At 42.3% G+C, this 60,948-nt stretch overlaps 1 protein-coding gene and 9 non-coding genes across 10 annotated transcripts; 5 read left to right on the forward strand and 5 right to left on the reverse strand.

Moving 5' to 3' along the window:
• Positions 1-4,491: 4,491 nt before the first annotated feature.
• On the reverse strand, positions 4,492-4,564 carry trnav-uac (transfer RNA valine (anticodon UAC)). The gene has a single exon. It is a non-coding gene; the product is annotated as a tRNA-Val (tRNA).
• Positions 4,565-31,221: 26,657 nt separating this feature from the next.
• On the forward strand, positions 31,222-44,725 carry LOC143703897 (complement C2-like). The gene is made up of 6 exons (XM_077197376.1): positions 31,222-31,422; positions 37,232-37,348; positions 37,461-37,590; positions 43,276-43,423; positions 44,347-44,423; positions 44,574-44,725. Exons 1-6 carry the CDS (start codon positions 31,222-31,224, stop codon positions 44,723-44,725), a joined length of 825 nt encoding a protein of 274 aa, XP_077053491.1.
• A 5,160-nt stretch (positions 44,726-49,885) lies between these two features.
• Positions 49,886-49,957, forward strand: trnag-ucc (transfer RNA glycine (anticodon UCC)). Its single transcript has one exon. It is a non-coding gene; the product is annotated as a tRNA-Gly (tRNA).
• Positions 49,958-50,183: 226 nt separating this feature from the next.
• trnad-guc (transfer RNA aspartic acid (anticodon GUC)) lies at positions 50,184-50,255 on the reverse strand. Its single transcript has one exon. It is a non-coding gene; the product is annotated as a tRNA-Asp (tRNA).
• Positions 50,256-50,594: 339 nt separating this feature from the next.
• trnag-ucc (transfer RNA glycine (anticodon UCC)) lies at positions 50,595-50,666 on the forward strand. Its single transcript has one exon. It is a non-coding gene; the product is annotated as a tRNA-Gly (tRNA).
• Positions 50,667-50,892: 226 nt separating this feature from the next.
• On the reverse strand, positions 50,893-50,964 carry trnad-guc (transfer RNA aspartic acid (anticodon GUC)). Its single transcript has one exon. It is a non-coding gene; the product is annotated as a tRNA-Asp (tRNA).
• Positions 50,965-51,304: 340 nt separating this feature from the next.
• trnag-ucc (transfer RNA glycine (anticodon UCC)) lies at positions 51,305-51,376 on the forward strand. The gene has a single exon. It is a non-coding gene; the product is annotated as a tRNA-Gly (tRNA).
• A 226-nt stretch (positions 51,377-51,602) lies between these two features.
• trnad-guc (transfer RNA aspartic acid (anticodon GUC)) lies at positions 51,603-51,674 on the reverse strand. Its single transcript has one exon. It is a non-coding gene; the product is annotated as a tRNA-Asp (tRNA).
• A 2,750-nt stretch (positions 51,675-54,424) lies between these two features.
• trnag-ucc (transfer RNA glycine (anticodon UCC)) lies at positions 54,425-54,496 on the forward strand. Its single transcript has one exon. It is a non-coding gene; the product is annotated as a tRNA-Gly (tRNA).
• Positions 54,497-58,947: 4,451 nt separating this feature from the next.
• On the reverse strand, positions 58,948-59,019 carry trnad-guc (transfer RNA aspartic acid (anticodon GUC)). The gene has a single exon. It is a non-coding gene; the product is annotated as a tRNA-Asp (tRNA).
• Positions 59,020-60,948: the final 1,929 nt, after the last annotated feature.

A 60,948-nucleotide genomic window follows, 5' to 3' on the forward strand; every position in this document is an offset into this window, starting at 1 on the left:
TTAAAATAACAAAAGTATTGTATTTTATTGTATTGGATTGTATTTTAGTGTTTTTTTAAGTTCATATATTGACTTGCATTATTTTATCTTGCTCAGATTTGAAAAACACTAAATGTTAAGCACTGGTACTATTATACTCTGTACATAATTGTTTAATTTAAAATACTTTTTTTCTTGTTTTTTCCTGTTCTCCTCAACTTTAGATATTATTATTGCTGTTGTTTAATCTATAATCTATCAATATAATTTATTTCCATTGTTCATTAAAATCAAACAGTTTTGTCCTTGTTTGCATAGTACTTTAGTGTTTTTAAAGTAAATTTTATTGACTTGCATTATGTTATCTTGCTCAGATGTGTAAACACTAAATGTTAATAACTGTTATCATTAAACACTACATAATTATTTGATTTAAAAAATCTTGTTTTTTTCCTATGTTCTCCACAGCTTTATATTTTATTATTATTATTAATGTTATTGTTGTTTACTCTATAAGTATTTAATACATTACCTTTTTTAGTTTTACATAATAATATGTATATTTTTGTACTATAAATAAAACGAGAAACTTACTATTTGGTGTTTACTGGTTATATTTCATATATATATTGGATTTCTGTACATAGTTAAACAAATATAATGTAAATATCTCAATGTAAAATGTAAAGGTCTAAAACATTATCGAAATGTTCTTTACAATTATTCACATTCAAATATTTTCTATATTAAAGAAAACTATACCCTATTATAATGTAAATGTTTATTAAGGTAATTGTACATTTTGTACATCCTACACAATAACAAATCTTACACGTTTCATTCTATTTTGTGCACAAAGTTAGTTTATTATATATAAATCGTACTTAACATGAGTTTCTAATCATTTTTTAATCTAGATACACTTTATGGTGTTTGTGGTCGAGACGGGACTCGAACCTGTAATTTCATGTATTTTTTCAGGCCCGCCTCCCTGGAATTTCCTGCGTTCTTATTGGCTAGCAACGCTCTACACCTACATGCGACTGACCTTCGCGTGTTAGGCGAACGTGATGACCACTACACTACAGAAACCTATTGATAGAGCATGTGCTTTTTAGAAGATGGCTCCTTCCCATAATCTGCTCTGCAAACAGTGTGACAGTTTGTAAATTCCACAAACAACAGAACAGAGGTTATTCGGCATGGCAATCTGCCTACAGCTCCTGGGTACGATGGCCTTCACCTGTCTTAAAAGTAAGGGTTTTGTATCGAATTGCAGCATTTATATTTAACATGCCTCCACTTGTTTCCGCCCAGTTTTGAACTGAAGACCTTTGCGTGTAAAGCGAACGTGATATCATGGCATGTGCTTTTTAGAAGATGGCTCCTTCCCATAATCTGCTCTGCAAGCAGTGTGACAGTCTGTGAATTCCACAAACAACAGAACAGAGGTCATTCGGCATGGCAGTCTGCCTACAGCTTCTTGGTACGATGGCCTTCACCTGTCTCAAAAGCAAGGGTTTTGTAGCGAATTTGAGCATTAAATTTAAAATGCCTCCACTTGTTTCCGCCCAGTTTTGAACTGAGGACCTGTCGCGTGTAAAGCAAACGTGATAACCACTACACTACGGAAGTCGGGAGCCCGGCGAAATCCGGCCCCCTCGCTCGCGATACGGGCGTCGGGCACAGGGGGGCGACTCGCCGACCGCCCTCAGTCGATTCGACGCGCGCCGAAAAGGTTGCGGGCGGGCGTCCACGGAGCGCACGCGCATCCCCCTGACCGCCCTTTCGCGAAATTCCCTGACCGCACCTACCGACCACGGAGCGCCCGTCCGTCCCACCTTTGACCTGCGAACAGCCCCCTGGCCATGCCCACTGACACGAACAGCCTATTCGTCCCACCGACCGCCTGTGTGACCACGAACGGCCTTTTCGCCCACGGCCAACCTAAGTGACGGCCCCGCCCACTGACACGAACAGCCTATTCGTCCCCCTAACCGCCTGTGTGACCACGAACGGCCTTTTCGCCCACGTCCAACCTAAGTGACGGCCCCTGGCCCCGCCCACTGACACGAACAGCCTATTCGTCCCCCTAACCGCCTGTGTGACCACGAACAGCCTATTCATCCCACCGACCACCTATGTGACCACGAAAGGCCTATTCATCCCACCGACCGCCCAGTGACCACGGACAGCCTATTCGTCCCACCGACAGCCTATGTATCCACGAACGGCCCGTCCGTCCACGGCCAATCTAAGTGTCGGCCCGTGGCCCCGCCCAGTGACCACGGACAGCCTATTCGTCCCACTGACAGCCTGTTTGACCACGAACGGCCCGTCTGTCCACGGCCAATCTAAGTGACGGCCCGTGGCACCGCCCAGTGACCACGGACAGCCTATTCGTCCCACTGACAGCCTGTTTGACCACGAACGGCCCGTTTGTCCACGGCCAATCTAAGTGACGGCCCGTGGCCCCGCCCAGTGACCACGGACAGCCTGTTCGTTCCACTGACAGCCTGCTTGACCACGAACGGCCCGTCCGTCCACGGCCAATCTAAGTGACGGCCCGTGGCCCCGCCTAGTTACCACGGACAGCCTATTCGTCCCACTGACAGCCTGTTTGACCACGAACGGCCCGTCTGTCCACGGCCAATCTAAGTGACGGCCCGTGGCCCCGCCCCGTGACCACGGACAGCCTATTCATCCCCCTAACCGCCTGTGTGACCACGAACAGCCTATTCATCCCACTGTGCACCTATGTGACCACGAACGGCCTATTCATCCCACTGACCGCCTGTGTGGCCACGAATGGCCTATGTGTCCCATCAGAAGAACTATGCATTATTAGACTTAAAATGGCATGTCCATGGCCAGCTTACAGGGACTCTGTCAAATAAGTTACAGGTGGGCAAAGTAAGGGCCCACCTGTAACTTATTTGACGGGGTCCAAATAGGCTGTCCGTGGTCAATGCATTAACAGGTCATATTTCATAATTACAGTGGTTTTATGAGGTGGAACCTACTGTACACCACACAGGGGACACAATACAACAGACTGATGTACATTAAAGCTATTAATTATGCATAATTAGCCTCAATATGGACTGTCCATGAACAGCCTATTTGGACCCTGTCGAATAAGTTACAGGTGGGCAAAGTAAGGGCCCACCTGTAACTTATTTGACGGGGTCCAAATAGGCTGTCCGTGGTCAATGCATTAATATGTCATATTTCATAATTACAATGGTTTTATTAGGTAAAAACGAATGTACACTAGACAGGGGCCACAATACAACACACTGATGTACATCAAAGCTATCAATTATGCATAATTAGCCTAAAAATGGAATGTCCACGAACAGCCTATTTGGACCCTGTCAAATAAGTTACAGGTGGGCAAATTAAGGGCCCACTGTAGCCTAAAAATGGACTGTCCACAGACAGCCTATTTGGACCCTGTAAAATAAGTTACAGGTGGGCAAAGTAAGGGCCCACCTGTAACTTATTTGACGGGGTCCAAATAGGCTGTCCGTGGTCAATGCATTAATAGGTCATATCTCATAATTACAATGGTTTTATGTGGTCAAACCTACTGTAAACCACACTGGGGACACACTACAGCACACTGATGTACATTAAAGCTATTAATTATGCATAATTAGCCTAAATATGGACTGTCCATGAACAGCCTATTTGGACCCTGTCGAATAAGCTATAGGTGGGATGCTGTTTTTAACTTAGACATTTTAAGCGGGTGAATCCCCGTAATGATTAGGCGATTTCATCACATGTTGTGAAGTCCCACCTGCAACTTATTTGACGGGGTCCAAATAGGCTGTTCATGGACAGTCCATATTTAGGCTAATTATGCATAATTAATAGAACACTTTATATTACTGTACAGGAAACCTCAATGGTCATTTGTTTTATTTTTATCCTTTTCTAAAGAGATTAAACCACAAACATCCCTACAAGTGCACTGACCTGCTCAACAGAAAATCGCATACGAAATTTTTGCAAAAACCACCCACAGTTTCCGCCCAGTTTCGAACTGGGGACTTTTCGCGTGTGAGGCGAACGTGATAACCACTACACTACAAACACGTCTTCAGGTTGCAGACATAAATCTTTAGGCGCACAATTATTAAAAAGCATATAAAGGAAGTGAGCGCTGCTAGTACCTAGCGTGGCAAACAGTTTAAATTTTCTGTCAGAATCCAACTACTGTTTCTGCTCGGTTTCGAACCGAGGACCTTTCACGTGTTAGGCGAACGTGATGAACACTACACTACAGAAACCTATTGATGAGGCAAATGTGCTTTTTAGAAGATGGCTCCTTCCCATAATCTGCTCTGCAAGCAGTGTGACAGTCTGTGAATTCCACAAACAACAGAACAGAGTTCATTCGGCATGGCAGTCTGCCTACAGCTCCTTGGTACGATGGCCTTCACCTGTCTCAAAAGTAAGGGTTTTGTAGTGAATTGCAGCATTTATATTTAAAATGCATCCACTTGTTTCCACCCAGTTTTGAACTGAGGACCTTTCGCGTGTAAAGCAAACGTGATAACCACTACACTACGGAAACTTGATTTGGACGTCCGTCTCACCTCTTCTAGGGTACGCTTGTTCAAAAGCGACTGAAACTATAGACTGCCCAGTGTTTTAAACATGGCAAAAAGCTGCTAATTTTGTTGGCAGACCAAACATTTTTTATTACTGTACAGGAAACCTCAACGGTCATTTGTTTTATTTTGTACTGACCTGCTCAACAGAAAATCGCATATGAAATTTTTGCAAAAACCACCCACAGGCATGGCAGTCTGCCTACAGATCCTTGGTACGATGGCCTTCACCTGTCTCAAAAGCAAGGGTTTTGTAGCGAATTGGAGCATTAAATTTAAAATGCCTCCACTTGTTTCCGCCCAGTTTTGAACTGAGGACCTGTCGCGTGTAAAGCAAACGTGATAACCACTACACTACGGAAGTCGGGAGCCCGGCGAAATCCGGCCCCCTCGCTCGCGATACGGGCGTCGGGCACAGGGGGGCGACTCGCCGACCGCCCTCAGTCGATTCGACGCGCGCCGAAAAGGTTGCGGGCGGGCGTCCACGGAGCGCACGCGCATCCCCCTGACCGCCCTTTCGCGAAATTCCCTGACCGCACCTACCGACCACGGAGCGCCCGTCCGTCCCACCTTTGACCTGCGAACAGCCCCCTGGCCATGCCCACTGACACGAACAGCCTATTCTTCCCACCGACCGCCTGTGTGACCACGAACGGCCTTTTCGGAAATGATCGCTGCACCCACCTAGCGTGGCAAACAGTTAAAATTTTCTGTCAGAATCCAACCACTGTTTCTGCTCGGTTTCGCGTGTTAGGCGAATGTGATGACCACTACACTACAGAAACCTATTGATGAGGCACATGTGCTTTTAGAAGATGGCTCCTTCCCATTTGGTGGTTCTAGATCGGTTCCAAATATGTGTTTCAGCAAAACGGTTTGAAGGAAACCCCCGATCGGCCCGAAACTGACGTATGCGTCCCGTCACGGGCCCCTGGGACGGGTTCTAGAGTTCCGCGTCCCTCTGACCTTTTTTCGCGCTAATTGGCCACCAACAGCCCCATGGAATAAGTTGCACGTGGGACGTCAAATAAACAGGGGCCAAAAGGGGTCGAAAGGTCGCAGCGGCCCCAAATTCGGCACGGCGGTAGTCCGGGGGCCCCCGGTTCTAGATCACGGGTTTGGTGGTTCTAGATCGGTTCTAAGTATGTGTTTCAGCAAAACGGTTCGAAGGAAACGCCCGATCGGCCCGAAACTGACATATGCGTCCCTTCACGGGCCCCGGGGACGGGTTCTAGAGTTCCGTGCCCAAAACTGCTCGTTTGGCCGAAAAAAGCCCCCCTTGACCTGGAAGCGCCTGTGAAGTTAAAACTGAATAAGTTGCACGTGGGAGGGCGGAAATACAGGGGTCGAAAGGTCGCACCGCCTCCAAATTCGCCGCCCTGGTAGTCGAGGGGCCCCTGGTTCTAGATCCCGGATCGCAGGGTTCAAGATCGGTTCCAAGTGTATAATTTTTTTGTGCAAAAATCTCCTCACTTTTGGTCCTACTGAGCATATGTCTTTCTGTGTGTGCAAGAGGGCTGCCACTAATTGGACCATGTCCTCGGTGAAGGGTGGACAGAAAGGTCCGATCGGCCCGAAACTGACGTATGCGTCAACCGGGGCCCCCGGTTCTAGATCACGGGTTTGGTGGTTCTAGATCGGTTTGTGTTTCAGCCAAACGCTTTGAAGGAAACGCCCGATCGGCCCGAAACCGACACGCGGGTCTCGTCACGGGCCCCGGGGACGGGTTCTAGAGTTCCGCGTCCCTCTGACCTTTTTTCGCGCTAATTGGCCACCAAAAGCCCCATGGAATAAGTTGCACGTGGGACGTCAAATAAACAGTCGCCCTAAGGGGTCAAAAGTTCGCAGGACCTCGAGATTGGTCACGGACGACCGCCACGGGCCCCCGAATCGGGCCCCGGAGTATCGTGGCTCTAGATGCTTCCTGAGCCTAGTAGGCCGTCTAATCCTAACTGCTGAATTAACCCTTGCAGACACATGCTCCCATAGAGATCAATGGGAGACAGAGAGGTGCATAAAAAATAGCTAAAAATAAACTTGGCATGCCTCGGCCCTCTGTCTGTCGCAGAGGGCCACGTGACGCAACTTTTTGTAGAGTTTGGGGCCCCTCGGACCCACTGTCACGTGCAACTTATCCCATTCATTTTCATAGGCGCTTGGTGGACATCCCCACGCAACGGTCCCAATAGCTCCGAATGGCTCCGATTTGAAATCTGTGGCCCCTCAGGGTCCCCTCAGACGGTCCACAAAGACTGGGGTCCGTAGTACCCCGTTAAGTGCGTTACAGTCAAAAACAGCATCCCATCTGTAACCTATTTGACGGGTGCCCTAAATGCTGTCCGTGGACAGTCCATTTTTAGGCTAATTATGTATAATTATTAGCTTTAATGTACATCAGTGTGTTGTATTGTGTCCCCTGTGTGGTGTACAGTAGGTTTCACCTCATAAAACCACTGTAATTATGAAATATGACCTGTTAATGCATTGACCACGGACAGCCTATTTGGACCCCGTCAAATAAGTTGCAGGTGGGACTTCACCACATGTGATGAAATCGCCTAATCATTACGGGGATTCAACCGCTGAAAATGTCTAAGTTAAAAACAGCATCCCACCTGGATGGAATGGAGTTCCGACTGATCCTGGCACGAAGGTGAGTATACTGAAATGATTTAGGCCTGCTCTTCTCCCTGGCCCTGCTCCTCTCACTGCACCTGCATCTCTCACTGCATCTCTCACTGCTCCTGCATCTCTCACTGCTCCTGCACCTCTCACTGCATCTCTCACTGCTCCTGCACCTCTCACTGCACCTGCATCTCTCACTGCTCCTGCACCTCTCACTGGCCCTCATTTATCAAAAGTGCATACACCAAATTTCCAGCGTACACCCAAAACCACGGTGACTTTGATATTTATCAATATGGACGTTGGCGTACGGCACGCTCAAATCCTACGCCAGGTCAGGAGGTGGTTTACATGTACGCACGTTTTGAGTTAGTGCGGAAAGGCAATTGATGTGCCATAGGCACTGGGGTCCTATCCAGGAGCCCGCGGCAGCACGTCCATTGCACATGGCGCCCCAGCCTGTGGAGGAGGCATCTGTCATTACAACAACATGCCGCGAAGCTCGTTCCAGAGGCACTCCGGCCCGTAGAAAACTGAGGTTCGACCACGGGGTGAAGGTCTGACGGCAGGTCGGAGTAACTGGTACTCGGAAAGTGCCGTGTTGCCATGCCCACCTCGGGACTCGGTCGCGAAGCCAAAGCTGAAGCGGTCTCATATGGAGCAATCCGAGCGGCGTTACCGCGGTTGCAGATGCCATATGCCCCAGGAGCCTCTGAAAAAGTTTCAGTGGAACCGCACTCTTGCCCTCGAACTGTCTCAGACAAGTCAGCAGTGACTGCACACGCTTGCTCGTAAGCTGCGCGGACATGGCAACCGAGTCGATTTCCATACCGAGAAAAGAGATCCTCTGCACGGGGCAGAGTTTGCTCTTCTCACAGTTGACCCGAAGGCCCAGACGGGCTAGGTGCCGGAGCACTAGATACCTGTGTTCGCAAACCTGATCTCGAGAGTGGGCTAGGATCAGCCAGTCGCCGAGATAGTTCAGGATGCGAACCCCGTGTTCCCAGAGGAGAACAAGGGCTGCCTCAACGATCTTCGTGATGACGCGAGGAGACAGGGCTAGCCCGAACAGGAGAACCGCGTACTGATATGCCTGCCCCTCGAAAGCAAACCGAAGGAACGGTCTGTGAGGAGGGAGAATGGAGAGATGAATGTAGGCGTCCTTCAGGTCGATCGCTGCAAACCAATCCTGGGGCCGTACACATTCAAAAATGCGCTTGGCAGTGAGCATCTTGAACGGCAGCCTGTGAAGGGAGCGGTTCAGCACGCGCAGGTCCAGGATTGGCCTTAACCCACCGGTTTTCTTCGGGACAATGAAGTACGGGCTGTAGAAGCCGGACCTCATTTCGGCTGGAGGGACAGTCTCGATCGCACCCTTCGCCAGCAGGGTGGCAACCTCCGCTCTCATGATAGGGGCATTGCCACCGAACAAAGTGGAGCGGACTCCCCTGAAACGGGGAGGAGACCGCGCAAACTGAATCGCGTAGCCGAGCCTGATCGTTCGTGCGACCCAGCGGGACAGGTTGGGAAGCTCTAGCCAGGCTCCCAAGAACTGTACCAGCGGGGTCATGCGAACCACAGACTTCCCGTCGGTGGGGCAGCGAGGCGGAATGACTGTCCCGGACGTGGACGGCATAGCGGCCCGGTGTCGGGGCATAGTCATTGAACGCGTCCTGACAGAGGAGACCAGGGAAGGACGAACGTTCCACGGGGGTCTGCTCTGCCAGTGGGCTGGCGACAGAGGGGGACGAGAGCTGCACGGTCCGGGGACGGCGCGTGCTGTCATCCGGCTCTAGAACAGAGGCGGACGAGGGGTGCACGGCTCGGGGGCGGCGCACCGTGTCGTCCGAGAACTCTGTGTGCTCAGGGATGAACATGTCACTTCTCTCTTTAACCACATTAGGGTGCTGCCCACCAGGGGGTGAGCAGCGGGGAGTGGAGAACAAAAGATTCTCCCCCGGCCCTCCACCGGGGGAAGGAGTGGTCCTGCTACCATCTCCTGAAAAGTGACAGTCATCCCTGTCCAGAGAATCTCGCTCATCTGTAAAGCTGACAGTTCAGAGATGGCTTGTGGAACGAAGAATAAAACTTGGCTCCGAAGCAAAAAACATACCTGCATGTTGCCGGCGTCCTCCTTTTATACCCACGAGGTAGGGCGGTGATACGCTATGCAAATTCCGCAGACCCATGGCATTTCTTTGCCATTGGCTCTTTTGTAATACTCGAAGTTGATAGGCTTTATAAGCGAAACCCCATTCGTCGTCATCCGACGTAACTCGGAGTGACAACGAAAGGGAACAAAAGTTTTATAAATCTGTGTGTAATGTTAATGAAAAGTGCAATATGGGAGAGAAGAACTGTGGCTAAAAAGGAAAAAATTGTGTTGGATGTTTGGACTGTGTTTGAAAGGAAACCTGAATTATATATGGAAAGACTGTATTTGTATTTTAAAGGTGAAAATATTGTGCATGCTTTTTATGATGTTTTTACCCCAAAAGTTTGTTGTGTTTTAAAAGATTTAATGTGGAAGCTGCCCGGAAGTGAAGGAGTTTTTTAAAAAATGTGTATGTAAATGGAAGATATGTGATGTATAGATGTATGTAGAAGAAAATATGTATTTTTTATTGTATTTATTTTTATTGTATTTTATTGATTGAAATTTCTTAATAAAAAAAAATAAAATAAAAAAAAAAGTCACGCCCGATCTCGTCCAATCTCGGAAGCTAAGCAGGGTCGGGCCTGGTTAGTACTTGGATGGGAGACCGCCTGGGAATATCAGGTGCTGTGAGCTTTTTTGTTTTCTTCACTAATGGTTTAACCTTTTAAATAGCCCAATTTTGGCAGCAGTTTTCGCTTACGGCCATACCACCACGCCCGATCTCGTCTGATCTCGGAAGCTAAGCAGGGTCGGGCCTGGTTAGTACTTGGATGGGAGGATGCCTGGGAATGGCCCATGACCCCTCCAAGTCCTTATCCTGGGTCCTGATCACCTTGGAAACAAAGTAAACAGATCAGCAGGAGGGAGGAGAGAGGGGAGGAGAGATGAGAGAGGGGAGGGGCCAAATGGAAATATGTTTTCACACTTCAGGACATCAATATCTTAAGTCTTGTTTACCTCTAAAATGGTTTACTGTTCTTTTTTTTTAAAATCTTTTTTATGTTTTTGTGAATAAGATAATAAAACATTCAAGTCAGAGATTTTGGTCTTCATTAAGTATAATATGATGTCTGTCACGTAATGTAACAAACATAATGCTTCAATTAAAACAATAAAAAACAAGTAATAAAATAAATGTGTTTGCTCATATCTGTTTGAAGTATAAATGGATGCACTTACAAATAAACTTGAGACTTTTAGTTACAATGTTTGCAAGATCACTTAAAAAAGCTAATTAACTATATTAGGCTACTTGAACAAAGTGTAATTTGCTCATGATATTATCCACTCTATAGGCCCTATTCGCCCTGTAAGGAAGCATGTAAAATGTACTCATAAAAGGGCCTTAATGGATTTTAAGACTTAACTTTTCCTATCTTTGGCTATTGGACAAATGGGGAAACAGCAGTGAGAGGAATCATATATTTGGAAACATTATTTTTTTTTATTTGGTCAACAATATATATCTACATATCAGAAATAAATAAACAACTCAACAATAATAACAATAACACAGGTAACAAGGAAGACAGAATAGAATTAAGATTAAGTAATTTAGCAGAAAATATAGCAAAATAGGTACTAATAAGTTATAATTTACAGGATTTGTTCAACAATATTTATCTACATATCAGAAATAAATAAACAACAACAATAATAACAATAACAGGTAACAAGGTAAACAGAATAGAATTAACATTAATTATTAAGTAATTTAGCAGAAAATATAGCAAAATAGGTACCAAGTTATTATTTATAGGATTTGTTCAACAATATATATCTACATATCAGAAATAAATAAACAACACAACCATAATAACAATAACACAGGTAACAAGGTAAACAGAATAGAATAAACATTAATTATTAAGTAATTTAGCAGAAAATATAGCAAAAAAGGTACTAATAAGTTATTATTTACAGGATTTTTATATATATTTACAAGATTTATACATGTACACATTGAGCAATATACAATATACATACAATATATACAAAGGGATGAGGTAATGCAGTGCAATAGTATGCAATGTTAAGCAGATATTTACATTCACTAAAAACACATCTTTTTTGGCAAATTAAATTACATTGTAACCCACAAAGTGCAAATAATGTTGATGACATGTAAATCTGTGCACAGGTAATTCTGAATAACCCACACCATGTCTAAACCAGGACCAAATAACAACCCCAATTCCAATTAAACTGGGACATTATGTAAAACATAAATAAAACCAGAATACATTCATTTGGAAATCCTTTTCAACCTGTATTCAATTTAATACATTACAAAGACAAGATACAGCTTTTTTGGAACTATTGCAGGCATCAAATTCAAAGTGAGTGAGTATTTGCAAAAAACAATAAAGTTTATCAGTTTGAACATTAAATATCTTGTCTTTGTGGTGTATTCAATTGAACATAGGTTGAAAAGGATTTGCAAATCATTGTTTTCTGGTTTTATTTACGTTTTACACAATGTCCCAACTTCATTGGAATTGTTGTAGGTAAGTACAACTGGGATTAAACCAGGTCTAAATCATGGCCAAACTAGGGCAAAATATAAACTAGGTCTAATCCAGGTCTGAATCAGGTCCAAACCATACCCCAGAAATCTGCTATTGTGATTTGGGGGATGAAATTGAAGATGTAGTTGACTCTCTAGTTGTTATTTTTTCTTCTTTTTAAGTTCCTCATCTACTACACTGAAACTGTCATTTGGTCCTCTAAACGTTTGTGTCCTATTGAAGTCCATTATATGGAGAAAAAGCCTGGAATGTTTTCATCAAAAAACTTAATTTCTTTTCGACTGAAGAAAGAAAGACATGGACATCTTGGATGACATGGGGGTGAGTAAATTATCAGCAAAAGTTTTTTTTTTTTTAAGTGAACTAATCCTTTAACGTTATCTTAGTAGCTATAACTTATAGAAAGAGTGCAACCTTATAAAGTTACATGTATTGCAAAATACATAATGATTTGAGGACCAAGTTTGTAGTCAAAGTATGGGCAGGCCATAGTCAATGTAAAGCATATTGTTGATGTTTCGTCCCTATTAGTGAATGTTCCATAACTGTTTATAATCCGCCGTCATCGGTGGTCCTGCTTACTAGCCTGCGCGTTCACCGGCAGGCTCCGCTGTGGGGGAGGAGCTGTGGAGGGAGGGCTGTAGCGCAGCAGAGAGCAAGGGGGTTGGAACTGTAAATTGTGCTTGTTCAAATTTTCAGGCTAAGTCAACATTTTCTCAAAACTCCCTACTGCAGCTTTAACTTCAAGAATTGATACAATACACATACCTTTTTTGTACCATCAATGCAGAGGATTTCTCCAGTCACACTGAGGATTGAGGCTCTGTACACAGGCATCTTCTCCATCTCCATGATCATGTGTGCACGTCTCAGCACACAGGCAGAAGGAAGGGGAGTCCGGGGCAGAGGAGGGGTGTAAGTACCAGCAGCTTTGACAAAGGACAGGATGCTCTTCTGAGACGATGCAGATCCAGCTGTGTGGGCTTCGTACAGGAGAGTCTGGTACAGGTCACGGCGCTCCACATACCACTCATCATGTCCCTGCTGCAGCAGTCTCTGGACTTTGTTCATGGACACACTGTTGACCCTGTCATTCAGAAGAGTAACCACGCCTTTGTCAATAGCACGCTTCCCACACAGTATGGCAGGAAACATGCTTCTGATGGCCGGGGCCAGGTTCATCACAATCTTGGGACTGTGTGCCAGCCAAATGTACTGCTGAACATGATGACTGTCCTCATCTTCACTGTCTGCTTCACTATGTGTCTTACTCACTGCCCGCCTCATCTTTTCACAATGTGAAGACTTCAGCTTCTCCGTCAACAGGGTGTAATTGTACTTCATCCCACACACTTGCCTGGCATAACTACCAAAGCCTTTCTTCTCAAGGTATTCACCTGGTGGTGCAGGGCAGTTGGAGCTAGGGCAGCAGATCTTGGCTTGCATCACACCAACTAGGCGCCAGAACAAGGCAGGGGTTGTGAAAAAGGCCATCATGTTGGGCAGTCCTCCCTTGACAGAAGTAGGAATTGGGGGTGGGTGGAACTCCATCTTCTCCTTTAAAAGCCTTCTCTCCAAAATCTCTCCTTTGGCATTCTTGTACTTGGAAGGCCTCTTAAACAGACCATACATCTCATCACATTTCAGCCACCTGATGTTAGGAGGAGCCATACCATTGGCTTGTGTAGATGGAGGTGGATGCTCCCAGTATTTCTGCCAGCCCTCCAGCAAGATGCCACCGGTTTCTGAGGCAGAGGTGTCTACAGGGGAAGAAGGTCTTCCCTGAGATGTGCTGAGGCTGTGGGAAGAGTCCTGTCTCACAGCCGGTGTGAGCTCTCCCCAGGTGGTCAGCCGTGTGGAGACCGCTACCTCAGAATCTTCAAGGACTGTCTCTGTAGAAAAAATCAGACAAAATGTATTGAGCACATTGCGTAAGATGTGAATATAATGACAAACACTAGCATTATCACAATAAACAAATTTTGTTTCTTTTTTCCATGTTATCAGATCTTATTTTAGAGAACACAAATTATATTTGATACAAACATTTTAGTATAGACCTGCTACAAAAAATATAGGCAATAGTTTAAAACAAATCCAACATATCACATCAAATTAAATTGATTTGTGTATGCGTTATCTAAATGCCAACAAAGAATTTAGACATTAATCTGTTACACTGAAAAAGGGCAGCTAGCTTGATAATATCCCTCACCCTGTTGAAAATTAAAGTGAAATACTAAACCTACTATCGTCATTATCAGTGCCATAAAATGTGTGATATTTCTGTAGTGTATTTAGTCAGATGTTTGAAATACATCAGTAAGAAAATGTTATATGAATTTTAAAATAAGAGTTATGGCGAGTTAAATTTTAAATACCTGCAGCTGCCAACAATTCAGCATCACTGGCATAGTCAGGATCCTGCTGGAACTTGGAAAGGGTAGATTCAGCCTTCTTTCCTTTGTCTTTCCTTGACTCCTGTTCATGCAGAAAATAAAGAAATTGTATAAAAACACATACAAAGTTGTATTGTACCACATAAACACAAGTACTTACACTGTTACCACTTCCTATGTCTAAAGCACAAGCTTTTGTGCAGAGTAAACATTGATGATTTTACTATCGAAGGTGCATTACATGTGCCTAACTGATTTACACATGCACTACATTGTTTTTATAAACAAAAAAGTAAATATAATTTAATCTCAGTTAACTCTTCCGAGTCGCCGATCACGCCGGCGTGATCAAGTCACATGACCAGTTTAAGACGTCGAACCATAAAAACAAAGTCTCGTTGAGCACTGCCGTCCACTTCTGTCGAAAGTGCTGGCTTGAAACTCTATTCTACTTTTTGTTTTGTGTTGATTGACCAAGTAAAAACGGAGATATGATCATTTAAACTTTATATAAAAAAATATTGAAAAATATTGACGCGTTCGTAAAAGAACGCAAGATGGGATGCGACAGGCGTTGCATTTATTCTAATAACTTTGTCGGTTTTTGTCATAAAACAAAACGGAGAAAAATGTGTAAATCTGCTGAATCTGCTCTTCAGGCTGCACACTTTAGGGAGTGGAGGAGGAGCCAACTGAGCAAAGAAGCGAAATTGAAAGGCGGGAGATTGACAGAGTTGACAAGGAGAGACGTACTGAGAGAGATATTATTGCTAGTTTAGAGGAGTGGAGTAGTGTAGATAGTTTAGGTAGTTTAGGAGTAGATTTAGAGTTTTTTGTGGAAGTAAAATGAAGCAAATGTTTTCGGTTGAACAAGCCCTCGACTTGTTCTATCGATTGGACGACCAGGACGCTGTTTACAGTTCATCGTCGGAATCAGAAAGTGGTGATGATGAGATTGACGACTCGGCTTTTGTGGTTCACAACGAGAGGTGAGACAAACTTTTTGTGAACATTTATTGCTAGCTTATTGTATATTATATTGTGTGTGTGTGTGTGTGTGTGTGTGTGTGTGTGTGTGTGTGTGTGTGTGTGTGTGCGCGCCCGCGCGTGTGTGTGTGCGCGCGCGCACGTGTGTGTTTCCGTGCGTGCGTGTGTGTGTGTGTTTTTCTGTCTTTGTCTCTGTGTGTGTGTGTGTGTGTGTGTGTGTGTGTGTGTCTGTGTATGTCTGTGTATCTGTCTGTCTGTCTGTCTGTGTGTGTGTGTCTGTCTCTGTCTGTCTGTCTGTCTGTCTGTCTGTCTGTGTGTGTCTTTGTCTGTGTGTCTCTGTCTGTCTGTGTGTGTCTGTCTGTTATTGTACATTGTGTATTGTACTGTACATTTATTGCTAGCTTATTGTATATTATATTGTGTGTGTGTGTGTGTGTGTGTCAGTCTGTGTGTGTGTGTGTGTGTGTGTGTGTGTGTGTGTGTGTGTGTGTGTGTGTGTGTGTGTGTGTGTGTGTGTGTGTGTGTGTGTGTGTGTGTGTCTCTTTGTCTGTGTGTGTGTGTGTGTGGCTGTGTGAACAAGAATTTCATTGCCAACGACTTCTTCACTGTAATTGTTGTGCATATGTGCCAATGAGCATCTTGTACTTTGATGTACAATCTTTAATCATTTTACATGTGTCTTGACATGTACAGAGATGATGAGCAGCCTGGTTCATCTACCACTCCGACAACAAGCAGACAGAGGCCTACACAGAGAGGGGGTGGAAGGAAGAGTCAAACCAGATCAAGATCTCCAGCAAAGTCAGGACAGCCACACCACAGTTCTGAGCCCTGGAAAACCGAGAGTGATCCTGATACTGCCCCACAAACCAGTAGGTTCATGCCCCGCAGAACACCAGGAGCCCAGGTGAATATGCATTCAGTACACTCACCAATGGACCTGTTCCAGCTGTACTTTACCAGGAATACCATGAAGACACTCTGCAAAAACACCAACAAGCAGGCAGCAAAAAAACAGGAAATGGGGAATAAGTACAAATGGACTGATGTTGAAGTTGAGGAACTATACAAATACCTAGGTCTCCTCATGTACACATCATTAGTGTCACTGCCAAATCTCCAGGACTACTGGAGAAAAAACCACTTCATGTCTGTGCCGTTTCCAGCCACTGTCATGACAAGAGACAGATTCAGGGCGTTATCGTGGAACATCCACCTCAGTGATCCAGAGGAGGATGTCAAAAATGACCAGAAGAAGGGAACACCACAGCATGACAAGCTGTTCAGAATCCAACCTCTGATGGATGACATTCGGAATGCCTGCAACGCTCATTACCACCCAAGGAAGGAACTGGCAGTCGATGAGAGAATGGTGGCAACCAAAGCAAAAACTGGCATGACCCAATATATGAAGGACAAACCAACAAAATGGGGGATCAAGCTGTTTGTGTTGGCAGAGTCAAGTAATGGCTACACACTCAACTTCAACCTGTATGTGGGCAAGTCACACACACCAAGCGTGCATGGACTGTCGTATGATGCTGTCATTGACCTCATTCAGCCATCACATCTTGGGACAGGATACCATATTTATATGGACAACTTCTACACAAGCCCCAAACTGTTCCTTGGTTTGGCTAACATTAACTTTGGAGCCTGTGGTACTTACAGGGACAACAGGAAAGGGTGTCCAAGTAAAAGAGCAAATGCCCTCAACAAATAATCCAAGAGAGGCACCATAAGATGGATCAGAGAGGGCCCCCTGGTCTTTGTGAAGTGGATGGACACACGGGAGGTGTCGCTGTGCTCCACAATCCATCCAGCGTTTTCTGGTGAGGCTGTCCAGAGGAGAGTGAAGGGTGGAGATGGACACTGGGCAGTGAAAGACATTCCCTGCCCTACCCCCATCGTTGCCTACAACAAGAACATGGGAGGGGTTGACCTGTCAGACCAGCTTCTCCAGTATTACTCGACCCATCGCAGAACTGCTCGCTGGTACCGTACCCTGTTTCTGCACTTTGTGGACATTGCTACAACAAATGCCTACATCCTACACTGTGAGATAAGCCACACACAACAGGTTCAGCACATGACACACAAGAACTTCCTGGAAGAACTGGTGTCCCAGCTGTGGGGAGTGGACAAGACAGGAGTTGCCATCCAGAGGAGCACCGACCATGTTCCTGTTGCCATTGGCGTGGCTACAGATGTCAAAGAGAAAGCCACACAAGGCCGCAGGATCTGACATCATTGCCGGCAAGTGGAGAAGAAAAGGAACCTCACACTATGGAAATGCAAGGCCTGTGATGTAGCCCTCTGTCTCATTGTTGACAGAAACTGTTTTGAGGAGTGGCACAGATAAAAAAAAAAAAAAAAACACCTGATATTTGTTGTAAATAGTAGTATGTATAGTTTGATTTTGTGTTCATTCACCTTTTTTATAGTATATTTCCACTATTTAGGAACCCTTCTTACTCAATGAATGAAAGCCCTGTAATCTAGCTGTCTGTGTAATTGTACATGAATTGTTTTGAGTTTCTAAGCAAAAAAGAAAAGATAAAAACGCCTATTGCCACACCTGCTTTTTTGCTGTATATAGTTTGATTTTTATCTCAATTTTACCTTTTTTATGTTGTATTTGCCCTATTTGGGAACCCTCATACTCTGGGAATGCAAGGCCTTAAATATAGCTCTCTGTATAATTGTGTGCATAAACTGTTTTAAAAAGTGGCAAAGCTAGAAAGAAAAAAAAAAGCCTATGGCTACACCCGCTTTTTTTTTGTAAATCTTTTTTTTTTGTATATAGCTTGATTATATCTGAATTGTTCCTGTATATGTTGCCATGTACAACTTGTGTTTATATTTTAAACCTTTTAAAATGCTTCATTGAGCATGTTTGTGTTTTTTGTAGTAAAAAAACTATAATTTTTCAATTCGGATTTTGTGTTTTTTGTGTGATTTTGGGTCCAGTATGTTGATACAGTACATCAAAGTGAAAAACTAATTATCTGGTCATATAGGAGATGTTGTGCTGAAAAAAATGATACCCAATATTGGTATGGTAAACATTTGTTTATGTCGCAAAATAAAAAAAATAAAAAGTACTCAAAAACAGCCAAAATATCCCAAGACTCCGAAGGGTTAAAGGGTTAAAGTTAACTCCAAGCGTTTGTCAAGATGAAAGGTGACAGGCGGGAACTCTCTGGCATACTGCAGCAATCGCTCCTTTTGCCACTTTAGGAGATCGTTCTTCTCACCCTTCTGGCAATATTCAGACAGCAGCCATTTGACCCAGCCCACATCATTTTCAAGCAGCCACCTGAAAGACTGTCCTTCATATTTGCCGAATGTGACAACTAGCTGGCCTTTCCACATTTCCCCTCCAGCTTTCTTTGCAGCAGCCTCCGCCTTTTCAGAATCCAGACAGCTGGGGTCTACTGCTTTGCTGGGGGCCATTGCCACACTCTTAGCTGCATCAGTACACTGCAGCTTGGCCTCTCCCTGCCTGTACAGACGGATGCATGGGTACAGGTGCTGTTTTTGGTGGCTGCTCAGTCTCTGCTGTTTCAGTGAGAAGCTTTTCCCACACACTTCACACACATGTTCCTTTGGACCATGTAGCTGCATGTGCCGAGTCAGGTTGGACTTCACAGAGAAACTTCTGTCACATACAAGTCAAGTCAAGTCAAGTCAAGTCACCTTTATTTATATAGCGCTTTTTACAATACAGATTGTATCAATGCAGCTTCACAGTGATAACATGAAAATAATATAACAGAGTTTGTTTCTAAAAGAAAATTGAGTCAACATCCACCTTAAGTAAGGCAGATCAATAATATTATTGAATATTAAATGTCCCCAACTAAGCAAGCCAAAAGCCAAGGCAACAGTGGCAAGGAACCAAAACTCCATCAGGTGACAGAATGGAGAAAAAACCTTGGGAGAAACCAGACTCAGTCGGAGGGCCTGTTCTCCTCTGGCCAACGAAGGAACAGTGCATGATTTATGATTCGGGCAGCATTACAAGGCAGATTGGATCGGAACATTTAGAATATTTATCCATTTCCATTTTTTGGAAGTCCAAGTAATCACGCCGGTGTTGAAACGAGTTGTTGAGAATCAGTGCCGTCCACCATAGAGGGTCCATATCGCCGGTGTTGAGTCGTCTCTTCACAGGCTTTGTGATTGGGGTATCTGAAGTCTCCGTGAAAGGCTGGATACAAACTGGAGCTGACGAACGCCGTTTTTAACAGCAGAAAAGCAAAAAGGGAAAAAAATTAGCGTAACTGCTGTTCATAATGATTTCCATAACACGGGCGTAAATGATAAAAAACATTAAGACAGTGATTCTTGCGTCCCAGAGTCACCCCCCTCCATCCCCCACTCAACTCAGCCCTGCTTACTGACCTCTACATCCCTCCTGCTGCTGAGTCCCAACCACAATCTCACAATCTCTCCGCAGCCCAACCATACGCGCCGACCCGTTTGCCTAAGGCTGTCGAGCCCCACTGTCGTCGTTAAAGCAGGTTAGGTGGCAACGGTTCCGTACGGCATACCACCTACCGCAAAACACAATATCTACCCAACCACCCGTCATTCACGCAATATACACAGGAACGTAATGACTGTAAATACTATGCAACCTATACAAATAACCTACAGACTCTTCAAGTTTTATAATATTAAATGCATTTGATCTGATTCAGCAGTGGTATAAAAGGTAAGCATTATGTAAATGCTTGGCTAAAGAGATGCGTCTTTAATCTAGTTTTAAACTGGGACAGCGAGTCAGAGCCTCGAACAATATCAGGAAGGCTATTCCAGAGTTTTGGAGCTAAATGTGAGAACGCCCTTCCTCCTTTAGTGGACTTAGATATCCTAGGAATGACCAGAAGCCTCGAATTTAGTGATCTTAAAGAACGCGATGGATTTTAGGGCGATAGAAGGTCCATTAAATACACAGGAGCTAAACCATTTAGGGCTTTATAGGTCAGTAATAGTACTTTGTAATTGATACGGAATTTGATAGGTAACCAGTGTAGAGGTGATAAAATTGGTGTTATATGATCAAATTTTCTTGACCTAGTAAGAACTCTAGCAGCTGCATTTTGCACTAACTGTAGCTTGTTTATTGAGGATGCAGGACAGCCAGCTAATATAGCATTACAATAATCTAGTCTTGAGGTCATGAATGCATGAACTAACTTTTCTGCATCAGAAACAGATAGCATGTTACGTAGCTTTGTAATGTTTCTAAGGTGGAAAAAGGCTGTTCTTGTAACATATGAAATATGATTTTCGAAAGACAAGTTGCGGTCTAGTATAACACCCAGGTCTTTTACTGTAGTGGATAAAGTAAAAGGACATCCTTCTATATTAAAGTTGTATTGTAAGTGAGTTTGTGGGTAGTTTTTTGGACCAATAAGTAATACCACCGTTTTATCTGAATTTAGTAGCAGGAAATTACGCGTCATCCAGCATTTTATATCTTTGAGACACTCTGTCAAATTTGATAAGTTAGTGTTTTCATCTGGCCGTGATGAAATATATAATTGAGTGTCATCAGCATAACAGTGGAAATTAATTCCATGTTTTCTTATAATATTACCAAGTGAGAGCATATATATTGAGAATAGCAGAGGGCCTAACACCGATCCTTGCGGTACTCCATAGTCTACTGACGTTATCTTTGATTTTTCCCCATTTAAACAGACAAAATGATAACGGTCTGATAAGTACGATCTAAACCAGCTTAATGCCTGTCCCTGAACACCAGTGTAGTTTTGTAGTCGATCCAAGAGTATTTTATGATCTATAGTGTCGAACGGAGCGCTAAGATCGAGTAGAACTAGTATTGAGATACAGCCTTGGTCAGAAGCTAAAAGTAAATCATTTGTAATTTTAACTAGCGCAGTTTCTGTGCTATGATGCAGTCTGAATCCTGACTGGAATTTTTCATATATCTCATTTTCTTGCAAGAAAGAGCACAATTGAGCGGACACAATTTTTTCTAGTATTTTAGACATAAATGGAAGATATGAAATGTGTCTGTAATTTGCTAAGGTATTTGGGTCTAATTGCGGTTTGTTAATGAGAGGTTGTATTACTGCCAGCTTGAATATTCTTGGAACATGACCTAAAAATAAAGACGAGTTAATAATATTGAGAAGAGGCTCTTCCACTGCAGGTAACACTTCTTTCAGTAGTTTAGTGGGTATTGGATCTAATAAACATGTTGTTGGTTTCGATGCAATGATAAGTTTATTTAGCTCTTCCTGTCCTATAGTTGTAAAGCGGTGTAGTTGTTCCAGAGGGGCGATAATTGAGGCTGAATCATAAGACACCATAAAAGAGTGTACATTTACAATTGTGTTACGGATGCTTTCTATTGTCTCATTAAAGTAGTTCAAAAAATCATTACTACTATACTGTAACGGAATATTTTGCTCTGGTGATGTCTGTATATTTGTTAGTCTAGCCACGGTGTTAAATAAAAACCTTGGATTATTTTGGTTATTTTCTATTAGTTTGTGGAGACGCTCAGCCCTGGCTGCTTTTAGAGCCTTTTTATAACGTGACATACTGTCTTTCCACGCGATTCTAAAGACCTCTAAATTAGTTTGTTTCCATTTACGCTCTAAGTTACGAGTTTCTCTCTTGATAACATGTTGTACCATGGTGCTTTAGTTTTCTCTCTAACCTTTTTTGATCTAATTGGTGCAACAATATCTAATGTACTAGAGAAAATGGTGCTCAAACTGCTAGTCATTTCCTCTAGTTCATCTGTTTGTTTGGGTTCACTGAGCAGCTGAGATAGATCAGGTAAGCTATTTGAGAATCTATCTATAGTGGTTGGAACGATTGTTCTGCCTGGTCTATAACGTGGCGCAACATGACAAATTTCAGCAGTACGTATTATACAAGTTACCATGTGATGATCAGTGAGATCGTCACTTTGCGGTATAATATCTATATCAGTTGGATTGGTTCCATATGATATAATTAAGTCTAGTGTATGATTTAGACGATGAGTGGGACCACTGACGTTTTGCTTGACCCCAAAAGAGTTTAATAAATCTGTAAACGCAGTCCCTAACGCATCATTTGTGTTATCTACGTGTATGTTAAAATCTCCAACAATTATTGCTTTATCGGTATTGACCAATAGATCTGAGAGAAAGTCTGCAAACTCTTTTAGGAAATCAGCATAGGGCCCTGGAGGTCTATATACAGTAGCCAAGGCTAGAGATAATAGGGATTTCTTTCTTACATCTAAGAGCGTAATATTTAGTACAAGTACTTCAAACGAATTAAACCTGTGACCTGTTTCCTGAGTAACATTAAGAATATCTCTATAGATTGTTGCAACACCGCCGCCACGACCGATCAGACGGGGCTCATGCTTATAACAGTATCCTGGTGATTGAACATTGATTCCATGTGATAATATTAGATCTAGAGTATGATTACGACAATGAGTAGGTCCTGACACGTATTGTCTAACTCCAATAGAGTTAAGAATGTCTTTAAATGCCAATCCCATTGCATCTTTTCCATTATCTACATGTATGTTAAAATCACCAACAATTAGGACTTTATCTGCAGTCAATACTAATTCTGATAGAAAGTCAGCAAATTCTTTGATAAAATCTTTATGGTGCCCTGGTGGCCTGTATACAGTTGCCAGCAGAATTCTCAAACTTGTTTTATCGTTTACATTATATATTTTTACATTAAGCACCAACACTTCAAAAGAAGTATATTTAAAACTAGATTTTTTAGTGGTTTTGAAAATATTAATATAAATTACAGCAACACCTCCCCCTTTGCCTTTCAGGCGAGGTTCATGTTTATAACAGTAATCATGGGGGGTGGACTCATTTAAAGTAATGTAATCGTCTGGTTTTAGCCAGGTTTCTGTCATACACAGCACATCTAAGTTATAATCTGAAATCATATCATTAACTATGAGCGCTTGTGAAGTAAGGGATCGAATATTCAGCAACCCAAGCTTTATCGTTTGCTCATCTGCATTATATCTATTTTTTATTTGTTGAGTATCAATTACATTTTTAACCTTAGATCGGTTTGGACATTTTTTGGATTTCCAAATTCGGGGAACAGACACAGTCTCTATATGATGATATCTAGGTGAAAGAGGCTCTATGTGATGGGATTTATCTGACCTTGGTGACGCGAGGCCGCTAGCAGACGGTCGGTTTAGCCAGTTTGTCTGCTTCCTGACCTGAGGCCCAGATTGTCATGTTTTATCTCTCAGACTATGAGCCAAATTACTAGAGAGAAGAGCAGCACCATCCCAGGAGAGAAGAATACCATCTCTTTTCAACAGGTCAGGTTTGCCCCAAAAACTTTTCCAATTGTCTATGAATTCTATATTATTTTGCGGACACCACTTAGACAGCCAGCCATTGAGTGATGACAATCTGCTAACTATCTCGTCACTCCTTCGAACAGGAAGGGGGCCAGAGCCAATCACATTGCCTGACATCCTACTTGCGAGTTCAAACACCTCTTTAATATTAATTTTGGTGATCTCCGACTGGCGGAGTCGAACATCATTAGTGCCGACGTGAATAACAATCTTACAGAATTTACGATTAGCATTAGCAAGCACTTTTAAATTTGCTTTGATGTCAGGCGCTCTGGCTCCCGGCAAACATGTGAAAATGTTGGCTGGTGTCCCTATTTTCACGTTCCGTGTAATATAATCGCCAATTACCAGGGGACAATCAACAGAATTCTCAGTGGGTGTTTAACTGAGTGGGGCAAATCGATTTGTTGTGGTAATCGGAACAGAAGAGTGTTTTTTTGATCCGCGACTAGAGCGATCCCTCACTGTCACCCATCTGCCTGGCTGCACAGGCAATAATTCAGCCGGAACCGAATCATGTAAAGAGTTCACAATGCTAGGCGCATCCAAAATAGAATCTAAAGCTCTAGCACACTTACTATCCTCAATTAAAGTTTGGATGGGTGTTTCTAATTCTGAAATCTTCTCTGTCAGCCTGACTGTTTCCTTGCATTTATCACATATAAACCCTATATTGCCGACGGGGAGGGCTATACTAGGGTTAACAATAACGGAAGCTAGCGATGTCAGGTTAATCTGAGATGTTGTCTAAGCTGTATTTAGTAGTATAAACAACTAGAAATGGTAGTAAATGATGGTTCAAAACAGAAAGAAATACAAAGTTAATACGAGGCTTAGACGGAGCTTACAGCCTCGAAGCAAACAAAACACAGCAGGCAGCTAGGCAGACAGGAGCAATCGATCAGGATCAGGAACAGCAGCCAGAGACGGTTCACGTCGCGCCTGCTGGCCAGAGACCGTTCACGTTGTGCCTGCCTCAAAGCCTGTCCCTGAGCCTATCCCTGAACCATTCCCTGAGCCTATACCTATAGCTCCGCCCAAGAAAATTTTGGAAAGGGGCTATACGTCCTCGGCCTTAGTGACCAGACCGGGCTCCCACGGAAAGGCCACGAAGGCCGATCCGCCAAGGCCACCCGAAGGGTCTTCTCCGCCATGGCCACTCGAAGGGTCTTCTCTGCCATGGCCACCCGAAGGGTCTTATCTGTCATGGCCACCCGAAGGGTCTTCTCTGCCATGGCCACCCGAAGGGTCTTCTCCGCCATGGCCACCCGAAGGGTCGTCAGTCCCGATTGACCCTCCTGAAGATGATGACTACTTTCAGTTAGATTGAGGCCACAGGAGATTTATGAGTGGCAGTAAAACGACGCAACACATTGTAATGACAACATAGCGGATGTAGTCATTTGGATTACATTCATACTATACACATTCATACTATATACAACATACTTTTTTAGTACTTTAGTACTAGTACACAGTAAGTACTTATTCAAAATGAGGCTGTCATACAAAATCAATTATTAATATGTTTTTGCATGCGTTTATAATTTCTATGTTGTAGTCAGTGTATGCTTTTCCCCATGAGCTTTTTTGTTTTTGCTATGCATTTTTTTGCTCCATCATATTTAAAAAAAAAATTATATTTTCCTCATATTTTGATGGTTTAAACAAACTTTTAGGGTCATTAAAAACAAATATCTGCTCCAGACATCACTTTTTGCCACTACTGTACATATTCACACTTATGGACACGGATCTCTCTAATTCAGTGGTTCCCCACCCTGCTCCTGGAGTACCCCCAACACTGCACGTTTTCTTTGTCTCCCTAATCAAACACACCTGATTCAAGGCAAGGCAAGGCAAGGCAAGGCAAGTTTATTTATATAGCACATTTCATACACAATGGTAATTCAAAGTGCTTTACATAGAAGAAATTAAAATAATCAAAAGAAATCAGAATAATTAAAACAGTTTAGAATAAAAGATAAAATACAGAAATCAGAATAATTAAAACATAAAATAAAATACAGTGCAAACAGTCGGACGAACAGTGGCACAGTGCTCATTCAGTAAATGCACAGCTAAACAGATGTGTTTTGAGTCTGGATTTGAATGTGACTACTGTAGGAGCACATCTGATCTCTTCTGGAAGCTGGTTCCAGCTGCGGCTGGCATAGTAGCTAAAAGCAGACTCGCCATGCTTAGAGTGAACCCTTGGTATTTCTAGCCGATGTGATCCTAATGATCTGAGTGATCTGTTGGGTTTATATTCACTGAGCATATCTGCAATGTATTGAGGTCCTAGGCCATTGAATGATTTATATACCAGTAATAATACTTTAAAATCTATCCTAAATGTAACTGGCAGCCAGTGTAAAGACCTGAGGACTGGTGTGATGTGTTCATATTTTCTGGTTCTGCTCAGAATCCTAGCAGCAGCGTTCTGTATGAGCTGCAACTGTCTTATGGTCTTTTTGGGAAGGCCAGTGAGAAGTCCATTACAATAATCCACCCTACTGGTGATGAAAGCATGCACAAGTTTTTCTAAGTCTTGACTGGAAACAAAGCATCTAATTCTTGCAATATTTTTCAGGTGATAATATGCTGATTTAGTTATTGCTTTGACATGACTACTGAAACTAAGGTCTGACTCCAGAGACACACCCAGATTCCTGACTTGATTTTTAGTTGTTTGACCCCTAGACTGAAGGTATGCGTTCACCTTGAGAACTTCATCTTTGTTTCCAAACGCAATGACTTCAGTTTTGTCTTTGTTTAACTGAAGAAAGTTTTGGCACATCCAATTGTTTACTTCATCAATGCATTGGCAAAGGGAGTCAATGGGGCTGTAATCGTTAGGCGATAGGGTTAAGTAGAGCTGTGTGTCGTCTGCATAGCTATGGTAAGCGATTTGGTTCTTTCTCATTATTTGGCTCATTGGGAGCATGTACAGGTTGAATAGGAGTGGCGCAAGAATTGAGCCTTGAGGGACTCCGCATGTCATGGATGTCCACTCAGACTTATGGTCTCCTATACTCACATAATAACCATCAGATTCAACTCATCAGCTCATTAACCAATGTGATAATGAGCTGATGAGTTGAATCTGGTGTGTTTGATTAGAGAGACAAAGAAACGTGCCATGTTGGGGGTCCTCCAGGAGCAGGGTTGGGAACCAATTCACTTATCCTGGTGATAAATATTGTTTGCATATATTGCAATATGCATATTGGAAGTATTGGAATATGAAGTGGAAAGTCATCCTAGAAATGTCTTATTATTTGTCAGTGATATCAAGACATATTCTTTAAAAACACGTATTATTATCTTACATTGTTTTGACTCAAGTAAAAGTATTATTAGGACAAAAATAAATAAATAATTATTTTAGTTTTTTGCTGTGCACTTTAACTTCCACCTCGGGGGCTCTCTCTTTATCAAGATGAAAGAAATTTGAAAGTAAACGACACAGCACTCACTTGAATATATATATATATATATAATTTATTTTATTTCTTAAATCAAACCTTTGCAAGTCATTTCATGTCTGATTGTCTCTGTTCCTCCAGTGCACATGAACCTGTCTGTGATCACGTCTGACAGTGATGCGCTGCTGTTTGCAGGGAAGGTGGATTTTGCTTTCTTTAAGCATTCACCTCTCTGTGGAAGTACATTCAATTAAGTAAAATGATAGGATGCACTGATTAATTAATCAAATGGTTCACAAGTAATCACATTACAAGTGAATTATTGTTTGTTTTATTTCCATTTTATTGAACACAAGTCTATCACTAGCTGCGTTTCCATTACCCTTCAAATTGGGCAAATTGAAACACATTGTGAAACACATCAATTTCGCAAAAACTCCCATTTATCGAAAAAAAGTTTTTACGCTCACATGAGGTGCTTTTTCAGGCAATTTGAAAAATAAATATTTTGCAAAACTGCAATGAAAACAGTTTTGCACATTTACAGGTCACCTGACGTAGATGACGCGGTTTGTTTGGATAGAATAAAAGACAGAGTTCTTTATTAAATTCATAAAAGACAATAGAATTACATGGAGTAATACTGGAGTCTAAACCTCAAAGAAATGCCACAATCAAGACCTCGAAGCAGATATGAGGGAGAAACACCCAGAAACACCAGCCGCACTAAGTATAAGGGTCTTTCCTTACCATTAAAGCATGGATAACACACATACGATTAATAATAATGGCCAGTGCAATGGCTGGGATATAGTAAATCTACCAATATCAGACGGCATGATTTTTGGAATGACTTATCTTGAGAGGAAAAAAATACGTTTTAGTCGCATAACATCGCTTAATGGAAACGGTGTCATTTCGCAATAGTTTTTTGTAGACATTTAGAAAAAAATCGCAAAAGTTTTGTGCAAATCTGTAACGGAAACACGCCTACTGTCCTTCAGTCCTACATGTTTATTCACAAAGGATGTTGTCACAGTCACCACCTAATGGTCATCGTCACTGTCATCAGGCTTGTTCGACTTCATACAGCTCTGCGCAGATCGATCGGTGGCTGACTTGAAATAGTGCATGCCGGTTAGAAATTTTGTCTGACTTGATACAGCGCCGACGCCACGTGACTGTGACATATACCATCAAAGTACCGCGAGAGCAATTCGAGAGAAGCCGTAGAACTCAGCCAGCGCAGCTTCTCAAGAGCGGCTGCACGAGCTCTGATGACGACACAGCTGTTCCACGATTGGCCGGATTCACCGCATGACAACGATCACGTTTTTTTCGTGTTTATTCTCACACCTTTAGTTCCACTAAAGCTCACAAATCAGTTTTTTATAACAGTAAACACTCTTTTCATGTAGTCGCAATGTTATATTGTGTCATGTTTATCAAAATAAAACTGATTAAAAAACGTTGATTCCACTTCATTGATAGTAGCTGTAGGCTTATGTTGAACTTTATACTTGTTCAAACAGACGCTGTATGAAGCAGTACATAAAGTATTGAATGAAAATGTCTCTGAAACATCTGTGTATTTTGCAAATATTGCATTTATTCACTTCAGCTGTGGTAAAGTATGCACCAGAAAGTGTCCGACTTCACGTCTCCGTTTGCAGCTCCTCCCCGCCTGCACGCGGCAACTCTCGCCGATCAGTTACATCAGATGTCGAACACACCTAATGTCTCTGTCACTGTCATCGTCACTGTCATGTGTTAGTCCCTGTCTGCACTACAGTTCCCAGCATCCTCCTTGGCCCACACCTGCACCTCCTTCACCATTACTCGCACCTGCCAGCAATCATCCTCACCACTCACCGTCTTCAGCTGTTGTCCTCTTTATTCCTCTGTGTATTTAAGTTCCGCTCATGTCAATGTGCAGTGTTGGTTATTGTTTGTGGTTAATGCACATTTTTGTGCCTTGCATGCTGTTTCGTATTGTTGGCTTTTGTAAGTTCCTGTTAAATAAACTTTGATATCTTTATCTTTGTCTTCAGTGGATTCCGAACGTTACAGATGTGTTCTTACTTCCTGTTTTAATTGTTGCTCTATGTACAGCTGTGGCCAGAAGATTAGGCAGTGACAAATTCTGTGCAAAGAAATCACTGCAAAATGAAGTTTGCTGCTTGGATGCACATTGCTTCTAGATTATTGTGCAGAGGGATCAGATACATTTTATAGAACAGCAAAAAGCTTCACTTTATCACAAAAACCCCAAAATATGTTGTTGTTTTTTTGGCCCTGGCATCTAAAATAATTTCACTAATCATATCAATAGCTCATGAGAAAGTGTGAACGAATCACTCTATCATTCTGATTGAATTAACAGAACAATCTTATTGTATTAAAGGAAGGAAAGAAGTGCTTCCAATCATTGTGTTCTTGTGTTAGCAATGGTTGCCTCCAAAAAAAGACTTGCAGCCATCATCACTTTGCATTAACATTGCCTCACATGCAAGAAAATTGCTGCAAAGAATATTGCGCTTAAAAGAACCATTTACCGCAGCATCGAGAACTTCAAGGAGAGAGGTTTGACTGTAGTGAAGAATGTTTCAGGATGTCCCAGAGTGTCCAGAATGAGTAAATGGCTACAGAATCGTGTCACCACCAGTGCAGAGCTTGTTCAGTATTGTCAGCAGGTGGCTGTGATGCATCTTTATGCATATTGAGGCCAAGTCTTCTCGATAATGGCCTGGTGTCAAGAAGAGCAGCAAAGAAGCCACTTCTCTCCATGACAAACATCAAGAGCATACTGAAATTCTGCAGGAGGTACAAGGATTGGACAGCTGAAGACTAGTGCAAAGTTATTTTCTCAGATGAAGCTCACTTCCCACTATTTGGGACATCAGGAAAATAGATTGTCTGGAGAAGAAAAGGTGAACGCTACCATGAGTCCCGTGTCGTTCCAACAGCGAAACATCCTGAGGCCATTCATGTTCTGTCCTCTCACATCTCTGGGAGTGGGCGCTCTCACAATTCTGCCCAAAAATGCTGCTTAATTAAGAATGGTATCAAAAGGTCCTGCAAGAGAAACTTCTCCCAATGACTCAGGAGCAATTTGGTGATGATCCGTGCATTTTCCAGCATGATGGAGCAACATGTCACAAGGCAAAAGTGACAACGAAGTCGCTCAGAGATCCTTGCAACTCTCTGGATCTTCATCCCATATGTTACGTCCAAGGACATATTGTTTTTTTCTTGTGCATATGTTAAGGTTAATTGCTATGTATTTTTGTGTATGCCCGCTTGTTGTCCCGCCGTGATTTGTCCACGAGAGGCCATAGTTTGTTCCTCTTTTCTCTATCTGTCGGGGACAGATCCTCAGACAACTTTAAGTTGTTATTCCTGAGAAAAGGAGAGTCCTTCGCAGCCCGCCAAATGGCATCACGGTAGAAGTGCGCGGTAAACTGAAAGATGATCCCTCAAGGTTTGTAGTTGCTCCCTTGTTTACACCCAAGTCGATGTACAGAATTGACAGTGTGTTGAAGTTTGTCCGTTGCTTCTGGTAAAAGCTGCTGACAGACCTGGATAACCCTCTCCCGAACATCCTCCCTCTCCTTTTTTAGGGATCCCATAGATTCTCAGATTCCAACGACGTGTGTATCCTTTGAGATGAGATAAACGTTGTTCATGCTCAGATGATTTCACCTCAATCTTCTTCACTTGTTTCTGTATAACACCGAGCTGGATTTTAACATCATTAACTTCGGCACATACAAACTCAACAGCTGTCTTCACGTCGGCTATCTGTTTGGGGTTTTCGTTAACGGTCTCTTTCATACTCGCGATCGCTCGTGCATTCTCCACCACCATTCTTTCCAGGGCATCAGATCGACTATTAATTGGGAACGAGAGTTCTCTTTAGAGAGGTTCTCTCGTATTGCGTAAGTTAGCTTACGCTACGGGAAAGATTAATCTTTTCGAGATATTGAAGCCAAAAAATTATCCTTAATTTTTGAATCCATTGTCAACGCAGGGCAGCAGCTAGCAGACCTAGAGCAGGCAGTCAGTCAATTTCCTTTCTAGGAATAGAACTGGACTCTGTGGCCATGACGGCTCGTTTATTGGCACAGCGCACTTTCCAGAAGGGCAGCATCATCCCTCTGAAGACATTCCAGAGGATCCTGGGCTGTATGGCCTCAGCTGCAGCAGTGCTACAGCTGGGCTTACTGCGCATGCGTCCGCTCCAACGCTGGCTCAATGCTCGTGTGTCTCGCCGAGCTTGGGCTGCTGGCTGCGAACAAATCAGAGTGACTCAGACCTGTATTACGGCTCTGCAGCCCTGGTTAACAGCCGACTGGTATCAGCGGGGTGTGATGATGGGAGCGGTTTCGTACCGAAAGGTCATCTCGACAGATGCGTCCAACTCAGGTTGGGGTGCGCTCCTCGAGGGCAGACCGGTCTTTGGCCCAAGTCTGGGCCAGCCGCCCTCTGTATGCCTTCCCTCCGATCTCTCTGCTACCGCAGGTAATCAAGAGAATCAGGGAAACGCGCCACTCGGTGCTCCTCATAGCCCCGCGCTGGGAGAATCAGATTTGGTTCCCGGAGCTGACGCGGCTGTCACTAACAGCCCCCTGGCCGATTCTGGTGAGAACGGATCTCCTCTCGCCAGCTCGCGGCTCGATCTGGCATCCCCATCCAGAGCGCTGGTCTCTGCAAGCATAGGTGATCAACGGGTACCCGCTGCCATGCCAGAAGGAGTGATGAACACGATCACGCAGTCTAGAGATCCCTCTACTAGAAAGCTTTACGCGTCTAAATGGTCTGTGGTCTCCAAATGGTGCACCGACAAAAACCTGGACCCACGGACATGTGGGGTCTTGTGGCTGCTCAGTTTCCTACAAGAGCTGTTGGATAAGGGGAGGTCCCCATCCACACTCAAAGTCTATGTGGCGGCCGTTGCAGCGTACGCTGAGTCGACACGCGGACGGTCACTAGGAAAAAAACGAGCTTGTCATCCGCTTCCTTAGAGGAGCCAGAAGGATGAACCCTCCGCACCCCCCGTCGGTTCCTATGTGGGATCTTTCGTTGGTCCTCGAGGCCCTGAAAGCTTTCCCCTTTGAACCACTAGACTCCGTGGAGTTAAAGTACCTATCACTCAAAAACGTTTTTCTGACAGCCCTGTCATCAGTGAAACGTGTGGGGGACTTACACGCGCTGTCTGTCAGCGCCGCGTGTCTCGAGTTCGGGCCAAATGACTCAAAAGTCATCCTCAAACCTAGACACGGCTATGTTCCTAAAGTGATTGGCACTCCCTTCAGTGCGCAGGTCATTTCTCTATCGGCTCTGCCTTCATCTGATAACGGGAGCGACATTCAGTCCAGTCAGGGCGCTGAGGGTTTACACTGCGCGCTCCGCCCCTTTCAGGCTCTCGGAGCAGCTTTTCGTTTCGTTTGGTGGGCGCACCAAGGGTCTCGCCGCCTTGAAACAAAGCCTATCCAGATGGAATGTGGACGCTATAGCAGTCGCTTACACTTCGACAGGTCTGCAATGCCCCCTGGGCATCAGGGCTCATTCCACCAGAGGCATGGCCTCATCGTGGGCATGGTCAAGCAGAATTTCTATTCACAACATATGTGTCGCGGCGGGCTGGGCCTCCCCGTCCACCTTTGTCAGGTTTTATAACCTAGAAGTTCCCGCTCTGCAGGCAAAACTTCTGTCAGTTTAAGTGAGTGGTACGTTCTGTCCAGATATGTTCGTGTGCAGGCTACTCTCACGTATAATAGCTCTTCTGGTTGAGCTGCACTATTGGGTATATGCTATATGCTTATACAGACCGGCGACGCCGCTCTGTATTCCCTATGAGTGCTTATGTACAAGTGCTGGCCCACGTTGCTGGCCGCCTTATTTCCCACTTATCTGGGTTCCCCGGAAAACCCTGGGACACATTGTGGATGCTTGGCGCGCACGGCGTTGACAAAGGGTTCCCGTAGCGTAAGCTAACTTATGCAATACGAGAGTACCTCTCGTAAGAGAACGTACCGGTTACCTAACGTAACCCTCGGTTCTCTCTAGAAGAGGGAATGAGTCTTGCGTAACATGCCGTGCTCACGCCACGAGCGTTTTCGCTTCAGTCGATGGAAACCAGGGAATCAGCCTACGAGCCCTGCTTATATACGCTAAGCCATGCCCATACTGGCGGGCTTTGAACCTGTGAAGGCGCGGGCACCCTTCACTGGACGTGACATCACGTCGGGCTCAGTGGTAGGCTGCTGCAGTTCCCGCAGGGCAGCCTATGAGCACGCTAGACAGCCTGCTCTAGGTCTGCTAGCTGCTGCACTGCGTTGACAATGGATACAAAATTAAGGATAATTTTTTGGCTTCAATATCTCGAAAAGATGAATCTTTCCCGTAGCGTAAGCTAACTTACACAATACTCGTTCCCTCTTTAAGAGAGAACCGAGGTTACGTTAGGTAACCGATACGTTCTTTGAGTTGTGAGAGGACATTAGCTGCATCAATGTTCTCAATCTTCCACTGTTTTATAACAGGAGACTTACATGACGTTTCGGGGAGAGGAGGGAAATCTACTTCAGCAGGCATAATATCGACACAATCCACCTCTGACTCGAAGTAATCATGCAAATTGTCACTCAAAAGTTTGTTTGAAACTTGCTGTTTTGTCGGTGTAGTTTTAGCAGGATTAACTTTGGCTTGGCTCATGTTCTTGTTCTTTCTTTTTTCAGATTTTCCCATTTTCAATCATTATATTCGTAGAAACAATATCCTATGCACCAAAAGAAAGATAGACGGTCTTTCTTACCGCACTACAAATCGAATTATTAGTTTGAATTTGCGAAGCTCCTCAAAGCACGTATAGTAAGAGCGCCATCTTGGCAGCCTCCCGTGGTGTTTTCTATCATGCACCGTGCACGTTTGCAATGACGTAAGGTGACGCAATCGCACCAGAGTTCGATAGAATCAAGTTGAGTGTGAAACCAGACCAACATTGCGGGGGGCGCCGGGAACAATCGCGCTCGGCTTCGGACTGCAGCAAACGAGCCCAGTGTAAAAGCCCCCTAGTCTCTCTCTTGGGTTGAAATAAAATAAATCATCAACATCTAAACCTCTGTTAATTCTCAAACAGAACTATAGATGTATGACAGAAATAAAGTCAGTCTGGTTAGTAATAAGTGAAGCTGGTAATACTGTTTGTGGAGTTGTTTAATCCTCCTCTGCTGAGATCTTCAGAGATTTAATGTTTGTTATCTTCAGTTGATCTAAGGCTGTGGCTGAAGTAGTTATTTTGTTTCTGCTCGTCGCTTCTCTTTTTTCTGTTCTTGTTGTTTCTCTAAATTGACATTGCCTAAATTCCCTTGCGTGACACTTCACATTTGATGTTATTGGTTTTAATTAATCATGTTCCTTCTTGGGTTTTGTTATTAGTTATGTACATTTGGGATTTGTATTACATTATATATTGTTTAATGGATATTAATGGCATTTTTTTGGAGTCATGTGTGTATCAACATGATGGTGTTTTGTATTTGTGTGTCACACTCTGCACCTTCTTTATATTAACATGTGCCTCAGCTTGTGTCAAATGGTGATGAACTTTGAATCATCATGTGTTTTTTTTTACAGCCTGCATTATTATGGTGGTTATCAGTATAATATTAAGATATAAAGCAGATTTTAATACTCTAGTGAAAGTGAATGATGACGTTTATCATTTAATGAAATATAAGGGTTGTCCTGTGGAAACTAAAGAGTTACTACTATATTCTTTTTGGTAAAGTACTGGGAACCACATATGATGTTTTTTTTAACCACACATTTAACCCTATGATGGTCTTCGGGGTCTATTGGACCCCAAATGACTTTTGCTCAAATTAAAAAAAATGTTCTCTTTGTCCAAATGGTTTGAAACTTTCTACGGCTCTCAACACTTTCTAGATCTACAACAAATTATTTATTTTTTTATGATATCTGTTTTTATGTTGGCGTGACAAAAATAGTCACACTCGTGGTCTTCGGGGTCTATTGGACCCTGCAATCAAAATAGACAAAATAACATCATCAAAATCAGAAACAACGTAGAACACATAGACAGAAATGACAGAAATAAAGTGGCACACTTCCAACAATGCAAAAAACATCCACAATCCAAAATTATCATGCTCACCACAGGCGTACACACACACACAAACACACACATAAAGAGGAATACATTTATACAGGAATACATACAGACTATAAAAACTGTTCTCTTATCATTTGTAAAATAAAATAATCTAAAATGCAGAACCACCAGAAAAAATAAATTGGTAACACTTAGACGCATTGAAAATGTGCGTGCGCAAACACACAGACACACACACACACACACACACACACACACACACACACACACACACACACACACACACACACACACACACACACACACACACACACACAGACACACAAACACACACACACAGAAATACATTTGTAAGGCTATAAAAAGTCTTATAATTTGTCAAATAAAATCATACAAAATGAAGAACCACCTCAAAAATAAATTGGTGACACTGTACACATAAAAATAAAAATAAAATGTACACACACACACACCCTGTGTTTGCTCCAACCCTGTCTGCAGGTTTGGCACTTCACTGTTGTGGTTGTTTTTGTGTGTGCTGTGTTTTTTCAGTACAAAAAATGCAAAATTTTGACAAAAATTATTTTATTTTTGTTATAATTGTGATTTTATCATATTTAGATATGAATCCAACTGAATCCAACTTTAGAAACTATATCTTTCAGTAATTCAAATAGCAAATAGCATATAATGGAGCTCTATAGCCATCTAGTGGTTAAAGTGATTTATTACAAATTTTAATCTGTATTTTCCAAAAAATGGGCAAAAATCTTACATTAAACCTTGTAAAATTATCCATGGTATCCCCAGGAATGAAAGTTAGAAATCTGGGTCTTTTATAAAGTTTATTTAACATAAAATGCTGGTTTTTTTGTAAAAATCCTATTTAATTAAATATTTATTTATTTATTTATAGAATTTTTTTAAAAATCATAAATTCTACAAAAACTGCACAAATGTTGAATAAAAACATTAATGAACCGAGTAAAATTATATTTGTTAAAAAAAAAATATTGTTCGGTTACAAAATTAAATGTTGTTGTCTGGGGTCCAATAGACCCCGAAGACCACGAGTGTGATTTTTTTTTGAAGACCATCAGAGAGTTAAGTCCTGCTGATGTTTTTTTGTTTTGTTTTTCGTCCAAAGTAAGGATTCTACCATATTTTTTTACGGTAAAATGCTGGCAACCAACCCTGACGTTTTTCTACCATAAATTTCACAGTTTTTTTTACATTGTGTTTTTTTTTTGCCCGTAAATTTAAGCCCCATAAAACATAAAAGGTTGCCACCATATTTTCTACGGTAAAATACTGGCAACCACAGCTGCCAGTTTTTTACAGTGTAAAAAAAGAGCTTTTTGGCAGCAAAGCCACCAGATGGGTTTGGGGAAAACAGGAATAAACAGTACCCCATGTCCACGGTTAAATATACTGCTGGATCTTTAATCTTGAGGGCCTATTTTTTGCTGGAGGTCCTAGACATTGGTCAATTATAGGTCGAAGAGATTCTTTATGGAGGAACAGTCTCTGATCTTTTGTCAGTTGTTCTCCGAGCTATAGGAGGAAACTCAGAGCTGTTATCTTGGCACAAGGATGTTATATAAAATAAAAAGGTTTATTGGCAACAATTAAAAATTGCCAAAAATGATGGCCAACTTGTTTTGGAGAAAATCATTTACTTCATAGTGTGATTTCAATTATTTTCCTACAATGAACGGTTAGATTTTTAAATGAAAGATCAAAAGGATAAACAATGCAGATTTAAATTTACAGCCATATTTGATCATATTCACCAGGGGTGCCAATAATTCTGACCACAACTGTAGGTAGTGTAAGCAAGCTAGTTCATCATACATTATTTACCTGTGGGTGTGTTTTGTGTAGCAGTGTGGTTGTGCAAGCCCTGATCCAAGGTTTCAAAAAAATACAGCCTTTTTTTCTTAGTTTTACCAGTTGTGTGCATTTATGTTTCATAGACGTGTTTGTGTTTGGATTGTGTTGTGACTAAGTGTGGATTGGCACAAGAGCAAGATGACCAAGACGAGCAAGAGAAGACCACTTACACCAGACCCTGGCATGTCAATGTTTGCTGGGTTAGTAAATTTATATCAAGAGTTTAATGATTTAATAAAACTTGAGATAAAGACTTCTATAAAAGCACTGCTTTCAGATGGTAGATCATATTTTACTTTTTTTGTCATCCAGAGAGCTGAAAAATGCAAAGGGAGTCTAGTGACTAAGAGCATGGTATTGACAGCTGCACACTGCTTTATAAAGGTGAATACAGATGAATCTGTATCATTTGCCAGTGCTGATGACATAACAGTTCACCATGGTAAGAATTGTTGCTTTAGTCAACAATGTTATGGAATGATTCAAGGTGACTCATGCTACTCAGAGAGTATCTCTTATAAGTCCGCTAAAAAATCAAAGCCAAATCGAAGAAAGTGTTGTGAACTTTTTCTTCTCAAGTGTAGAAAAGATAGAGTTGCAGACCAGGAGATTGTTGAGGTATAAGTTCTTTATTTCGTCGCTGTAGTCCTCTCAATCAAGTCTAACTAAGGGAACTTTACATTGTAGTTTATATACATTTCAAGGGGGAGGGATTGCATATAGGTGGAGACTTTTCTGAAAACAAAGCAAATGTAAATAAGGTATACAGATTGTGGAACCTGCTCAGCATGAGACACGAGAACAGGAAAGACATAGACTTCTCGTACTGAGATGAGACAAATGGTCTCAGTAATAAAATAACAGGTGTTCAAACTTGCTCAGCATGACTCTTCACCCGGTAAAACAATGAGAACAGGAAAAGCCTAGCCTTCTCGTAATGAGATGGGACAGTCAGGAATATCCTGCTGGGAACCCCTACCATTTGCAGAGATTTCCTGGTCTCATCATTTATAAACTTTCTCAATATAAAATACTATTGTATTGGAAATCTAAATTAAACATTTAAATAAATTTGTAATCCTACATTTCCCCCTTTGAGAGTTCTAAATAACTCTCACAAAATACAAATTTAGACACTTAAAAGTTAAATTCTTGTAACTTGTGATCATTACAGGCTCATGCTTCTGTGTTGCTGTTTCTGCAATTGCATGCTGACACAGAAACAAACATGCAAATTTAGGGTCCGTGAAGTTCTTAAGGGTAATAGTCTTTTCTGTTTGGAACTGTCGTTTCTTTGTGAGGGGCGTGAGTCATTTGTTGAATGAAACACTTGATACTGTGGACGCATAGATAGTACGCTATTAGAAGAAATAACAGCAGAATTGCTATTTCCTTTATCCACAGCCAGGGTTTCCCAATCAAGTTTCCGAACCATGAAAAATTAACTTCAGTCATCTGGTGTAATTTTGCTGAAAGATCAAGAATGTCTTGTTGGATTTTGTTCAAGTTCTCTGTTGGATCCATTAACCCGGTGCAGCACTCAGGTCTGATGATGGTGCAGGCTCCTCCTTGCGTTGCTAGAATGTAATCTAAGGCCACTCTGTTCTGTAAGATCATTATCTTGTGCGAAGCGAGAGTGTCTGTGATGTTACTGGTACGACAATCTTGATCATGTTGATGGATGACTGAACGTTTCATATGTGAGTCTCTGCGTTGTGTATTTTTTTCTTTTTCTTTTCTTTATCCTTTTGTGATAGTTGGCTCAGAAGTGGCTCAAGTTGTTTCTTGAGGTTTTCTTGTGGCTTCATACGCAGATGACGAGGTCAGTGCGTATGGGTCTCGGGAAGTCATCAGTGGTATCTGCACAGAGTAAGAAAGAAAACAAAAGACAGGAGAGCAGTATTTGTTCAAACACTAGGGTTGTAAACTTTTCGGAGTCTGCTAAGCAGTAGAGCAGTATTTGTTCAAACACTAGGGTTGTAAACTTTTTCTGGGTCTGCTATTGTCGTTCCATCTCTCCCTATTTCTTAATTCCTTTGACACCTAAAGAACAGTGAGGTAAGGATGGACTAGGATAGGGCCTATGAGGGAAGTCTTCACCCCAGGGTTAACCCCCGAAGCCTATTGCATTCGGTTCTTCCCGGGGCTCCTCACTGGTTCTGTGTCCTAACCTATCCCTGTTGGTGCAGGAACAACCTTACAGTGTGACACATGAGTCTAGGTTTTCCTTCACTGACACAATACTGCAGCTGCTGTAATCAACATCACTTGATGTGGCCCATGTCACTTTGGTTCTAATGGAGGAAACGTCTTTGTACAGATCAATTATTGATTCAGGAGGCATCATTTTCTTCTGTGCTGCACTACCTGAACACACTTGTACAGTTGCATAGAAACAAGACTGTTTAGCTGCCATATCAGCAAGAGCATTACCTTTAGCTTCTGTAGTATTAGTTGTGAGATGTGCTTTCACTTTGATCACTGCTAATTTCTTTGGAAGTTTCATGGAAAACATTAGATCTTTCACTAATTCAGCATGCTTAATGGGGGATCCAGCAGAAGTTAGAAACTGTCTGGTTTGCCAAATGACACCAAAATCATGAATTACCCCAAAAGCATATCTGGAATCTGTGTAGATATTAGCAACTGATCCTGAAGCTAGCGTGCATGCTCTTGTTAGGGCTACTAGTTCTGCAGCTTGAGCTGAAAAATGATCTGGAAGACGTCCTGAAGCTAACACTTCCGTGGTGGACGTTACTGCATAACCTGCTCGTCTGTTACCTTTTTCTTTTACTTCACTCATAGGTGTATATGTAAGCGTAACACAATCGTGAGTAATAATATTTGGCATTATTGTGGACACTGCATGAGGGCTTTTTTTACGTTTACAGTCTGACCTAACACTATTAATGATGAAAGGCCTGTGCTGTAAAATAACATTTAAGGCTGTGAGTCTACTTTAACCAGAGTCCCCCAAAGGAAAAACTGAGATAGTCACTTTCCTTTTGTTCTATTAAACAAAAACAGAAGTCTTTTATCTCTGTTGCAAGTTAGTGGGGAAATAAAGCACTCACAGCCCAAATGGTTAACACGTCAACCAGCTGCCCCAGTTTAATGATGAGGGGAGGGGCTGCTTCATAGTAGCAAGCAGACTGAGTAGGAGCTGAGTAACATTGTTAACTTGTTTAAAGTTCTTTTTGTTTTTCCTACACTCTTTTCCCCAATGTCCATGTTTACCACAATAATAACAACTACTGCCCTCTCTCTTAGGACATTTGCGTTTCTGTTGATTCTCTGTGTTGACCTTAAAGGATGCTGTTGCAATTTTTAATCTTTCCTTGACATCAGAGTCTCTTTCCCATGCAGCCAAACTGTCTAAGTTGTTTTGTATGGTTCTAGTGGACCATGTTAAGTCTAAGAAAGGCAATGCTTTTCTATGTTCTGACAACAGACCATCAAACCATGTGCGAACTAGGGGACCATTATCTTCTAGCACCTTCTCTGAAGTGCCAGCTATACCACTGTATGCTGCTGCTGACTGGCAAAATCTTTGAGTGTATTCACTAACAGTTTCACCCTTCTTCTGTAAAGAACTAATGATCTTCGACCAGTCAATTTTAGGTCCAACAATGTTCTACAACGCTTTCAGAACTCCCTCTCTCAATTCATCTTTTCTGGCATGTTGTAGTTCAGAAGTAACAGCAGACTCAAAACTGTTGAATTCAGATTCAGTTAGAATTTGTGACATCAGCTGTGTGACTTCTGCCAACGACATGTCGTAAAGACGCATTTTACTGATCAATGCCCTTCTAAATTCAGAAACATCAGTGCGTACTGAAGGTAAGCTTTGGGATAGTCTTTCTATATCTCTAGGTCCGAGTGCTTTGGCAACAGTTTGGTTTTGGACAACAGAAGAGTTGGTAGGAACACTTTCAGTTCCCTCAATTCCCTGAGATCTTCTTGCGACACATACCTTTACTGAATCTACAGGCTTATCAGTTACTGATGGGATGTCTACATCTGTTTCAAAGAATGCTTTTAAGTCAGGATAAGTTTCATCTGACTGTTGGTCTTCTGAGTCACATTTGGTTGAGGCCTTGTTATGGCCCACCTTAGTGTGCATTTGTTTGTTCTGTTCTTTTAATTTAGCTATACACCTAGATTGTTCTTGTGCAATGGATAAGCTAAATTCCCTATGGCAACAGATTATGCCTTTCATGTTTTTCTTTCTGATACATGCACCTAACACCTTCTTGCATTCTTCAATAGACCAAATCTTATCTGGATGAATATCATATTTCTGTGTTAGTTCTTGTCTAACTTTTTCAGTGACTATTAGATCCATCTGTTCTCCTAACAGTGTTTTAAATTCGCTATCTGACCACAAAGGATTAGCAAGACCACCTTTTTTAGTTGTGGAGATTAGTTTAGCACTTTTCTTAATCATTTTGTGGATTTCTTTGTTACCACACAAACAAAGACACTAAAACTTCTCTGATCAAAAGAGTCTACACTTATGTCACAGATCTAACTGTTGATAAACCTTCCTTGTTACCAACACATCACATTTAACTTCCCTGCCAGAAACAGAGGATGAAACACAAAATATTAGCACGTTACGCTAATCTTCCCTGAAAGAAACGGAAAGGATCTTTCACCTTCCTAACTTTTTAGAGGATAAAACCAAATTACTAGCATGTATTGCTAACTCTTCCCTGCCTGAAACAGAGGATCAAACTTTCCTCTCTAAAAGAAAAACTTTTAAAAGGGTAACCAAAATAAATAGCCTGTAAGACTACCTCTTCTCTGCTTGCACAGAGGCTAACAATATTTTAACTTGAATGCTAAAATCTTCCCTGTCTGCACAGAGGATACCAACAACTTCCCTGACTATTCAGAGGATCAAACTCTCTTCTCTAAAAGAAATTTTTTAGAGGGTAACACCACAAGGTAACAAACAACAAAACAAATAATTAGCAAAATAATACTAATCTTCCCTGCCTGACACAGAGGATATCTTTTTAACATGTGATGTTAAAAACGTCCCTGCCTGAACAGAGGATATATTTTTTATCTTTAAAAGACAACTTTTAAAGGATAACTTTAGGTAATCAAACACTACAGCTGTCTGATAACTCTTTCTCTGACGGCGCAGAGGCACAAAATTCGTACTGGTCTGCAGTTGTTCTTTGAATAGAGTGAAACTCACCAAATCTTTAGTTGTACGGAAAGATTACGTCTGGAACTCAGTCAGAAAGATAATTCTTTGTTGAAATCTTTGTTGAGCTTGAAGTTTCAAAATTCAGTCTGGAATTCAGTCAAAGTTCATTCTTTGTTGAGATTCTTTTTTTTTTTTAGCTTGAAGTTTCAAGATTCAGTCTGGAATTCAGTCTTTGTTGAAATCTTTTGTTGAGATTCAGTTCTGGATTCAGGTGTTTCAGCTCCATCCGGCTCACGGCACCATCTGTTGTGAACTTTTTCTTCTCAAGTGTAGAAAAGATAGAGTTGCAGACCAGGAGATTGTTGAGGTATAAGTTCTTTATTTCGTCGCTGTAGTCCTCTCAATCAAGTCTAACTAAGGGAACTTTACATTGTAGTTTATATACATTTCAAGGGGGAGGGATTGCATATAGGTGGAGACTTTTCTGAAAACAAAGCAAATGTAAATAAGGTATACAGATTGTGGAACCTGCTCAGCATGAGACACGAGAACAGGAAAGACATAGACTTCTCGTACTGAGATGAGACAAATGGTCTCAGTAATAAAATAACAGGTGTTCAAACTTGCTCAGCATGACTCTTCACCCGGTAAAACAATGAGAACAGGAAAAGCCTAGCCTTCTCGTAATGAGATGGGACAGTCAGGAATATCCTGCTGGGAACCCCTACCATTTGCAGAGATTTCCTGGTCTCATCATTTATAAACTTTCTCAATATAAAATACTATTGTATTGGAAATCTAAATTAAACATTTAAATAAATTTGTAATCCTACAAAAGTTTAAATAAAAAAAATATATATATAATTGTGAATTTATGTTGATTGTATCCTGTCATGCACAGACGCTAAACTACATTGATTATACTTTTTTATACAAACTATACTTTGCTTCAATTCTCTTACAAAGGTATTGGTGAAGTTAAAGCTATGGAGTTGATTCTTCATCCACTTTTTAATTTGAGAGGCCTTAAGGACAAAAATGTAAAGGAGTTTTATGATTACGACATTGCTCTGGTTAGGATGAGAGAAAACATTACGATATCTTTGATGGCAAGGTAAGATTCAACTACCCATTCCTTGGATATATATTTAGATGCTTGCAAACCTATTCTGCAGTCAACAAAATGATGTATTGGCTTTACTAAACTTTTTTATGTAAAAAGGTTCCACCGGTTCCACATTACTGGGTTTCGTTAAACAAACATAATTTGTTCATGTAACTTATAGTTGCTCTACAATGGCAGTGCTGCAATAATCCATAAGGTAAACTTAACTCAGAATTTGGCTTCTGTATGAGTTCAGTGATTCAGGTCAAATGATTGTGATATAATGATTATGTTAAAACACAACCAACATCTACAGATCACATTTTCTATTTGATTATCTGGCTATTGTAACTCAGATACAGCAGCCAGACAAAATATAAAGTTAATAATGTGGGGGTCAAGAGCCCAACTAAAACAAACACTGATAACCATATTGGTGACCTGAAATTCCGGTTTTCTCCTTCAGTGATTCTGCTTGTTAACATCAGGTGTCTTCAATAATGTTCAATCATCAATCAATTATTCACTTAATTATCTCATTAACTTTAACACTGCTCCAGTGTTCATTTAACACCCAGCTCAGAGTTTAATTGGGCCGCTTAAAATGACTTTCATGATGTTGAAGTTATTCGTTAAACAAAGTATGTTTGTTTAACGAAACCCAGTTATGTGGAACCGGTGGAACCTTTTTACATAAAAAAGTTTAGTAAAGCCAACACATCATTTTTTTGAGTGTTTTGTTTTTATCTTAAATGTTTGCTATAAGTAAATAAATAAGGCTTATAAACAGCTGTTGAGATGGTATTCTCAGTTGAAACGGAGTAAAGACTTGGACCAAAAACAGTATTCCATATGTCATGGCTTAACAAGCAGACTGCCTTGGAGTTCTGTATGGCCAATTAATGCTTTACATCTTATAACTTTCTACACAGGCCCATTTATTTACCTTGTACCAAATCATCAAACCGGGCTCTCAGAATGGATCTAGACTCCACGTGTGACGAGCACAGTGAGTATTTATAAAATTCAATTAATATATTTCTATGAAGATTTATAGTGAATAACATCAAAGTTCAAAACATACTCAAACTCATAATCCTTAGCTAAAAGATTAAAAAAAATATTCTATGATGAAATGATTATTTGTGTGCATGACCAGAGAGATCTCTGCTCCACCTGGAAGAGACTCCGGCTCACTTCATCAGACAGGGAACTCGTCGATCAGACACCCACATTCATAGTGGTGCAAAAGTGAGTGCTGTCCTTACAAAATTAGAACACTTTAATATGTGTTGTGCCTTTATTAGATAATACAGTGTATATGAGTCAGAAAACAACAGGGAGTTGTTCTCACTGGCCATTCAATAAGTACACTTTGCTAGTACTAGGTTAGACATGTTTTTTCCTTCAGAACTTAATCCTTTGTTGCATAGATTCAACAAGATGCTGGAAACATTCCTCAGAGATTTTGGTCCATATTGACATGATTGCATCACACAGTTGCTGATTTGTCAACTGCATATCCAAGATGCTAATCTTCCGTTTCAGCACATGCCAAAAGGGCTCTTTTGGATTGAGATCTGGTGACTTTGGGGGCCATTCGAGTTTAGTGAACTCATTTTCGTGTTCAAGAAACCAGTTTCCCTCACACCACAGCCTAAACCATTGATACAAGGCAGGATGAATCTATGCTTTCAAGTTTTTGCAGGAGACCCATCTAAATGTTGCAGGAGAAATTGAGACTAGCAGACCAGGCAACGTTTTTCCAATCTTCTATTCTTAGGTTTTATTGAGCTGATGTGAATTGCAGCCTCAGTTTCCTGTTTTTGGTGTTAAGGGAAAATGTAACAAAGAGATGAGAGAGACCATGGGGAGCCCCAGCTCAAGAAAGAATATTGCCAACCAAAGGTAAAACTGAAGCGTAATTCATTAAAACAGGGAAAAAAGGGAATAAAAGCTTCAGGAGGGAGCAAAAATAATAAACAAAACTATCCTAACTAAATTTTAATCTTCTTAATTACCTATAACAAAAATAAAGTGAAAAGAAAAACAGCAAAACTTCAGGTGTCTACAATCAGCACCTGAAGAGAAAATAAAGCGGGAAAACACAAAAGCAACAGTCAGAATTCAGTGATTTTGAAAATTCTGTAAACTATTTTGAGTTTCAAAATGCTAGAAAAGATGACTTGAGAGATAGTTATGAGAGCGTTAAAAAGCATTGTTGGACCAAAAGTGGACTGGTCAAAGATAACTAGTTGTGTACAGAAGAAGAATGAAACTGTTAGTCAGTACACAGAAATATTTTGTCAGTCAGCTGCTGCATACAGTGGTATAGCGGACACTTCAGAGAAGGTGTTAAATGATAATGGCCCCTTAGCTCGCACATGGTGTGATGGTCTTTTGTCAGAGCATAGAAATGCATTGCATTTCTTAAATGTCACATGGGTCACTAGAACCCTGCAAAACAACTTGGACAGTTTAGTTACTTGGGAAAGAAACTCTGATGTCAAGGCAAGAGTGAAAATTGCAGCAGCATCCTTTAAGGTCAACGCAGAGAAGCAACAGAAACGCAAATGTCCTAAGAGAGAGGGCAGCAGTTGTTATTATTGTGGTAAACATGGACATTGGGGAAAAGAGTGTAGAAAAAACAAAAAGAATGTTAGAGAAACTAACAATGTAACTCAGCTTCTGCTCAGCCTGCTGGCTCCTCTGAAGCAGCCCCTCCCCTCGTCATTAAGCTCGTTGGGCGGCTGTTTTAGTTGTTAACCAGTTGGGCTGTGAGTGCTTAATTTCCCCACTAACTTACAACAGAGATAAAAGACTTCTGTTTTTGTTTAATAGAACAAAAGGAAAGTAACTATCTCAGTTTCTCCTTTGGGGGACACTGGTTAAAGTAGACTCACAGCCTTAAATGTTATTTTACAGCACAGGCCTTTCATCATTAATAGTGTTAGGTCAGACTGTAAACGTAAAAAAAGCCATCATGCAGTGTCCACAATAATGCCGAATATTGTCTTACAGCTTGCACCTGTCACGAATCCGTCCTCATGTACAATGTCTGCTATGACTGAAGTTTTGTTAGAGGATGAAGGAGAAATTACTACAGACGAGCAGGTTATGCAGTAACGTCAATCACGGAAGTGTTAGCTTCAGGACGTCTTCCAGATCATTTTTCAGCTCAAGCTGCAGAACTAGTAGCCCCAACAAGAGCATGCACACTAGCTTCAGGATCAGTTGCTAATATCTACACAGATTCCAGATATGCTTTTGGGGTAATTCATGATTTTGGTGTCATTTGGCAAACCAGACAGTTTCTAACTTCTGCTGGATCCCCCATTAAGCATGCTGAATTAGTGAAAGATCTAATGTTTTCCATGAAACTTCCAAAGAAATTAGCAGTGATCAAAGTGAAAGCACATCTCACAACTAATACTACGGAAGCTAAAGATAATTATCTTGCTGATATGGCAGCTAAACAGGCTTGTTTCTATGCAACTGTACAAGTTTGTTCAGGTAGTGCAGCACAGAAGAAAATTATGCCTCCTGAATCAATAATTGATCTGTACAAAAACGTTTCCTCCATTAGAACCAAAGTGGCATGGGCCACATCAAGTGATGTTGATTACAGCAGCTGCAGTATTGTGTCAGGGAAGGAAAACCTGGACTCATTGTACACACTGTAAGGTTGTTCCCCCACCTACAGGGATAGGTTAGGACACGGAACCAGTGAGGAGCCCCGGGAAGTACCCAACGCAACAGGCTTCGGGGGTTAACCCTGGGGTGAAGACTTCCCTCATAGGCCCTATCCTAGTCCATCCTTACCTCACTGTTCCTTAGGTGTCAAAGGTTTAAGAAATAGGGAAAGAGGAAACAACAAAAGCTGACTCAGAAAAGTTTACAACCCTAGTGTTTGAACAAATACTGCTCTACTGTCTTTTGTTTTTTCTTTCTTACTCTGTGCAGACACCACTGATGACTGTCCCGAGACCCATACGCATCAACCTCCTCACCTGCGTATGAAGCCACAACCTCCAGAAAACAACTAGACCCACTGCCGAACATACTATCACGAAAGAAAAAAAAATACACAACGCAGAGACTCACATACGAAACCTTCAATCATCCATCGACATGATCAAGATTGTCCTACTACTACACATCATGAAGATCGCACAAAGTCCGGACTCCAGAAACAACATATTCTTAGAGCTGATGAATATGTCACAAATGCCTTGTTTGCTGGAAAGAAAGTGTGCATGTCACATCTGAAGATGACTGCATTCCAGGACTCACTTGTGCGCAAACATGGTGGGCCAACAAGACATTCTTGATCTTTCAGCAAATTACACCAGATGACTGAAGATTATTACCCGTAGGGACGTCACGGACCCTAAAATTGCATGTTTGTTTAAGTGTTTAAATTTGTATTTTGTGAGAGTTATTTAGAACTCTCAAAGGGGGAAATGTAGGATTACAAATTTTATTTAAATGTTTAATTTAGATTTCCAATACAATAGTATTTTATATTGAGAAAGTTTATAAATGATGAGACCAGGAAATATCTGCAAACGGTAGGGGTTCCCAGCAGGATATTCCTGACTGTCCCATCTCAGTGCGAGAAGGCTAGGCTTTTCCTGTTCTCATTGTTTTACCGGGTGAAGAGTCATGCTGAGCAAGTTTGAACACCTGCTATTTTATTACTGAGACCATTTGTCTTGGAGTTCTTATCTCAGTGCGAGAAGTCCTGCACCGTTCTGTTCTCATGTTTCAGCTCATTTACATGCTTTGTTCCTCACAATGTAATCCCTCCCCCTTGAAATGTATATAAACTACAATGTAAAGTTCCACCGTCTCCTGGTCTGAGCTTCTAACTTTTCTACAAAGAAAAAGATCACTACAGTGCCTGGTAGGTCAGGTCAATAAGTTCATGCAATTTTTTTAAGTGCCAGGTCCAAACAAAGAGAGTTTCAGTTCATCTGCACCTGCCAGCTGCTAATGTATTGCGAAAATTCTTGCTGACCGCACAACCGGGCTTCCAGTCTACGTTCAAAGGCCTGCGTTGGTGGTATTGTGGTGAGCATAGCTGCCTTCCAAGCAGGTGACCGGGTTCGATTCCCGGCCAACGCATCACATTTGTAAATTAAAGACCTTGATTACGAGCATTCTTGCTATGGGTTCGATTCCTGGGTCTGTCCATTCTTGCTGTATGGGTTCGATTCTCGGCCAACGCATTGCATTTTTCTCAAGCTGTCTTTAAAACAGTCGTCCGGGCCCCTTGCCAACTTCCCTGTAACTTGTTTGCTGGAGCAAAACATTTGTTAAGGTCTTTTGGCAGCAGTAAAGGACTGAATCTCCCCGTCGGGGAGTCGAACCCCAGTCTCCGCGTGACAGGCGGAGATACTTTCCACTATACTAACAAGGAGTTGCAGAGACAGGTAGTTGTATCCGATCAGCACGGCTTGCAGGAACGGCGTCATGCGTCATTTTAGCTCAACGCTTCACAGAAGCCAGTGAATGCAAAAAATAATCTAATACCGTTTAAATATGAAGTGTCTGTATAAAATGTGTTACATTATTAAATTAGATACCTTGTTTTTTAATATGGTGCCTGGTAGGTCAGGTCAATAAGTTCATGCAATTTTTTTAAGTGCCAGGTCCAAACAAAGAGAGTTTCAGTTCATCTGCACCTGCCAGCTGCTAAAGTATTGCAAAAATTATTGCTGACCACAGAACAGGGCTTCCAGTCTACATCCAACAGTCTTGCGTTGGTGGTATAGTGGGGAGCATAGCTGCCTTCCAAGCAGTTGACCGGGGTTCGATTCCCGGCCAACGCATCACATTTGTAAATTAAAGACCTTGATTACGAGCATTCTTGCTATGGGTTCGATTCCTAGGTCTGTCCATTCTTGCTGTATGCGTTCGATTCCCGGCCAACGCATTGCATTTTTCTCAAGCTGTCTTTAAAACAGTCGTCCGAGGCCCCTTGCCAACTTCTCCTGCAACTTGTTTGCTGGAGCAAAACATTTGTTAAGGTCTTTTGGCAGCAGTAAAGGACTGGATCTCCCCGTCGGGGAATCGAACCCCAGTCTCCGCGTGACAGGCGGAGATACTTTCCACTATACTAACAAGGAGTTGCAGAGACAGGTAGTTGTATCCTATCAGCGCGGCTTCCAGGAACAGCGTCATGCGTCATTTTAGCTCAACGCTTCACAGAAGCCAGTGAATCCAAAAAATAATCTAATACCGTTTAAATATGAAGTGTCTGTATAAAAAGTGTTACATTATTGAATTAGAGACCCTTTTTTTTAATATGGTGCCTGGTAGGTCAGGTCAATAAGTTCATGCAATTTTTTTAAGTGCCAGGTCCAAACAAATAGAGTTTCAGTTCATCTGCACCTGCCAGCTGCTAAAGTATTGCGAAAATTATTGCTGACCGCAGAACAGGGCTTCCAGTCTACATCCAACAGTCTTGCGTTGGTGGTATAGTGGTGAGCATAGCTGCCTTCCAAGCAGTTGACCCGGGTTCGATTCCCGGCCAACGCATCACATTTGTAAATTAAAGACCTTGATTACGAGCATTCTTGCTATGGGTTCGATTCCTGGGTCTGTCCATTCTTGCTGTATGCGTTTGATTCCCGGCCAACGCATTGCATTTTTCTCAAGCTGTCTTTAAAACAGTCGTCGGTGGCCCCTTGCCAACTTCTCCTGTAACTTGTTTGCTGGAGCAAAACATTTGTTAAGGTCTTTTGGCAGCAGTAAAGGACCGGATCTCCCCGTCGGGGAATCGAACCCCGGTCTTCCGCGTGACAGGCGGAGATACTTTCCACTATACTAACGAGGAGTTGCAGAGACAGGTAGTTGTATCCGATCAGCGCGGCTTCCAGGAACGGCGTCATGCGTCATTTTAGCTCAACGCTTCACAGAAGCCAGTGAATCCAAAAAATTATCTAATACCGTTTAAATATGAAGTGTCTGTATAAAACGTGTTACATTATTAAATTAGAGACCCTTTTTTTAATATGGTGCCTGGTAGGTCAGGTCAATAAGTTCATGCAATTTTTTTAAGTGCCAGGTCCAAACAAAGAGAGTTTCAATTCATCTGCACCTGCCAGCTGCTAATATATTGCGAACATTCTTGCTGACCGCAGAACAGGGCTTCCAGTCTACATCCAACAGTCTTGCGTTGGTGGTATAGTGGTGAGCATAGCTGCCTTCCAAGCAGTTGACCCGGGTTCGATTCCCGGCCAACGCATCACATTTGTAAATTAAAGACCTTGATTACGAGCATTCTTGCTATGGGTTCGAATCCTGGGTCTGTCCATTCTTGCTGTATGCGTTCGATTCCCGGCCAACGCATTGCATTTTTCTCAAGCTGTCTTTAAAACAGTCGTCGGTGGCCCCTTGCCAACTTCTCCTGTAACTTGTTTGCTGGAGCAAAACATTTGTTAAGGTCTTTTGGCAGCAGTAAAGGACCGGATCTCCCCGTCGGGGAATCGAACCCCGGTCTTCCGCGTGACAGGCGGAGATACTTTCCACTATACTAACGAGGAGTTGCAGAGACAGGTAGTTGTATCCGATCAGCGCGGCTTCCAGGAACGGCGTCATGCGTCATTTTAGCTCAACGCTTCACAGAAGCCAGTGAATCCAAAAAATTATCTAATACCGTTTAAATATGAAGTGTCTGTATAAAACGTGTTACATTATTAAATTAGAGACCCTTTTTTTTAATATGGTGCCTGGTAGGTCAGGTCAATAAGTTCATGCAAATTTTTTAAGTGCCAGGTCCAAACAAAGAGAGTTTCAATTCATCTGCACCTGCCAGCTGCTAATATATTGCGAACATTCTTGCTGACCGCAGAAGAGGGCTTCCAGTCTACATCCAACAGTCTTGTGTTGGTGGTATAGTGGTGAGCATAGCTGCCTTCCAAGCAGTTGACCCGGGTTCGATTCCCGGCCAACGCATCACATTTGTAAATTAAAGACCTTGATTACGAGCATTCTTGCTATGGGTTCGATTCCTGGGTCTGTCCATTCTTGCTGTATGCGTTCGATTCCCGGCCAACGCATTGCATTTTTCTCAAGCTGTCTTTAAAACAGTCGTCGGTGGCCCCTTGCCAACTTCTCCTGTAACTTGTTTGCTGGAGCAAAAGATTTGTTAAGGTCTTTTGGCAGCAGTAAAGGACTGGATCTCCCCGTCGGGGAATCGAACCCCGGTCTTCCGCGTGACAGGCGGAGATACTTTCCACTATACTAACGAGGAGTTGCAGAGACAGGTAGTTGTATCCGATCAGCGCGGCTTCCAGGAACGGCGTCATGCGTCATTTTAGCTCAACGCTTCACAGAAGCCAGTGAATCCAAAAAATAATCTAATAATCTAAAACGTGTTACATTATTAAATTAGAGACCCTTTTTTTTAATATGGTGTTGTAGGATTACAAATTTTATTTAAATGTTTAATTTAGATTTCCAATACAATAGTATTTTATATTGAGAAAGTTTATAAATGATGAGACAAGGAAATCTCTGCAAACGGTAGGGGTTCCCAGCAGGATATTCCTGACTGTCCCATCTCAGTGCGAGAAGGCTAGGCTTTTCCTGTTCTCATTGTTTTACCGGGTGAAGAGTCATGCTGAGCAAGTTTGAACACCTGCTATTTTATTACTGAGACCATTTGTCTTGGAGTTCTTATCTCAGTGCGAGAAGTCCTGCACCGTTCTGTTCTCATGTTTCAGCTCATTTACATGCTTTGTTCCTCACAATGTAATCCCTCCCCCTAGAAATGTATATAAACTACAATGTAAAGTTCCCTTAGTTAGACGATGTTGGAATGACTGCAGCTACCGACAAACAATAAAGAACTTCTGCTTGGAAAACTTCCACTGTCTCCTGGTCTGAGCTTCTAACTTTTCTACAAAGAAAAAGATCACTACAGTGCCTGGTAGGTCAGGTCAATAAGTTCATGCAATTTTTTTAAGTGCCAGGTCCAAACAAAGAGAGTTTCAGTTCATCTGCACCTGCCAGCTGCTAATGTATTGCGAAAATTCTTGCTGACCGCACAACCGGGCTTCCAGTCTACGTTCAAAGGCCTGCGTTGGTGGTATAGTGGTGAGCATAGCTGCCTTCCAAGCAGGTGACCGGGTTCGATTCCCGGCCAACGCATCACATTTGTAAATTAAAGACCTTGATTACGAGCATTCTTGCTATGGGTTCGATTCCTGGGTCTGTCCATTCTTGCTGTATGGGTTCGATTCCCGGCCAACGCATTGCATTTTTCTCAAGCTGTCTTTAAAACAGTCGTCCGGGCCCCTTGCCAACTTCCCTGTAACTTGTTTGCTGGAGCAAAACATTTGTTAAGGTCTTTTGGCAGCAGTAAAGGACTGGATCTCCCCGTCAGGGAATCGAACCCCGGTCTTCCGCGTGACAGGCGGAGATACTTTCCACTATACTAACGAGAAGTTGCAGAGACAGGTAGTTGTATCCGATCAGCGCGGCTTCCAGGAACGGCGTCATGCGTCATTTTAGCTCAACGCTTCACAGAAGCCAGTGAATCCAAAAAATTATCTAATACCGTTTAAATATGAAGTGTCTGTATAAAACCTGTTACATTATTAAATTAGAGACCTTGTTTTTAAATATGGTGCTGTAGGATTACAAATTTTATTTAAATGTTTAATTTAGATTTCCAATACAATAGTATTTTATATTGAGAAAGTTTATAAATGATGAGACCAGGAAATCTCTGCAAATGGTAGGGGTTCCCAGCAGGATATTCCTGACTGTCCCATCTCAGTGCGAGAAGGCTAGGCTTTTCCTGTTCTCATTGTTTTACCGGGTGAAGAGTCATGCTGAGCAAGTTTTAACACCTGCTATTTTATTACTGAGACCATTTGTCTTGGAGTTCTTATCTCAGTGCGAGAAGTCCTGCACCGTTCTGTTCTCATGTTTCAGCTCATTTACATGCTTTGTTCCTCACAATGTAATCCCTCCCCCTTGAAATGTATATAAACTACAATGTAAAGTTCCCTTAGTTAGACGATGTTGGAATGACTGCAGCTACCGACAAACAATAAAGAACTTCTGCTTGGAAAACTTCCACTGTCTCCTGGTCTGAGCTTCTAACTTTTCTACAAAGAAAAAGATCACTACAGTGCCTGGTAGGTCAGGTCAATAAGTTCATGCAATTTTTTTAAGTGCCAGGTCCAAACAAAGAGAGTTTCAGTTCATCTGCAGCTGCCAGCTGCTAATGTATTGTGAAAATTCTTGCTGACCGCACAACCGGGCTTCCAGTCTACGTTCAAAGGCCTGCGTTGGTGGTATAGTGGTGAGCATAGCTGCCTTCCAAGCAGGTGACCGGGTTCGATTCCCGGCCAACGCATCACATTTGTAAATTAAAGACCTTGATTACGAGCATTCTTGCTATGGGTTCGATTCCTGGGTCTGTCCATTCTTGCTGTATGGGTTCGATTCCCGGCCAACGCATTGCATTTTTCTCAAGCTGTCTTTAAAACAGTCGTCCGGGCCCCTTGCCAACTTCCCTGTAACTTGTTTGCTGGAGCAAAACATTTGTTAAGGTCTTTTGGCAGCAGTAAAGGACTGAATCTCCCCGTCAGGGAATCGAACCCCAGTCTCCGCGTGACAGGCGGAGATACTTTCCACTATACTAACAAGGAGTTGCAGAGACAGGTAGTTGTATCCGATCAGCGCGGCTTGCAGGAACGGCGTCATGCGTCATTTTAGCTCAACGCTTCACAGAAGCCAGTGAATGCAAAAAATAATCTAATACCGTTTAAATATGAAGTGTCTGTATAAAACGTGTTACATTATTAAATTAGAGACCTTGTTTTTTAATATGGTGCCTGGTAGGTCAGGTCAATAAGTTCATGCAATTTTTTTAAGTGCCAGGTCCAAACAAAGAGAGTTTCAGTTCATCTGCACCTGCCAGCTGCTAAAGTATTGCAAAAATTATTGCTGACCGCAGAACAGGGCTTCCAGTCTACATCCAACAGTCTTGCGTTGGTGGTATAGTGGGGAGCATAGCTGCCTTCCAAGCAGTTGACCTGGGTTCGATTCCCGGCCAACGCATCACATTTGTAAATTAAAGACCTTGACTACGAGCATTCTTGCTATGGGTTAGATTCCTGGGTCTGTCCATTCTTGCTGTATGCGTTCGATTCCCGGCCAACGCATTGCATTTTTCTCAAGCTGTCTTTAAAACAGTCGTCGGTGGCCCCTTGCCAACTTCTCCTGTAACTTGTTTGCTGGAGCAAAACATTTGTTAAGGTCTTTTGGCAGCAGTAAAGGACTGGATCTCCCCGTCGGGGAATCGAACCCCGGTCTTCCGCGTGACAGGCAGAGATACTTTCCACTATACTAACGAGAAGTTGCAGAGACAGGTAGTTGTATCCGATCAGCGCGGCTTGCAGGAACGGCGTCATGCGTCATTTTAGCTCAACGCTTCACAGAAGCCAGTGAATCCAAAAAATAATCTAATACCGTTTAAATATGAAGTGTCTGTATAAAACGTGTTACATTATTAAATTAGAGACCTTGTTTATAAATATGGTGCTGTAGGATTACAAATTTTATTTAAATGTTTAATTTAGATTTCCAATACAATAGTATTTTATATTGAGAAAGTTTATAAATGATGAGACCAGGAAATCTCTGCAAATGGTAGGGGTTCCCAGCAGGATATTCCTGACTGTCCCATCTCAGTACGAGAAGGCTAGGCTTTTCCTGTTCTCATTGTTTTACCGGGTGAAGAGGCATGCTGAGCAAGTTTGAAATCCTGCCATTTTATTACTGAGACCATTTGTCTTGGAGTTCTTATCTCAGTGCGAGAAGTCCTGCACCGTTCTGTTCTCATGTTTCAGCTCATTTAATGCTTTGTTCCTCACAATGTAATCCCTCCCCCTTGAAATGTATATAAACTACAATGTAAAGTTCCCTTAGTTAGACGATGTTGGAATGACTGCAGCTACCGACAAGCAATAAAGAACTTCTGCTTGGAAAACTTCCACTGTCTCCTGGTCTGAGCTTCTAACTTTTCTACAAAGAAAAAGATCACTACAGTGCCTGGTAGGTCAGGTCAATAAGTTCATGCAATTTTTTTAAGTGCCAGGTCCAAACAAAGAGAGTTTCAGTTCATCTGCACCTGCCAGCTGATAATGTATTGCGAAAATTCTTGCTGACCGCACAACCGGGCTTCCAGTCTACGTTCAAAGGCCTGCGTTGGTGGTATTGTGGTGAGCATAGCTGCCTTCCAAGCAGGTGACCGGGTTCGATTCCCGGCCAACGCATCACATTTGTAAATTAAAGACCTTGATTACGAGCATTGTTGCTATGGGTTCGATTCCTGGGTCTGTCCATTCTTGCTGTATGGGTTCGATTCCCGGCCAACGCATTGCATTTTTCTCAAGCTGTCTTTAAAACAGTCGTCCGGGCCCCTTGCCAACTTCCCTGTAACTTGTTTGCTGGAGCAAAACATTTGTTAAGGTCTTTTGGCAGCAGTAAAGGACTGAATCTCCCCGTCGGGGAATCGAACCCCAGTCTCCGCGTGACAGGCGGAGATACTTTCCACTATACTAACAAGGAGTTGCAGAGACAGGTAGTTGTATCCGATCAGCACGGCTTGCAGGAACGGCGTCATGCGTCATTTTAGCTCAACGCTTCACAGAAGCCAGTGAATGCAAAAAATAATCTAATACCGTTTAAATATGAAGTGTCTATATAAAATGTGTTACATTATTAAATTAGATACCTTGTTTTTTAATATGGTGCCTGGTAGGTCAGGTCAATAAGTTCATGCAATTTTTTTAAGTGCCAGGTCCAAACAAAGAGAGTTTCAGTTCATCTGCACCTGCCAGCTGCTAAAGTATTGCAAAAATTATTGCTGACCGCAGAACATGGCTTCCAGTCTACATCCAACAGTCTTGCGTTGGTGGTATAGTGGGGAGCATAGCTGCCTTCCAAGCAGTTGACCGGGGTTAGATTCCCGGCCAACGCATCACATTTGTAAATTAAAGACCTTGATTACGAGCATTCTTGCTATGGGTTCGATTCCTGGGTCTGTCCATTCTTGCTGTATGCGTTCGATTCCCGGCCAACGCATTGCATTTTTCTCAAGCTGTCTTTAAAACAGTCGTCCGAGGCCCCTTGCCAACTTCTCCTGCAACTTGTTTGCTGGAGCAAAACATTTGTTAAGGTCTTTTGGCAGCAGTAAAGGACTGGATCTCCCCGTCGGGGAATCGAACCCCAGTCTCCGCGTGACAGGCGGAGATACTTTCCACTATACTAACAAGGAGTTGCAGAGACAGGTAGTTGTATCCGATCAGCGCGGCTTCCAGGAACAGCGTCATGCGTCATTTTAGCTCAACGCTTCACAGAAGCCAGTGAATCCAAAAAATAATCTAATACCGTTTAAATATGAAGTGTCTGTATAAAACGTGTTACATTATTAAACTAGAGACCCTTTTTTTTAATATGGTGCCTGGTAGGTCAGGTCAATAAGTTCATGCAATTTTTTTAAGTGCCAGGTCCAAACAAAGAGAGTTTCAATTAATCTGCACCTGCCAGCTGCTAATATATGTGACCAGTCACGGAAACTAGGGACACAAGTCGGTTCTGGGGCATTTTGAGTTATTCATAGATTCTGAGAGTGTAATATCCAAGCTTTCCAACGATGTGTAACATGTGGAAATCTGATAATATTTGGAGAAGTTGTGGCCATTTTAAAGTAGGCACTTAAAAAAGCTCAAAGAGGAGAAAACGAGCTAAAGATTGTGCAGTTCTCACCTGTCTCTGCTGCTGGGGGTGACAATAGGGCTCATTTACATCTCATTTAGATAAGCCATACCCCCTGTAAAGCTCCTCCATGTGCTTTACAGCTTTTTTTACACTTCGAATGAGTGCACTTCTGCCGCACTAGGCGAAAAACAATTGTGCTGCCCCTCTATTTGCAACGTACCAGCAACAACACACAAAGACCAATAATGCCATATAGCCTGCATATAACGCGAAACCAGCAACAACACATAAAGACCAATATGCCATATACATATAACGCAAAACCAGCAACAACACACAAAGACCAATATGCCATATAGCCTGCATATAACGCAAAACCAGCAACAACACACAAAGGCCAATATGCCATATACATACAGTATAACGCAAAACCAGCAACAACACACAAAGACCAATATGCCATATACATATAACGCAAAACCAACAACAACAAACAAAGACCAATAAGCCATAGGCCTACATATCTATAGCGCAAATAGTACGCAACGCTCGTGTGCCCAAAATGTCAACAATATTAAAGTTTATGTAGGAGGCAAATGCCTGCTGGCATTTTTCTTTAAGCAGTCATTTCTGCAATTTTCCAAATAATCACATTTCACCTCCTCAAATTACTGTTGCAAATCTCTTTACACCACTTTCTTATGTGCGTATACACACACAAATGAAATGTCCGCAAGCACATTATATCATCAGCAGGTTCAGCATCTTAAATAACGACTAAAGAGCAAATGAAGCTTAACTTACATTTCAGAAACACGCACGGCAGGCCTTCATCGCAGCAGCAAAGGTCTTAACTGCATCCTCTATTTCGATTCTCCGTCACATATGAAACAGCCAGCCACCGCTGTCAGCGAGCCGAGCCGCCGTATTGAAGCACTGAGGGCGAGCGCGCTGCGCCCATACCTCCGGTTCAGTTTCCCGAGCCCACGAAGTGCGGCGAAAACATTTTCGGTGTAACTGCCAGACGGTTCATCTCGTCTGCGACAATCTTTGCGGCATCCATCTTCATTGAATTTTGATATCAGAGAGAGCTGGCCAGAGCACAGCATAATAAGTAGCCATGTGGTTGACTTGGAGGGCGGGGGCAAAAGCGCCGGGTTATTCAGTATGGAAATACACACAGACAATGACACGCCACGCCCCTACTGCATGCTAGAATCTCCGAAAACAAGCCGATTTCAACCTCAAAATGTAAGCTTTTAAATATACCAATACTGCTATCTCAAACATGGAGAGGCTTCTTCGTGATTTCAATTAACAGATTCTCCAAAAAATTGAAAATCACCAATTTTGAAAAAAAACTCTTCTTTCTCATTTTGCTCGAAAGTTGTGCTGCCGACTTGTGTCCCTGGTTTCTGTGACGGGTCACATATTGCGAACATTCTTGCTGACCGCAGAAGAGGGCTTCCAGTCTACATCCAACAGTCTTTTGTTGGTGGTATAGTGGTGAGCATAGCTGCCTTCCAAGCAGTTGACCCGGGTTCGATTCCCGGCCAACGCATCACATTTGTAAATTAAAGACCTTGATTACGAGCATTCTTGCTATGGGTTCGATTCCTGGGTCTGTCCATTCTTGCTGTATGCGTTCGATTCCCGGCCAACGCATTGCATTTTTCTCAAGCTGTCTTTAAAACAGTCGTCGGTGGCCCCTTGCCAACTTCTCCTGTAACTTCTTTGCTGGAGCAAAACATTTGTTAAGGTCTTTTGGCAGCAGTAAAGGACTGGATCTCCCCGTCGGGGAATCGAACCCCGGTCTTCCGCGTGACAGGCGGAGATACTTTCCACTATACTAACGAGGAGTTGCAGAGACAGGTAGTTGTATCCGATCAGCGCGGCTTCCAGGAACGGCGTCATGCGTCATTTTAGCTCAACGCTTCACAGAAGCCAGTGAATCCAAAAAATAATCTAATACCGTTTAAATATGAAGTGTCTGTATAAAACGTGTTACATTATTAAATTAGAGACCCTTTTTTTTAATATGGTGTTGTAGGATTACAAATTTTATTTAAATGTTTAATTTAGAGTTCCAATACAATAGTATTTTATATTGAGAAAGTTTATAAATGATGAGACCAGGAAATCTCTGCAAACGGTAGGGGTTCCCAGCAGGATATTCCTGACTGTCCCATCTCAGTGCGAGAAGGCTAGGCTTTTCCTGTTCTCATTGTTTTACCGGGTGAAGAGTCATGCTGAGCAAGTTTGAACACCTGCTATTTTATTACTGAGACCATTTGACTTGGAGTTCTTATCTCAGTGCGAGAAGTCCTGCACCGTTCTGTTCTCATGTTTCAGCTCATTTACATGCTTTGTTCCTCACAATGTAATCCCTCCCCCTTGAAATGTATATAAACTACAATGTAAAGTTCCCTTAGTTAGACGATGTTGGAATGACTGCAGCTACCGACAAACAATAAAGAACTTCTGCTTGGAAAACTTCCACTGTCTCCTGGTCTGAGCTTCTAACTTTTCTACAAAGAAAAAGATCACTACAGTGCCTGGTAGGTCAGGTCAATAAGTTCATGCAATTTTTTTAAGTGCCAGGTCCAAACAAAGAGAGTTTCAGTTCATCTGCACCTGCCAGCTGATAATGTATTGCGAAAATTCTTGCTGACCGCACAACCGGGCTTCCAGTCTACGTTCAAAGGCCTGCGTTGGTGGTATACTGGTGAGCATAGCTGCCTTCCAAGCAGGTGACCGGGTTCGATTCCCGGCCAACGCATCACATTTGTAAATTAAAGACCTTGATTACGAGCATTCTTGCTATGGGTTCGATTCCTGGGTCTGTCCATTCTTGCTGTATGGGTTCGATTCCCGGCCAACGCATTGCATTTTTCTCAAGCTGTCTTTAAAACAGTCGTCCGGGCCCCTTGCCAACTTCCCTGTAACTTGTTTGCTGGAGCAAAACATTTGTTAAGGTCTTTTGGCAGCAGTAAAGGACTGGATCTCCCCGTCAGGGAATCGAACCCCGGTCTTCCGCGTGACAGGCGGAGATACTTTCCACTATACTAACGAGAAGTTGCAGAGACAGGTAGTTGTATCCGATCAGCGCGGCTTCCAGGAACGGCGTCATGCGTCATTTTAGCTCAACGCTTCACAGAAGCCAGTGAATCCAAAAAATTATCTAATACCGTTTAAATATGAAGTGTCTGTATAAAACGTGTTACATTATTAAATTAGAGACCTTGTTTTTAAATATGGTGCTGTAGGATTACAAATTTTATTTAAATGTTTAATTTAGATATCCAATACAATAGTATTTTATATTGAGAAGGTTTATAAATGATGAGACCAGGAAATCTCTGCAAATGGTAGGGGTTCCCAGCAGGATATTCCTGACTGTCCCATCTCAGTACGAGAAGGCTAGGCTTTTCCTGTTCTCATTGTTTTACCGGGTGAAGAGTCATGCTGAGCAAGTTTGAAATCCTTCCATTTTATTACTGAGACCATTTGTCTTGGAGTTCTTATCTCAGTGCGAGAAGTCCTGCACCGTTCTGTTCTCATGTTTCAGCTCATTTAATGCTTTGTTCCTCACAATGTAATCCCTCCCCCTTGAAATGTATATAAACTACAATGTAAAGTTCCCTTAGTTAGACGATGTTGGAATGACTGCAGCTACCGACAAGCAATAAAGAACTTCTGCTTGGAAAACTTCCACTGTCTCCTGGTCTGAGCTTCTAACTTTTCTACAAAGAAAAAGATCACTACAGTGCCTGGTAGGTCAGGTCAAT

Source organism: Siphateles boraxobius, unplaced genomic scaffold (genome assembly GCF_051911475.1).
Source record: "Siphateles boraxobius isolate OS27281-9 unplaced genomic scaffold, OSU_SipBor_1 39, whole genome shotgun sequence".
Taxonomy (NCBI): Eukaryota; Metazoa; Chordata; class Actinopteri; order Cypriniformes; family Leuciscidae; genus Siphateles; species Siphateles boraxobius.

Coding starts and splice junctions, on each gene's coding strand:
- LOC143703897 (XM_077197376.1), top strand. CDS start 31,222: ATGACGGCTCGTTTATTGGCACAGCGCACTTTCCAGAAGGGCAGCATC. Junction 43,424..44,346: donor ACGATATCTTTGATGGCAAG/GTAAGATTCAAC, acceptor CTTTCTACACAG/GCCCATTTATTTACCTTGTA. Junction 44,424..44,573: donor CTCCACGTGTGACGAGCACA/GTGAGTATTTAT, acceptor GTGCATGACCAG/AGAGATCTCTGCTCCACCTG.